At 44.0% G+C, this 72,089-nt stretch overlaps 1 protein-coding gene, 1 long non-coding RNA gene and 1 pseudogene across 4 annotated transcripts; 1 reads left to right on the top strand and 2 right to left on the bottom strand.

Annotated features, from left to right (window-relative positions):
* Positions 1-2,259: 2,259 nt before the first annotated feature.
* Positions 2,260-27,113, bottom strand: LOC123144733 (uncharacterized). Its single transcript, XR_006471873.1, has 3 exons — positions 27,044-27,113; positions 24,766-24,865; positions 2,260-2,355 (listed from the first exon to the last, which is right to left on the bottom strand). It is a non-coding gene; the product is annotated as an uncharacterized lncRNA (long non-coding RNA).
* LOC123144732 (ankyrin-3-like) lies at positions 20,733-24,246 on the top strand (annotated as a pseudogene).
* A 4,006-nt stretch (positions 27,114-31,119) lies between the features above and the next one.
* Positions 31,120-36,476, bottom strand: LOC123144734 (transcription factor GTE10). Of its 3 annotated transcripts, none has more exons than XM_044563955.1 (10): positions 36,102-36,476; positions 34,547-35,804; positions 34,317-34,454; positions 33,591-33,658; positions 32,962-33,031; positions 32,810-32,869; positions 32,598-32,710; positions 32,465-32,513; positions 32,132-32,253; positions 31,120-32,045 (listed from the first exon to the last, which is right to left on the bottom strand). In XM_044563955.1, the coding sequence occupies exons 2-10, from the start codon at positions 35,772-35,774 to the stop codon at positions 31,782-31,784; spliced, it is 2,112 nt and encodes a 703-aa protein (XP_044419890.1). In that variant the 5' UTR covers positions 35,775-35,804; positions 36,102-36,476; the 3' UTR covers positions 31,120-31,781. The 3 variants fall into 3 exon arrangements, with proteins under 3 accessions (XP_044419890.1, XP_044419891.1, XP_044419889.1); XM_044563956.1 differs by having other exon boundaries at positions 33,618-33,658; positions 34,547-35,807; XM_044563954.1 differs by having other exon boundaries at positions 34,547-35,807.
* Between the last annotated feature and the right edge of the window lie 35,613 nt (positions 36,477-72,089).

Consider the following 72,089-nt stretch of genomic DNA (forward strand, 5'->3'; position numbering starts at 1 on the left):
GCACAATATAGTAGTAGAGCTAAAAAACCTAGCAAAGATTGTACTTCCTCCGTCCCATAATGTAAGACATGTTTTGACACACATTATGGGACAGAGGGAGTAGATAGCAAGGGAAGATACTAACATGTCGAAAGTATAATGATGAGCAAGAATGAACACAAGAAACCTAGTCAGCAGATTGATAACCTGCTTTTGAGAACAAACATGTTTTCGACAGCTCTCGGCATGCACCAAACAGGCTCGCCATCTACAAGACCTGAATAAGAAGCTTCGAGAACATGTCCGCCTGTAGAAAATCAGAAGAAGACAAATGAAGTTTCATGAACATGAAAATTCAAAAAAAATTCTTGAACATGATTTGGACTTATGCTAATTACCAATTTCACTTTGATTACCTAAATTTTCCATGCTTTTGTACTAAGTTCTGAAAAGATACCAATTGTAAAAACTCACAAGGTCTAAGCAGTTGACTATATGTTAATTGCAATAACAAATTGGAAAGAACAAAGAAGATAGAAATATTGACCAAGACGTTCCATGGTCACATGGGATTGAAATTAATTATTACACAGCCAGTCAAAGCCTTCGGTTGAAACAATGCTATGAGGTATAAGGAAGCAAGTCCAAAACTTGAAACGGTGTACATCTATGTAGCACAGCATGAGGAAATCAGAACAAGTTTTAAGAACACAGATCCAAGCAGCTTTATGTACCATCGTAATTTATGTTCCATGAATGACGTGAAAAACATAATAACTATGTGTACAGCTCAAAATCCAATGCTCTCATAAAGCTCCTTCCTTACTTTACACAATACAAGCAAGAAAAGGGATAACCCGATGAAATTACCCCCTGTGGCATATATGAACTATGGAAGCTCCAAAATAATCCACTACATGGCATGAAAAATGAATGTGCACCACAGACTGAAATTGGAAGATTTCAATCCCATATGCCAAAAAAATGAAAGAAGATTGAGTGGATGCTCCAGCCTACTGTCTTGTGATGGTAGGCTACTCCTAACTAAAGTTGTGTTCTCTGCTCTGACTATTTTCTTCATGAGTACTTTGGCTCTTCCTGCAAGCACCATTGAACAAATCAACAAATACTTAAGGCATTTATTTTGGAGAAAATTTGGTCAAGAACAACAGGGACCAGCTCTTATTTCATGGAAGAAGGTTTGTCAGCTAAAGGATGAGGGGGGATTAGGAATACTGGATATTGCTCTCCATAGCAAGACACTCCTGATGAAAAACCTCCACAAGTTATTCAATAAAGAGGATTTGTCATGGGTTAAATTAATCTAGAGTACTTACTACAACACACAGCTTCCAGGGCACAAGATGGAAGGTTCCAGCTGGTGGAAGAGCCATTTAAAGCTTCTTCCACTGTTCAAAGAAAATTACAAGTGCACAATGGGTAATGGACAAACCGTCCTTTTTTGGCATGACAAGTGGCTGGATACTTCTCTTATCACAAATTCTCAGAGTTGCATTCCTTTGTCAAAAATGATACACACACAGCAGCCCCATGGATATCAGAAGAGAACCTCCATCTACTGCTTCACACTCCACTCTCAGAACTACTAGCATACAAGCAACTGAACGATCTCCAAGGTCTAGTGAATATGCATTGGAATGACCAAAGAGGGGATAAATGGAAGGGCTCTGGGCAAGGCCAACGCTATTCCTCAATCAGAATGTATAAAGCTATATGGCCAAGACTGAAAGCAATTTCCTGTTCAAATGGATCTGGAAGACTTCTAACAGACTAAGGCATACAGTTTTCTTCTGGCTGCTATTACATGATAGAGTCAAGACCAGAAATTTGTTGAGAAAGAATATACATGTGGACAACTATAATTGTGTTTACTGTAGGGAGCACACGGAAGAAACCTTGAGGCATCTTTTCTCGGATTGTACCTTTGCACAAGAATGCTGGGAATGCATTGTTCCAAACAGAAAGCTAGGAATATCAAGCTTGGATGACATCATGTGTGACGCCCCCGATTTGACCGTACACTAATCATACACGCAAACGTGTACGATCAAGATCAGGGACTCACGGGAAGATATCAGAACACAACTCTAAAAATAAAATAGGTCATACAAGCATCATAATACAAGCCAGGGGCCTCGAGGGCTCGAATACAAGTGCTCGATCATAGACGAGTCAGCGGAAGCAACAATATCTGAGTACAGACATAAGTTAAACAAGTTTGCCTTAAGAAGGCTAGCACAAAAGTAGCAACGATCGAAAAGGCAAGGCCTCCTGCCTGGGACCTCCTAACTACTCCTCGAAGCCGAACTCCATGTAGAATCATCCTCGGGATCTCTAGCTCCTGGACTCCAGCATCTGGTTGCAACAATCAGGTATAGAAAGGGGAAAAGAGGGAGAAAAGCAACCGTGAGTACTCATCCAAAGTACTCGCAAGCAAGGAGCTACACTACATATGCATGGGTATATGTGTAAAGGGCCATATTGGTGGACTGAACTGCAGAATGCCAGAATAAGAGGGGGATAGCTAATCCTGTCGAAGACTACACTTCTGGCAGCCTCCATCTTGCAGCATGTAGAAGAGAGTAGATGGTAAGTTCACCAAGTAGCATCGCATAGCATAAACCTACCCGGCGATCCCCTCCTCGTCGCCCTGTTAGAGAGCGATCACCGGGTTATATCTGGCACTTGAAAGGGTGTGTTTTATTAAGTATCCAGTTCTAGTTGTCATAAGGTCAAGGTACAACTCCGGGTCGTCCTTTTACCGAGGGACACGGCTATTCGAATAGATAAACTTCCCTGCAGGGGTGCACCACATAACCCAACACGCTCGATCCCATTTGGCCGGACACACTTTTCTGGGTCATGCCCGGCCGCGAAAGATCAACACGTCGCAGCCCCACCTAGGCTCAACAGAGAGGTCAACACGCCGGTCTAAATCCTATGCGCGCAGGGGTCTGGGCCCATCGCCCATTGCACACCTGCACGTTGCGTACGCGGCCGAAAGCAGACCTAGCCTAGCAGGCGTTCCAGTCCAATCCGGCGCGCGCCGCTCCGTCGCTGACGTCAAGAAGAGCTTCGGCTGATACCACGACGTCGAGTGCCCATAACTGTTCCCGCGTAGTTGGTTAGTGCGTATAGACCAAATGGCCAGACTCAGATCAAATACCAAGATCTCGTTAAGCGTGTTAAGTATCCGCGAACGCCGAGCAGGGCCAGGCCCACCTCTCTCCTAGGTGGTCTCAACCTGCCCTGTCGCTCCGCCATAAAGTAACAGTCGGGGGCCGTCAGGAACCCAGGCCCACCTCTACCGGGATGGAGCCACCTGTCCTTTCAGCCCCCTCATCAGAATCACTTGCGGGTACTCAGCGAGCCGACCCGACTTTAGTCACCACATGTGTCATGTATATAAAGTATATAGTATATACCCGTGATCACCTCCCGAAGTGATCACGGCCCAGTAGTATAGCATGGCAGACGGACAAGAGTGTAGGGCCACTGATGGAACACTAGCATCCTATACTAAGCAGTAGGATAGCAGGTAAGGGTAACAACTGTAGCAACAATGACAGGCTATGCATCAGTATAGGATTAACCGAAAGCAGTAACATGCTACACTACTCTAATGCAAGCAGTATAGAGAAGAATAGGAGATATCTGGTGATCAAGGGGGGGCTTGCCTGGAAGCTCAGCCGAGAAGGAGGGGTCATCGTCGACGTAGTCGATCACAGGGGCAACATCGGTCTCGGGGTCTACCGGAGAGAAGAGGGGGAAGAAACAGTAAATATAAAGCAAACATAGCATCACAAAGCATAACGTGGTAATACGACGTGTCGGGTGTGACCTAACGTATGTCTACACGAATAGGTGAAGGGGGAAATTCAACTGGGAATGTTTTCCCGGTTCCGGACCTGTGCCAGACAGATGACCGGAGGGGGAAAGTTCCATGTTCAGCATGCTAGAGGCATGTGACAAATGAACGGACCGCGTATTCGGATTCGTTGGATTTTTCTGAGCAACTTTCATGTAGAAAACATTTCCATCCGAGTTACGGTTTGTTTTCTATGAATTTTTAAAGATTAAAGTATTTTCTGGAATTATTAATATTAACAGAAAAGGAATTATGACGTCAGCAGAGTGTCAACATGACATCAGCAGGTCAACAGACCCGCTGACTGGTCAAACTGGCCAGTGGGTCCCGCATGTCATAGACAGAGGGCTAGCAGTGGTTATTTTAATTGCACAGGGGGGTTAATTAGCAGCGGGGCCCCACATGTCAGTGACTAATTAGTCTAACAAGTTAATTTTATTTATAAAAAACGTTTAGTTAGCCTAATTAACAGACGGGGCCCACATGTCAGTGCACAGTAACTGCGTTGACCAGAGTCAACGTGGTCAACTAGGGCGCCGGGGCCCCCGGCAGCCTCACTGGGGTGGCCCCCATAGGGCCACGTTGGCGCGAGGTCAGCACGGCGGCCGGAGCAACGCCGGCGACCAAAACGCACGGCGGCGCGCACGGGAGGCCGCCGGATTTGCGCTACGGTGGCTCAAATCGGATGCGGCTCGACTCGTTCGAACGAGAAGACGACGGCGAGGCGATCTGGGGTGGTGGCAGAGGCTGCGGTGGTCGGGAACGTCGACGGTGAGCGGCGAGGCGGACGCTGGACTTCGGTCGTCATCGGGATCGGGGCTGGGTGCGTTAGCTGGCAACCCAAGAGGCTAGACGAGGCCTACGCGGTGCGGTGAGCGCGATGGTGGCACGCACGTGACCCAAGGGTCACCGTGGCTATGCCGGCGACAAGCGCAAGCGGCGGAGTGTTCGTTCGTCGGTGGCATCAGCGGCTACGAACCATGGGCGAGCTAATGGAGAGGGGGGAAGCGGGAGCTCACAGCGGAGCCGTAGGGAGTGGCAGTGAGCTCGGGGAGGGCGCGAGGTAGCCGGAATCGGCGACGAACGCCGGCGATCCGAAGGTTGAAGACGAGCTCGTTCCGGTCGGAGTAGAGGCGCTCGGCTCGGTCCCGATGGCGTAGGCGACGTAGACGATGACGAGGAAGACGGTGAGCTCCAGATCAAGGCGCGGGAGGCACGGTGGCCACGGAATCGAGCGGCGACGGCGGCGAGCGTTTTGGGTGAGGTGGGGAACGAGAGAGGGAGAGGCACGCAGGGGCGAATGGATGAAAATGACGAGAGGGGAGGCCACGGTGGAGATCTTATCCACCCCGACGGCCTGTAGCGGCGTGGTCGGCGAGGTGGGTTCGGCGGCGACGGCGGGCGCGCCTCGGTCGCTTGAACAGAGAACGGGGGAGAAGGAGGAGGCCGTGGTGAGCTGAGCTCTAGGCACTGTGCACTTAGGCCTGTGCACAGTGGCCTTTTCTATTTTCCTTTTTTTTATAGAAAAGGGGTTTAGTAATATTTTGAGCTTCCATATGATTTTGCAAAAAAGTGAAACTTGGTCACATAATTACTTTGCAATATCCAGCACTGCCACAAAAAGTTTGGGCATTTTTGGACTTCATTTGAATTTATTCAATAATGAAAACGGCATTTTAAAGGCTGTTTTTGCTCTGTTAAAATGCATCAGGCCCATTTAGAAATGATGATGATGTTGTGTTCCTTAACAGTAAATAGTTTTGGATTATTTGCTAAAAGGTGAACATTTTTCCAACAAGCTTTGATCAACTTCATTTTGCACTTGCAAATTGAATTTGATTCCAAAGTGGAATTTCAAATGAGATTTGAATCAAAGGTGATTAAGCACTGTTTGGAAGAATGATTAGCTTAATCACAGTGGGTTACCGTAGCATGACACTGAGGGTGTTACAAATCTCCTCCACTACAAGAAATCTCGTCCCGAGATTTTAAGGGGTAGAGTAAGGGGGGAAAACTCGGGAATGACGGAGCTCAACACATGATAGGTGCTGAAGGAAATATGCCCTAGAGGCAATAATAAAGTTATTATTTTATTTCCTTATATCATGATAAATGTTTATTATTCATGCTAGAATTGTATTAACCGGAAACATGATACATGTGTGAATACATAGACAAACAGAGTGTCACTAGTATGCCTCTACTTGACTAGCTCGTTGATCAAAGATGGTTATGTTTCCTAGCCATAGACATGAGTTGTCATTTGATTAACGGGATCATATCATTAGGAGAATGATGTGATTGACTTGACCCATTCCGTTAGCTTAGCACTCGATCGTTTAGTATGTTGCTATTGCTTTCTTCATGACTTATACATGTTCCTATGACTATGAGATTATGCAACTCCCGTTTACCGGAGGAACACTTTGTGTGCTACCAAACGTCACAACGTAACTGGGTGATTATAAAGGTGCTCTACAGGTGCTTCCAAAGGTACTTGTTGGATTGGCGTATTTCGAGATTAGGATTTGTCACTCCGATTGTCGGAGAGGTACCTCTGGGCCCACTCAGTAATGCACATCACTATAAGCCTTGCAAGCATTGTAACTAATGAGTTAGTTGCGGGATGATGTATTACGGAACGAGTAAAGAGACTTGCCGGTAACGAGATTGAACTAGGTATTAAGATACCGACGATCGAATCTCGGGCAAGTAACATACCGATGACAAAGGGAACAACGTATGTTGTTATGCGGTCTGACCGATAAAGATCTTCGTAGAATATGTGGGAGCCAATATGAGCATCCAGGTTCCGCTATCGGTTATTGACCGGAGAGGTGTCTCGGTCATGTCTACATAGTTCTCGAACCCGTAGGGTCCGCACGCTTAACGTTACGATGACGGTTATATTATGAGTTTATGTGTTTTGATGTACCGAAGGAGTTCGGAGTCCCGGATGAGATCGGGGACATGACAAGGAGTCTCGAAATGGCCGAGACGTAAAGATCGATATATTGGACGACTATATTCGGACTTCGGAAAGGTTCCGAGTGATTCGGGTATTTTTCGGAGTACCGGAGAGTTACGGGAATTCGTATTGGGCCTTAATGGGCCATACGGGAAAGGAGAGAAAGACCACAAAGGGTGGCCGCACCCCTCCCCATGGACTAGTCTGAATTGGACTAGGGAGGGGGGCGCTCTCTTCCCTGTTTCTCCTTCTCCCTTCCCTTCTCCTATTCCAACAAGGAAAGGAGGAGTCCTACTCCCGGTGGGAGTAGGACTCCCCCCTTGGCGCGCCCTCCTCCTTGGCCGGCGGCCTTCCCCTTGCTCCTTTATATACTGGGCCAGGGGGCACCCCATAGACACAACAATTGATCTATTGATCTCTTAGTCGTGTGCGGTGCCCCCCTCCACCATATTACACCTCGATAATATCGTAGCGGTGCTTAGGCGAAGCCCTGCGTCGGTAGAACATCATCATTGTCACCACGCCGTCGCGCTGACGAAACTCTCTCTCAACACTCGGCTGGATCGGAGTTCGAGGGACGTCATCGAGCTGAACGTGTGCTGAACTCGGAGGTGCCGTGCGTTCGGTACTTGATCGGTCGGATCGTGAAGACGTACGACTACATCAACCGCGTTGTGTTAACGCTTCCGCTTTCGGTCTACGAGGGTACGTGGACAACACTCTCCCCTCTCATTGCTATGCATCACCATGATCTTGCGTGTGCATAGGAAATTTTTTGAAATTACTACGTTCCCCAACAGTGGCATCCGAGCCTGGTTTTATGCGTTGATGTTATATGCACGAGTAGAACACAAGTGAGTTGTGGGCGATATAAGTCATACTGCTTACCAGCATGTCATACTTTGGTTCGGCGGTATTGTGAGATGAAGCGGCCCGGACCGACATTACGCGTACGCTTACGCGAGACCGGTTTCACCGTTGCGAGCACTCGTTGCTTAAATGTGACTGGCGGGTGTCTGTCTCTCTCACTTTAGTTGAACCGAGTGTGGCTACGCCCGGTCCTTCCGAATGTTAAAACAGCACCAACTTGACAAACTATCGTTGTGGTTTTGATGCGTAGGTAAGAACGGTTCTTGCTAAGCCCGTAGCAGCCACGTAAAACTTGCAACAACAAAGTAGAGGACGTCTAACTTGTTTTTGCAGGGCATGTTGTGATGTGATATGGTCAAGACATGATGCTATATTTTATTGTATGAGATGATCATGTTTTGTAACCGAGTTATCGGTAACTGGCAGGAGCCATATGGTTGTCGCTTTATTGTATGAAATGCAATCGCCATGTAATTGCTTTACTTTATCACTAAGCGGTAGCGATAGTCGTAAAAGCAATAGTTGGCGAGATGACAACGATGCTACGATGGAGATCAAGGTATCGCGCCGGTGACGATGGTGATCATGACGGTGCTTCGGAGATGGAGATCACAAGCACAAGATGATGATGGCCATATCATATCACTTATATTGATTGCATGTGATGTTTATCTTTTATGCATCTTATCTTGCTTTGATTGACGGTAGCATTATAAGATGATCCCTCACTAAAATTTCAAGATAAAAGTGTTCTCCCTGAGTATGCACCGTTGCGAAAGTTCTTCGTGCTGAGACACCACGTGATGATCGGGTGTGATAAGCTCTACGTTCAAATACAACGGGTGCAAAACAGTTGCACACGCGGAATACTCAGGTTAAACTTGACGAGCCTAGCATATGCAGATATGGCCTCGGAACACGGAGACCGAAAGGTCGAGCGTGAATCATGTAGTAGATATGATCAACATAGTGATGTTCACCATTGAAACTACTCCATCTCACGTGATGATCGGACATGGTTTAGTTGATATGGATCACGTGATCACTTAGAGGATTAGAGGGATGTCTATCTAAGTGGGAGTTCTTAAGTAATATGATTAATTGAACTTGAATTTGTCATGAACTTAGTCCTGATAGTATTTTGCATATTATGTTGTAGATCAATAGCTCGCGTTGTTGCTTCCCTGTGTTTATTTTTGATATGTTCCTAGAGAAAAATTATGTTGAAAGATGTTAGTAGCAAAGATGCGGATTGGATCCGTGATCTGAGGATTATCCTCATTACTGCACAGAAAAATTATGTCCTTGATGCACCGCTAGGTGACAGACCTATTGCAGGAGCAGATGCAGACGTTATGAACGTTTGGCTAGCTCAATATGATGACTACTTGATAGTTTAGTGCACCATGCTTAACGGCTTAGAATCGGGACTTCAAAGACGTTTTGAACGTCATGGACCATATGAGATGTTCCAGGAGTTGAAGTTAATATTTCAAGCAAATACCCGAGTTGAGAGATATGAAGTCTCCAACAAGTTCTATAGCTAAAAGATGGAGGAGAATAGCTCAAGCAGTGAGCATGTGCTCAGATTGTCTGGGTACTACAATCGCTTGAATCAAGTGGGAGTTAATCTTCCAGATAAAATAGTGATTGACAGAATTCTCTAGTCACCATCACCAAGTTAGTAGAACTTCGTGATGAACTATAGTATGCAAGGGATGACCAAAGTAATTCCCGAGCTCTTCGTGATGCTGAAATCGACGAAGGTAGAAATCAAGAAAAACATCAAGTGTTGATGGTTGACGAGACCACTAGTTTCAAGAAAAGGGCAAAGGGAAGAAGGGGAACTTCAAGAAGAACGGCAAGCAAGTTGCTGCTCAAGTGAAGAAGCCTAAGTCTGGTCCTAAGCCTGAGACTAAGTGCTTCTACAGCAAAGGGACTGGTCAATGGAAGCGGAACTACCCCAACTATTTGGTGGATAAGAAGGATGGCAAAGTGAACAAAGGTATATTGGATATACATGTTATTGATATGTACTTTACTAGTGTTTATAGCAACCCCTCGGTATTTGATACTGGTTCAGTTGCTAAGAGTAGTAACTCGAAACGGGAGTTGCAGAATAAACAGAGACTAGTAAAAGGCGAGGTGACGATGTGTGTTGGAAGTAATTCCAAGATTGATATGATCATCATCGCACACTCCCTATACTTTCGGGATTAGTGTTGAAACTAAATAAGTGTTATTTGGTGTTTGCGTTAAGCATGAATATGATTTGATCATATTTTTTGCAATACGGTTATTCATTTAAATTAGAGAATAATTGTTGTTCTGTTTACATGAATAAAACCTTCTATGGTCATACACCCAATAAAATGGTTTGTTGGATCTCGATCGTAGTGATACACATATTCATAATAATGAAGCCAAAAGATGCAAAGTTAATAATGATAGTGCAACTTATTTGTGGCACTGCCGTTTAGGTCATATTGGTGTAAAGCGCATGAAGAAACTCCATACTGATGGGATTTTGGAATCAGTTGATTATGAATCACTTGATGCTTGCGAACCGTGCCTCATGGGCAAGATGACTAAAACGCCGTTCTCCGGAACTATGGAGAGAGCAACAGATTTGTTGGAAATCATACATACAGATGTATGTGGTCCGATGAATATTGAGGCTCGTAGCAGGTATCATTATTTTCTGACCTTCACAGATGATTTGAGCAGATATGGGTATATCTACTTAATGAAACAGAAGTCTGAAACATTTGAAAAGTTCATATAATTTCAGAGTGAAGCGGAAAATCATCGTAACAAGAAAATAAAGTTTCTACGATCTGATCGTGGAGAAGAGTATTTGAGTTACGAGTTTGGCCTTCAGTTAAAACAATGTGAAATAGTTTCACTACTCACGCCACCTGGAACACCACGGTGTAATGGTGTGTCCGAACATCGTAACCGTACTTTATTAGATATGGTGCGATATATGATGTCTCTTACCGATCTACCACTATCGTTTTGGGGTTATGCATTAGAGACAGCTGCATTCACGTTAAATAGGGTACCATCTAAATCCGTTGAGACGACATCTTATGAACTGTGGTTTGGCAAGAAACCAAAGTTGTCGTTTCTTAAAGTTTGGGGTTGCGATGCTTATGTGAAAAAGTTTCATCCTGATAAGCTCAAACCCAAATCAGAGAAATGTGTCTTCATAGGATACCCAAAGGAGACAGTTGGGTACACCTTCTATCACAGATCCGAAGGCAAGACATTCGTTGCTAAGTATGGATCCTTTCTAGAGAAGGAGTTTCTCTCGAAAGAAGTGAGTGGGAGGAAAGTAGAACTTGATGAGGTAATTGTACCTGCTCCCTTATTGGAAAGTAGTTCATCGCAGAAACCAGTTTCTGTGACGCCTATACCAATTAGTGAGGAAGTTAATGATGATGATCATGGAACATCAGATCAAGTTATTAATGAACCTCGTAGGTCAACCAGAGTAAGATCCGCACCAGAGTGGTACGGTAATCCTGTTCTAGAGGTTATGTTACTAGACCATGACGAACCTACGAACTATGAAGAAGCGATGGTGAGCCCAGATTCCGCAAAATGGCTTGAGGCCATGAAATCTGAGATGGGATCCATGTATGAGAACAAAGTATGGACTTTGATTGACTTGCCCAATGATCGGCGAGCCATAAAAAAATAAATGGATCTTCAAGAGGAAGACGGACGCTGATAGTAGTATCACTATCTACAAAGCTAGACTTGTCGGAAAAAGGTTTTTGACAAAGTTCAAAGTGTTGAATACGATGAGATTTTCTCACTCGCAGCGATGCTTAAGTCTGTCCGAATCATGTTAGCAATTGCCACATTTTATGAAATCTGGCAAATGGATAACCAAAACTGCATTCCTTAATGGATTCATTAAAGAAGAGTTGTATATGATGCAACCAGAAGGTTTTGTCAATCCTAAAGGTGCTAACAAAATATGCAAACTCCAGCGATCCATCTATGGACTGGTGCAAGCATCTCGGAGTTGGAATATAAGCTTTGATAAGTTTATCAAAGCATATAGTTTTATACAGACTTGCGGTGAAGCCTGTATTTACAAGAAAGTGAGTGGGAGCACTACAGCATTTCTGATAAGTATATGTGAATGACATATTGTTGATCGGAAATAATGTAGAATTATTCTGCAAAGCATAAAGGAGTGTTTGAAAGGAGTTTTTCAAAGAAAGACCTCGGTGAAGCTGCTTACATATTGAGCATCAAGATCTATAGAGATAGATCAAGACGCTTGATAAGTTTTTTTCAATGAGTACATACCTTAACAAGATTTTGAAGTGGTTCAAAATGGAACAGTCAAAGAAAGAGTTTCTTACCTGTGTTACAAGGTGTGAAATTGAGTAAGACTCAAAGCCCGACCACAGCAGAAGATAGAAAAAGAATGAAAGTCATTCCCTATGCCTCGGCCATAGGTTCTATAAAGTATGCCATGCTATGTACCAGATCTATTGTATACCCTACACTGATTTTGGCAAGGGAGTACAATAGTGATCTAGGAGTAGATCACTGGACAGCAGTCAAAATTATCCTTACTGGAATAAGGATATGTTTCTCGATTATGGAAGTGACAAAAGGTTCGTCGTAAAGGGTTACGTCGATGCAAGTTTTGACACTAATCTAGATGACTCTAAGTCTCGGTCTAGATACATATTGAAAGTGGGAGCAATTAGCTAGAGTAGCTCCGTGCAGAGCATTGTAGACATAGAAATTTGCAAAATACTTACGGATCTGAATGTGACAGACCCGTTGACTAAAATTATCTCACAAGCAAAACATAATCACACCTTAGTACTCTTTGGGTGTTAATCACATAGCGATGTGAACTAGATTATTGACTCTAGTAAACCCTTTGGGTGTTGGTCACATGACGATGTGAACTATGGGTGTTAATCACATGGTGATGTGAACTATTGATGTTAAATCACATGGCGATGTGAACTAGATTATTGACTCTAGTGCAAGTGGGAGACTGAAGGAAATATGCCCTAGAGGCAATAATAAAGTTATTATTTATTTCCTTATATCATGATAAATGTTTATTATTCATGCTAGAATTGTATTAACCGGAAACATGATACATGTGTGAATACATAGACAAACATAGTGTCACTAGTATGCCTCTACTTGACTAGCTCGTTGATCAAAGATGGTTATGTTTCCTAGCCATAGACATGAGTTGTCATTTGATTAACGGGATCATATCATTAGGAGAATGATGTGATTGACTTGACCCATTCCGTTAGCTTAGCACTCGATCATTTAGTATGTTGCTATTGCTTTCTTCATGACTTATACATGTTCCTATGACTATGAGATTATGCAACTCCCGTTTACCGGAGGAACACTTTGTGTGCTACCAAATGTCACAACGTAACTAGGTGATTATAAAGGTGCTCTACAGGTGCTTCCAAAGGTACTTGTTGGGTTGGCGTATTTCGAGATTAGGATTTGTCACTCCGATTGTCGGAGAGGTATCTCTGGGCCCACTCAGTAATGCACATCACTATAAGCCTTGCAAGCATTGTAACTAATGAGTTAGTTGCGGGATGATGTATTACGGAACGAGTAAAGAGACTTGCCGGTAACGAGATTGAACTAGGTATTAAGATACCGACGATCGAATCTCGGGCAAGTAACATACCGATGACAAAGGGAACAACGTATGTTGTTATGCGGTCTGACCGATAAAGATCTTCGTAGAATATGTGGGAGCCAATATGAGCATCCAGGTTCCGCTATCGGTTATTGACCGGAGAGGTGTCTCGGTCATGTCTACATAGTTCTCGAACCCGTAGGGTCCGCACGCTTAACGTTACGATGACGGTTATATTATGAGTTTATGTGTTTTGATGTACCGAAGGAGTTCGGAGTCCCGGATGAGATCGGGGACATGACGAGGAGTCTCGAAATGGCCGAGACGTAAAGATCGATATATTGGACGACTATATTCGGACTTCGGAAAGGTTCCGAGTGATTCGGGTATTTTTCGGAGTACCGGAGAGTTACGGGAATTCGTATTGGGCCTTAATGGGCCATACGGGAAAGGAGAGAAAGACCCCAAAGGGTGGCCGCACCCCTCCCCATTGACTAGTCCGAATTGGACTAGGGAGGGGGGCGCTCTCTTCCCTGTTTCTCCTTCTCCCTTCCCTTCTCCTATTCCAACAAGGAAAGGAGGAGTCCTACTCCCGGTGGGAGTAGGACTCCCCCCTTGGCGCGCCCTCCTCCTTGGCCGCGGCCTTCCCCTTGCTCCTTTATATACAGGGGCAGGGGGGCACCCCATAGACACAACAATTGATCTATTGATCTCTTAGCCGTGTGCGGTGCCCCCCTCCACCCTATTACACCTCGATAATATCGTAGCGGTGCTTAGGCGAAGCCCTGCGTCGGTAGAACATCATCATTGTCACCACGCCGTCGTGCTGACGAAACTCTCCCTCAACACTCGGCTGGATCGGAGTTCGAGGGACGTCATCGAGCTGAACGTGTGCTGAACTCGGAGGTGCTGTGCGTTCGGTACTTGATCGGTCGGATCGTGAAGACGTATGACTACATCAACCGCGTTGTGTTAACGCTTCCGCTTTCGGTCTACGAGGGTACGTGGACAACACTCTCCCCTCTCATTGCTATGCATCACCATGATCTTGCGTGTGCGTAGGAAATTTTTTGAAATTACTACGTTCCCCAACAGGTGCCTGGGGGCTATCTCAATGAACATGGCATAGAGGCATCTCTCGAGTTGAAATTTAAGAAAGACGTTGAGAGCAAGGTAAGGAGTTGCAATAAGAAGCTTCAACCGGGTAGGCAATCGTTTGTTGCCCGAAATAGAGGGTGAATGGGATTCGGAGCAATGGGAATAATTATTGCGTCTGATACCAGAATAGATCGTCTCTCGGAAGGTGTCTCGGGATTTTCATAAGAAGCCAAGCGTGAGGAGTAACTTTAGAAACAGGGGTGTATAGGAGAGTCAGGTTTCGATCCTGTGGAACTGTGGGTTATGGGCCCACCATGTGGTTAAAAGTAGGAAGGCCGTTGGCATCTTACACGGTCATGATAGCAAGACATGTCAGAGGGTAGCCTGTCAGTTATGTTGGCAACAACGTTGGTACCAAGGGCGAGGGACAAAGAGAACCATTTTCCTGCTCGTTGAACGAGGCGGACCAATAGGCAAAGTTCTCGTCCATCGGTGGCTACCGGAATGTCATCAACAATAGTAACAGGGTCTTACTGACAGAGTGGTACAACAAGGTGCTTACCTAAGCAGGGAAATGTCACTGCTCAGTTAAGTCAGATTACTGGAAAGGTTAAACAATACAATGGAAATGATAGTATGATTATCAGATTAAACAGAACAATGGAAAGGAAAATGTGTTTAAACACATATTTCAGGGGTATATCCTTCCCAAGGACAAGCAGAGCCTGATAACCATGATAGGATATTATGTAGAAAACCCTCTAGGTGAGGGGAGAGAAATTTCATGACATAACCCAAACAACGGTGTTTGGATAATTGAGCAAGAAACAATTAGCATTGGGATAAGTGTTTTTATTGAAATATCGGAGTACCACAGACATGCTTCGAGATAGCATTGACATGGTCTTCAAGCAAAGGTCAGACCTTGCATACACAAAGGATCCATCAGGAAAAACTTATTAAACAAGTCATTCAATTTTCTCATGGAAGAATGGTTAACCTTGTTAAAAAGGAAACTATAACACTAGGTCCTCCGGCCAGGTGTGCTAGGCATGACATCACCTTACCGTGTCATAAGAGATCCAATGTTATAACTCTTGAAAGTATGTTCCAACCATCATATCTGACCAAGTTTCAAATCTGATTGGTGCCAGGACACCTCAGACTCAGGATGCCTGAGAAGAAAAGGTGCAACACAAATTGTCGAGATGACATTGTAAGATTCTCGGGAATTGAACTATGGAAGCGAGTTCCGAAACAAGAGTTCATCATTAAATCAAGGAGAGGATGAGGAGGTGGCTGATGGTCTCGGCGACAATTCATCGAGATTTCCAAAAGATGGATCTCCACAATTATGTGAACAAGGATATAAAATTGAACAGATCAAATGATATAATGATGTATGCTCGAGGGAAACATACGAAATTAATCACTGCTTGAAAGGTGCACCCGAAATATGGGCTTAGGTAGCAGGATCAATGTTAGAATGGTGATTCGGTAACCAATGGTCTAAGAATGAAATGTCGACCATTAACTTCAAAGCAATAGGGTTGCTAGAAGTACATAATCCAAGCAACATGGTTCACGTGTTGGTATCCCGGTTAGAATCAACACGGGGACCAAGAAAGAATGGTGAGGGTGAGAAGTATCACTGTATCAAGAATTCTTAAGAGGTGGAGTAATGCTCACGACATTCTTGACATCAAAGATGGTAATACTCCACGGTAGAACATAACATAGGTTGGATAGCAGGGAAATCAAGATACAATACAAAATATGAACAAGTTTGTGTTGGGGGGAGGCAAGAATGTTGTCGATGATAACACAATTCATCGAGGGGCAAGGATGGTATTTCTCATCATGAATTCAATTGATATCTCGGATGAAGTTAAAATGTTGACGATGATCACGACACACTTGTCGAGAGGTTTCTTGAAGATGTAATCGATCGGCAATGACATCAAGTCAAAGGAATGGTGAAGCGAAAAGTTATTGGAACCAAGGGTACGACACAAACTTGAAATCAAGCTTGTTGTTCAAGGCGAACTGATATGACGAGGAAGGTCAACGTAAGCTTAGCTCATCATCGAAAGTTGTGTTCCGGGAAGGACCGGGTAGCACAGTTAAAAAGTTTGCACGATAATGATATAGCCGGTAAGGCTAGGAATGACTTGAAGGATTATTAAACTCGTAAGCAACAAGGATTACTTAGAGTTATTGAATCGGAGTGCGGAATCGATTCACTTATCGGTGTTCTCGGGTGACTAATAACTCAGAGGCCGTGGAAAATTGGAATCAGTGAGAATGTACCACTTGATGAAGAACTCATAAGAAGTTATGCGGTTCCATGATAATCTCGAGATACCAGGGGGTAATACTCGACAACAGATCAAGGTAAAGGTTGGACTAGGGTATTGCCCTGCAGAAGACAAGTGCTCAAACTTGCACGAGAAACGGAATCAAGGAGAAACATGGTCGGAACCACGTCCACGGATACCAGATGAACTTATTACAAGGGGATAATTATTTTAAGAGAAGCTTCCATGATAAGGTATACATCGTGTCCATGGGCATGAACACAGGGTTCAAGGTCGACTCCCACTTGTTCAACGCATAACCTTTCATTCACTTCTCGCGTTTGATGAAGTTGCAGTGTTTGAAATTTTTATCTGGCAAAATACCAGAAGAGTATGACTCATGAAATCTTTCGAGTTCACACATATTATGGAAGGCATAGGTTCAACCCATCGGGGCATATTAGGAATATATGCCACAAGCTTCAAGAGTAATTATCACCAGCTCAAAAGCAGAGCATGGTTGACAAAGCAGAGGATACAATTTAGCAAGCTTCAAGAGTAATTATCACCAGACTCGGCGGCGTACGTGACCTCGATGGCCTGGAGCTCCACCTTGGCCTCGGCATCTCGGTGACCCACATGGCGGCGCACGCTTGGAGAAGACTGGCTTCGTGGTCGACGGCGTCCAGCCAGCGAGGAGGTGGTGGACGACACGCAAGGGCAGCTCTGGCTCGCCGTCCTCGGGGAAGGACGCCGTCGGATAGCAGATCGAAAAAAACCAAGCTTCCTTCTCCTCAGCATGATTTGCCATGGGGAGCGATGAGAGGAACGACGAGGGGGAAGCAACGCGGCAGCAACGTGGGGAGAGGGGGCTCTTGCGCAGGGAAGTTGTGCGGGGGAGCAGAGGAAGGGCGCGGGGGAGCTGAGCAAGGAGCTCCGGCGAGGGGGACAACGAGCAGGGGAGCTCTGTTCTAGCGCGGGGAGCTTCGTGTTTGTCGGAGGAAAGGGAAGGGGGTTTTCGCAAAATGTCCACGGAGCACAGGAGATTTGGAGGGGGCTCGGACTGCATGAAATAATAGCCAAGGTGGCAATACCGGGTCGATCGGGCGCTGAAATCATTGAGATATTCCTGTGTGATCCAGAACACAACACTAAATATATGGACCAGGTGGTCTTGCCTGAATTGATTGCGGTGGCATCATGGTTTCTATGGTGGCAGAGGAGAAGCATAACTCGGCAGGAACCAGTGCAATCTCCAACGCGGACGAGCCAGACGATTCAAGCTCTGTCTTTGAACTTCGTACGGGCTGCATGTAAACCAATGACGATCCCGCGTCTTAATCACTGGAAAAAACCACTACTGAATTAGTTGGCCCTGAATGTCAACGCTGCATTTTCAGAGGATACTAACTCGGGGGCGTGCAGCGCCATTATCCGAGACAGCGGGGGCTTTTTTGTTGCGGCATCTACAGCAAAACTTGAACATGTCGCGGATGTGTTATTGGCGGAAGCTGCAGCTCTGGTTGAAGGCTTAAAATTGGCTAATACAGTTGGGAGCAACCCCTTGTTGGTGCAAACGAATAGTCTGATTTTAGTGGAGCTCTCCAACAAAACTCTGGGCACTCGATGGTGGCAGGCCCAATTCTTGAAGAATGCCGTTTACTGATAGTTAACTTCGGAAAGGTCGTTATTATGCATTGTAACCGTGAATCAAATATGGTGGCTCATGTGCTAGCGCAGAATGGAAGCGTTGATCCACCAAACTTGTGGTTGGACTCACCTCCAGTTTTTATTTCTGATTATTTAGCGGACGATGTAAGCGTTGTTTAATTTTAATAAAGCTAGCCATGATGGCCTTTCCCTCAAAAAAAATCTCATGTATGATCGCTCCGTATGTCATCGATGAGCCTTGCTTTACTTCGTCCACCACGGTCTTGCAATCCGAGGCCACATGTATCCTCTGCTCGTACAAATCATCTGCAATTGCAAGGGCCTCCCTAACTGCCATAGCTTCAAGTGTTTAAGGGTCTGAAATAAATCTGAAAGTGATGCAAGATGCTCCCAAAAAAGATCCACCCAGTCCCTACATACAGCTCCAACTGCGTCATGAGTACCACTCCTCGTCACAGCTGCATCAGTGTTAATTTTAACATGGCCCGCTGATGGTACTAGCCAATTCGATGTTCTGGCTTTGTTGATGTTGCTCCCTGTTCGGACCGGCTTTGACAAAATCGGAATGTCAACAAGGAAAGAAGTAATAAACAGATGGGTTGACAAGGGGCTCTGAAATATTTCCTCATGTATAGCTTTCCTCCTCGCCTTTCAGATCGCCCACATAGTTACTACCAATGTTGTGAACTCCTTCGGTGTCAGGGTCTCAGGCATCATGAACAACCATTCTTTTGCTACCTTCCAAACAACCTGTTTACTATTATCCCATTTGCACATCAAAATCAACCACGATCTTCGCACAGTATTGGTGGCCCATCGTTAAGAGCCAGCCACGGCCCATGTACAGTTGCATGGCGTAACATGTGCTGGTCAATGATACACATGCATGAATCGATCGATGTCGCTGCAACATCAGCGTCGTCTGAGTAGTTAGGAGATCAACACAGTTGTGGTGTTCGCGAATTGGATGAGAAGATGAGATGAATCATCGACTCAACACCATACTGCCATTTGATCGGACGAACAGAGTTGCCTCGATCTCCTTTACATTCCAGCTGTAGAGCCGACATGACGCTTGATCTCGTTGCAGGCGTTGCGTAAATTCTGACAATGACAAATTGGCCCCTCCTCTGGCCTTGTAGGTTGCAACTGAAGCAAGGAGTGTACGAACAAGGTGGGTCTCGGGAACACAATCTTGTCTTGATGATGACGCTAAGGCTGGCCATAGTGGGAGTAACATAAGTAGTCTCATGCACTTGGGACTCGCAAACATACTTATGTGGCAGGCAATTAAAGAAAAAAGAGATGGTTATAGTAACATAGGTAGATACCGTAACATAATAAAAGTTATGCTATTATGTGTCATGCATGACAATAAATGAGACTACCTATGATACTAATTTATGATACTATGTACTATGGATGTAGTATCAATTATCATACATTAGTATCATATGCATGATATTAGTATATGATACTCCCCACTATGACCAGCCTAACAAGCAAGAAAACAAGGAAGAAGCGACACACATCGAATGTTACAAATGCACGGTTATTTAGGGAACGCGAATTCTAAGATATTCGGTACACTCCTCGAGTGCGGAATTACAAATTCTAGGATATTTATATGCATGGATGGATGTTGAGGTCGGCGCTACTGCTTCCATGAAGTTTATATTTGAATCTCTAAGATGACCTATATTTAAGAACGGAGGGAGTATTATCAACAACTTGGAAAACAAACCTTGGAGACCATCATAAGTTCATTTCGGCACGCCATCCATCCATGGAGATGCAGGCACGCCATCATGATGCGTCTCAAGGATTGCCTTGAGAAAAGAAGAGCAAAAAGAAAGAAACCTTCAGCCATGCAACACATTGATCTGATCTCCATAGCCGGATGCAGGCAGACCACCGAACAGCAGAGGACAGCGCCACCCTTTCGCATCATTGCCAACCCAAACCACCACCCTAATCCCCCTATGGCGCCGTACTACATTGGCCTCTGTCCCGTTGATTCTGGTGCAAAAGCTGCACTGCCATTGATGGTCCTGTTCCACCTTTACTACTAGCCAGCCAGCCCCTCCCAAAGATTCCTCTCCTCTCATCTCCTTCTCGGGTGCACTTTGTTCGATCAACGGAAAAGCATCCATTCAATTCTATACCATGTGATGTCTCCGCACTTCCTTTTCCAAAGGGCAGAGGAGAAGGACCACGATGCTCTCTCTGTCACTGTCGCTGCCACACTGTTCCCTTCCCCCACTCGTCCATAACTGTGTGCCACCTTCGCACTGTGCCACTACAAGAATCAAGAATGCCTAACCACTTTGGCGGCCTAAATGCTTCATTCATAATAAAGCTCCTGCTAATCCAGTCCAGTGGGTCTCTTCAGCTCGGTTGATAAGTGTCGCAAACCCTCGTGCTTCTCTGTTTCCTTCCCGGGCGAGGAGGCCGAGGACGAAGCTGCGTCGTCCACAAGGTGCTTTGCTTTAGCTCCGGATGTATCCATTTCCATCTGTTTGCATGATGCCTCCCTTGCAGTGCAGTTCACAGATGCTTGCAGCTGCACTTGGATCCCAATCTCATCACAAGCAATAAAGAAACCATATTCGCCTCCATGGATTTGCTCAGCCCACATGGCGCCCTGCCCATGCACATTCCCTCCTTCTTCTAATCTTCTTCTACCTTTGATGCAGCTGCTCCCATGTGATGTGCGCCTAAGCTGAGCTGAGCAGAGCTCGCCTCACTCCGGACTGACAGCACGGCACCGGTGGATTGGATCTGTCCTTCCGAGATCGATGGACCGGTCCTGCTACTTCCCGCTGCGGTGGGAGAGCACCGGCGACCAGTGGTGGTACGCCTCGCCCATCGACTGGGCGGCCGCCGACGGCCACTACGACATCGTCCGCCAGCTGCTGCACCTCGACCCCAACCTCCTCATCAAGCTCACCTCGCTCCGCCGGATCCGCCGCCTCGAGGCGCTCTGGGACGACGACGCACGCTTCGTCCACGCGCCCCGCCACCGCGCCTCCGTCGCCCATGGCCTGCTGCTGGAATGCGAGTGCAAGCACGGCGCCGAGAACACGCTGCTCCGGGCCGGCTACGGCGGATGGCTACTCTACACGGCGGCCTCCGCGGGGGACGCGGGCTTCGTGCAGGAGCTGCTGGACAGGGACCCGCTGCTCGTCTTCGGCGAGGGCGAGTACGGGGTCACGGACATGTTCTACGCGGCGGCGAGGGGCGGCAACGCCGACCTGTTCAGGATGCTGCTGGACCACGCCATGTCCCCGAGGTGCTCGACGTATGGTCGCGACGGGGATGGCGCCGGCGCCGGCGGCCGCGCCTCGGTGTTCCGGCTGGAGATGATGAGCAGGGCTGTACACGCTGCCGCCAGAGGAGGGAGCGTGCGGATGCTGAAGGAGCTCATCGACGGTCGCTCCGACGTGTCGGCGTATCTTGATATCCGTGGATCCACCGTGCTTCATGCAGCTGCTGGGAGAGGGCAGCTCGAGGTGAGCCACCTGTGTTCCTGCCATTGCTTACATCTTCCTCTCTAGATGCTGTTGTTTAGTTTGTCTTCGTCGTCTAGTTTAGATCTCGTTATCAGTATGCTTACATGCTTTGGAATTTTGGTGCGCAAAATCGGTTTGCTTGAGGTATATTCGCCTTTCCGGTGGATAATTGGAATTGTGTCCACTATCCAAAATGAAATGTCTAGTGTCATTCAAGGATAATCTATGATAATTATCTAGGAGTACTTAACTTTAACAGACAAGCACTATGATCTAATACAACAATCATAGCAGTAAAGGTATTATTGTTACTACCATCGTGATCAACACTTGGGAACGAGAGGTCTTTTGGATCAGCTCGAGCAATTCATGATCCAGTTTTTTTGTTAGAAGGTTGGTAGTGGTACACAATACTGAAACGTCAAAGCTCCAATCATGAGACCCCCTTCCAATAAACTGAGGCAAAAGCGAATGTACTTCTACTTCTGTCCGGATAGAAAAAGAATTGGTACCAAACAACTTTTAGATCTACGGCTCCCTTTCTGTTTTCTTGATGGTGATATTCAGCCAACTTTCCTTCTGTTTCTTAATGTCACATGTGATCGTTCTTGCTACTGGTGTCATTGAATTGTTAGGTGTGCAAAGGTCCATTTATCTGAAAATTGGAAAATATCTTATGCAGGTTGTCAAGTACCTGATGGCCTCTTTCGACATGATCAACTCAACCGACAACCAAGGGAACACTGCACTACATGTAGCGGCCTACCGAGGGCACCTGCCCGTTGTAAACGCACTGGTTGCTGCATCTCCATCAGCCATATCAGCTGTCAACAATGCAGGCGATACGTTCCTCCACTCGGCGATCGCAGGGTTCAGAACCCCGGGGTTCCGTCGGCTCGACCGGCAGCTGGAGCTCACCAAGCATCTCATTCGAGAGAGAGCCGCAGACATCAGGAAGATCATCAACCTGAGAAACGACGCGGGCCTCACCGCCCTGCACATGGCTGTGGTTGGCTGCGTGCACCCGGACCTCGTCGAGCTCCTGATGACCACGCCGTCCATCGACCTTAACGTCGAAGATGCTGACGGCATGACCCCGCTGGCGCTGCTCAAGGAGCAGCTGCGATCAACCACGTCGGAGAGGCTCATCAAGCAGATAGTCTCCGCCGGAGGGGTGCTGAGCTCGAGCGTGCTGAGAAGCCGGTCGGCCGTCGTTTCGCAGATAAAGATGCGGGGAGGGATTGCGATCAGTCCGGGCACCATGTTCAGGATATCGGATGCGGAGATATTGTTGCACTCGGGCATTGCGGCGACGGAGTCCCGAAGGGCTAGCTCGTGCTCTAGCGATGGCAAGTGTGACCCTGTACATGCGGATGCAAACGGCGAGGTGATGAGAACCATGGATCGTCGGAGAAGAGGCTCAGCTCTGCCAGCCGAGCCAAGGACCGTCTCAAGATGATGCTGCGGTGGCCTCGCCACAGGGAGAAGATGTCCAGGACGCCGAGGAAATCCGAGGACGGCGGCCCGCTGGACACCATCAAGAAGCTGAACAAGCATGTCGCCGACACCCCGACCCCGCTCAGGCAGGCCTTCACCAAGACGACGGCGCTCAACAACAAGCGCACGCTCGCGGTCAAAAGCTCCGCCCCCAGCTCGGCCAGCAAGAAGAAGCTCATCCACGGCATCATGGAGGCGATGCCGCACCTCGCGGCCTCATTGCCAACGACCCGGTCCCCGCCGAGCACGCTCCCGAGGTCCTCCATGTCCTCCGCGCCGACATCCACCAAGCTCAAGGACATCTGCTTCGAAGAAGAGGAGAGCACGATGGTGACGCCGCCGTTCGGCAAGCTCAAGGACATCATCCTGGACAACGACGACGGCGCGGACGATCCGTCGTGCTCGAACTCGTCCTTGGCCGACGAGGGGGTCGGCGTGGCCGCCCGGAGGAACCACGGCTGCGGGAACGGGAGGCTCATCAACATCTGCTTCGGCGCGCAGGGGCTCACGGTGGAAGACTCTGCCAGCGGGCAGCAGACGAGCAAGATGTTCAAGCAGCAGTGCCTCCGGGTGTCCTGACCTGGCCTGCGTTCGGCTTTGCGGTTCAGCGATATATGTGTGTGTGTGTTGAACTCCCCCGGCTTGGTTTGGTTTGGTTTGGTTTGGCGTGCTGCTCCGCGTACAAGAGCAAATGTTTGTTGATTTGCTGAGATAAATTCCGTGTATGTATCATAGTAAGGCGTGCTTGACTTTTGCAAGGGCTTGAGCTTGCTATCATCAAGTTATCGACGTGATTCCCCTATACATATACACGAAATGTTTGAGCTGTACCAAGCAAACTTAGGCTCAAACAACACGGGCTAGCTACGATGGAAATGCATTTTGGAGCCCGTTTAAAAAGCACGAAAAAAATTTAATTGAATTTCCAAAAGAACCGAAATAATTTTACATGCATGTATTATATGTTTGTGTATTACTTCTTTGTAAATTTTACCTGAATAGTTATGCTGTTAATGAGGGGATTCGGTTTAGCTAAAGGTATTCACTGAGTAGGTAACAAACATAGTTGGATAATTATCATATAACTCAGAGAAAGCCTATATAACTTTTAGAGAGATTGCATTGGTGGTAACACGTGAGCACAATATAGTAGTAGAGCTAAAAAACCTAGCAAAGATTGTACTTCCTCCGTCCCATAATGTAAGACATGTTTTGACACACATTATGGGACAGAGGGAGTAGATAGCAAGGGAAGATACTAACATGTCGAAAGTATAATGATGAGCAAGAATGAACACAAGAAACCTAGTCAGCAGATTGATAACCTGCTTTTGAGAACAAACATGTTTTCGACAGCTCTCGGCATGCACCAAACAGGCTCGCCATCTACAAGACCTGAATAAGAAGCTTCGAGAACATGTCCGCCTGTAGAAAATCAGAAGAAGACAAATGAAGTTTCATGAACATGAAAATTCAAAAAAAATTCTTGAACATGATTTGGACTTATGCTAATTACCAATTTCACTTTGATTACCTAAATTTTCCATGCTTTTGTACTAAGTTCTGAAAAGATACCAATTGTAAAAACTCACAAGGTCTAAGCAGTTGACTATATGTTAATTGCAATAACAAATTGGAAAGAACAAAGAAGATAGAAATATTGACCAAGACGTTCCATGGTCACATGGGATTGAAATTAATTATTACACAGCCAGTCAAAGCCTTCGGTTGAAACAATGCTATGAGGTATAAGGAAGCAAGTCCAAAACTTGAAACGGTGTACATCTATGTAGCACAGCATGAGGAAATCAGAACAAGTTTTAAGAACACAGATCCAAGCAGCTTTATGTACCATCGTAATTTATGTTCCATGAATGACGTGAAAAACATAATAACTATGTGTACAGCTCAAAATCCAATGCTCTCATAAAGCTCCTTCCTTACTTTACACAATACAAGCAAGAAAAGGGATAACCCGATGAAATTACCCCCTGTGGCATATATGAACTATGGAAGCTCCAAAATAATCCACTACATGGCATGAAAAATGAATGTGCACCACAGACTGAAATTGGAAGATTTCAATCCCATATGCCAAAAAAATGAAAGAAGATTGAGTGGATGCTCCAGCCTACTGTCTTGTGATGGTAGGCTACTCCTAACTAAAGTTGTGTTCTCTGCTTTGACTATTTTCTTCATGAGTACTTTGGCTCTTCCTGCAAGCACCATTGAACAAATCAACAAATACTTAAGGCATTTATTTTGGAGAAAATTTGGTCAAGAACAACAGGGACCAGCTCTTATTTCATGGAAGAAGGTTTGTCAGCTAAAGGATGAGGGGGGATTAGGAATACTGGATATTGCTCTCCATAGCAAGACACTCCTGATGAAAAACCTCCACAAGTTATTCAATAAAGAGGATTTGTCATGGGTTAAATTAATCTAGAGTACTTACTACAACACACAGCTTCCAGGGCACAAGATGGAAGGTTCCAGCTGGTGGAAGAGCCATTTAAAGCTTCTTCCACTGTTCAAAGAAAATTACAAGTGCACAATGGGTAATGGACAAACCGTCCTTTTTTGGCATGACAAGTGGCTGGATACTTCTCTTATCACAAATTCTCAGAGTTGCATTCCTTTGTCAAAAATGATACACACACAGCAGCCCCATGGATATCAGAAGAGAACCTCCATCTACTGCTTCACACTCCACTCTCAGAACTACTAGCATACAAGCAACTGAACGATCTCCAAGGTCTAGTGAATATGCATTGGAATGACCAAAGAGGGAATAAATGGAAGGGCTCTGGGCAAGGCCAACGCTATTCCTCAATCAGAATGTATAAAGCTATATGGCCAAGACTGAAAGCAATTTCCTGTTCAAATGGATCTGGAAGACTTCTAACAGACTAAGGCATACAATTTTCTTCTGGCTGCTATTACATGATAGAGTCAAGACCAGAAATTTGTTGAGAAAGAATATACATGTGGACAACTATAATTGTGTTTACTGTAGGGAGCACACGGAAGAAACCTTGAGGCATCTTTTCTCGGATTGTACCTTTGCACAAGAATGCTGGGAATGCATTGTTCCAAACAGAAAGCTAGGAATATCAAGCTTGGATGACATCATGATTCTGCACTCTTCTCTCCCAAAAGAATTTGCTTTGGACATTATCATCCAAGAATATTGGAGAATTTGGACATTGAGAAATGGAAAGATTTTTAGACAGGAGGTGCCAGTATTAACTGCCGGAAGTATTGGGTCAAAGAAGATTTAGTCCTTATGAAACACAGAATCGACGTAAATTTTTTGGACAGTTTTAAGGAATGGGCTGCTACACATCTATGATGTTTGTAGAGGATGTGGTTACTTTTACTTAACTTTATCATGTTTCTGAGGCTAGGAATTGGATAAGTAGCTCTTAGTGTGTTTTTCTATTTATTTTTCCTTTCTTTGTAAATATTATTGTTGGAGTTAATTAATGAAAAATACCACGGTTTTGGCTTCAAAAAAAATGAATGTGCAACACAGAATGAACAGGACCATACAGCTGGTAGAGCAAAAAAACTGAGAAACGATGGGAGGAAAAACAAACGTACCCGGACGGAAGACATTCTTACAAACGGAGACCAGGCACGGCAGCACGCTCCTAAGATGTTCAGTCCAAAAAGAGCAAATCCACCAATGAGACGCAGAGAAGCAGATTATATGGAGGATTCAAGAGGTACATTCAGTACAACGACGGTTACAGGAAGTCGACGGATGAGCTTCAATCGCCGCCATTATCGGCCGCTGCCGTGGCCCGTACGCAGCGATGGAAAGGGGTGCCGGTGCAAGTACGTTGGCGAAATAGGAGTCCGATCGGCTGCGCTCCGCACTAATCCGCTGCGCTCCGCATCGGCCGCAAGCGCTGGGTTTTTTTTTTCGGAATCAATAAATCCCGGACATGCCACGTTTTAGCTTCTCGTCCCGAACGTGCTCATTGCCATTGGATCGAAACGCACACATCTTGACGCTCCTGGCTGGCCACGTCATCCCAGCGGCTCGTTCGGGACGAGGGTGAAGTCTCCGGAACGCCCTTTCTTTTTCACTGGCCCACTACACTGTCTCCTTCACCTCATCCATTCCCCACACTCCCACCGAGCAAAATCCCGAGCGATCCTGCGGCTCTCCATGGGCGGAGGCAGCGGCGATTCCGGAGTTTCCCGGCGTGCACTGCGGAGGAGAGTGAAGGTGGAGGCCCGGCGATGAGCTGCCTGGGACAGCGGCATGGACGCGTCCGCGACGGGGAGACGCGATGGAGTCCTCCCCGACGGCGTCCTCTCGTCGGCGAAGAGTGAATCTCCCTCCATGGGATCTCGCAGGCTCACTTCGAGGTCAAGCTTGATTGTGGTCAGGCCTGCCACGCCCTCTATGGCCAGTTCCGGCGGCCCGTGCAGCCCGCTTCCGCTTGCCCCGTCGTTCCCCGCCTCCGTCCATCGACGGGGGAGCTCTGGATTTTGCGGGTGGAGGCCATGGACGCTGGTGGCAAGCAACCTTTGCCACGCCCCGTCCCCCTCTCCAACTCTTCGACGATCCTCCTCAAGGTCGGCGGCGGCGGTGGCGACGACGAGGGAGCCGAGCATGCGGCGGCTGGATCGAGCGCGTGGAGGCGCACTGCGCGCGCGGTCTTGCATCATCTTCTGTGCAAGCAAGTCGCTGCGCCACCAGGGAGCTCGAGGCGGCCGTGTCGTGCACCCAATCCACCGACTGTCGCCTCCTGCACCAGGATGCCGTCTTCGCCCGCCTCTACCAGGCCCGCCCTCCTCTCCTGGGTGCAATTCGTCGAGCAGCTTGTGCGCGGCCAGCTGGTCTGATGCTCTCGTGTGCGGGGGGTCTGATAGGCGGTGAGCAGGATCTTGCGCTGGGGTCTGATGGGCTTGGTTGGTGAGCAGGATCTTGCGCTGGGGTTCAGGTTCAATGCTAAGGGCACCATAGACTGTGACAGGTACCAACAGAAGATGTTTCATTTTGTTATTGCTAGTGTCGCAGGATTCTAGATGCAATATGTTTTGTCAACTAATGTTTGTGTGGGTTCATGGTATAATTGATGGCTATGCATGACTCTGAAACTCATCTAAGTAATCTGGTTCGCACTTTATTCCTTTGTAGATCGATGCTACTACTGATGAAGTTGGTAAATTTCATTTTTATTAACCCTAGCAAATTTATTTCATTGGTCATGGTTATTTTAGTATTTTGACCATGGCAAATTTAGTTAACAAATCATGGCAAATTTTATTTTCTCGTTAATTAAGCATGGCAATTTTATTTCCATTTTGATCATGGTAAATTTAGTAATTGACAACTACAAATTTAGTTTATACACCATGGCAAATTATAGTTTCATGTATTTGCATGTCAAATTAACTTTAATTTCCAAGACGATGGCAAATTTTTAGTAGATCATCATGGCAATTTTACAGGGCAATGTCAAACTTTTCTTACCATGGCAATTTTTTCAGTGAATTTGCCATGGCAAATTCACTAGACCTCCCATAACAAATTCACAAACATGCCCATGGCAAGTTTGGTTTTTTCAAGCCGATGTCAAACTTTTCTTGCCATGGCAAGTTTCTCTTTTCAAGCTGATGTCAAAGTTTTTCTTGCCATGGCAATTTCTTTTTTCAAGATGATTTCAAACTTCATCAAGATGTCCCACGGCAAATTCACTTACATGCCCATGGCAAGTTTCTTTTTTCAAGCCGATGCCAAACTTTTCTTGCCATGGCAACTTTCTTCTTTGAAGACGATGTCAAACTTTTCTTATCATGGCAAAAAAAATTTGAATTTGCATGGCAAAATTCACTAGATGTCCCACGGCAAATTCACTAACATGCCCATGGCAAGTTTCTTTTTTCAAGCCGATGTCAAACTTTTCTTGCCATGGTAACTTTCTTTTTTCTAGATGATGTCAAACTTTTCTTACCATGGCAATTTTTTTAGTCAATTTGCCATGGAAAATTTACCTAAATTCCCATGGCAATTTTTATTTTTTATTGACATGGCAAGTTTTACTTTTTATTTGCCATGGCTAATTTACCTTTTATTAACAGGGAAAATTTACCTAAATTCCCATGGCAATTTTTAGCTTTTATTGCCATGGCAAGATTTACTATTTATTTGACCTTTATTAACATGGCTGATTTTACTTTTTTTTGCCGTGTAAAATATATGCAAATTTTAATATGATTTTGGTTATGATCATGGCAAATTTAACTATATGCACCATGACCATTCTTTCTTCCTTTTTGCAACATGGCAAATTTCTTTTGCACAGGACCATGGCAAATTAAGTCTATGCATCATGGAAATTTTATTGTATGCATCATGGCATTTTGTAGTCTACATTTTAGTCTATGGATCATGCCATGAGATTATAGCCTATGCATTTCTATCACAAGATCTTGTCAACATTCCATAATTTAAATATGATGGAAAATTTACATTTTCTGGAACGTTGCAAATTTTTACTATGTAGCATGGTAAATATACTTGTGTTCCCATGGCAATTTTTCATTTATTTTTTCATGGCAAAATTTACTCCATTTTTTTGCCATGGAAAAATTTAATCCATTTTTGCCATGGCAAAAATACTTTTATTCACATGGCAAATTTTAGTTTAACTTGCCATGTGAAGTTTTTCTGCCTTTTATATTTGTGTATTGAAAGATGGCAAAGTTAAGAAATTTTTCTCATTATTTTTTTTTTGCGTTTTCGGGCTTTTTTAGCACAGCAGTATGCAATTGGGTTGTGCCTCACCTTTTCTGTTTCTGAGCTGACGACTTGTGTGCCAAGTGGGCCACCATGGGGTCGTTCGGTTCTGACCGAGCTGAATCGTTCGGTAGGTTCCCCACGATGTAATGAACGACTCGTTCGGGTTGGGAGTCTCCCAGCCCGAACGTTCGGTAGTTATCGACGTCTTTTTTTTTACCTGACTTAAATCTGACCGACATAGGGGTTAACCATAGGGTTCGACAGTCATCCAATGACCAGGAATATCCAATCACTAATGGCTAGGAGATTCGACAGTCATCCAACGACCAGGAATATCCCGGAGGTGAAATCCAACAGCCAGAACAACTAATGGCGTGAGAGAACTAGAAAGATGCCCAGTTTTCATGTCCTGATAATTAATGTCTTTAGAAAATGTCGGGCTACATACGCCTAGCTCACAAAACGAGTCTGGTCTCTCCAGCCTCCGCTAAGGGCATGTACAATGCATGGCCTCAAGATGATGCCTCACATGTCATGTAGGATCGGATATGACGTAAAATAGGTTCGGATAGGGAAGCGGGATCCTTTCCAGGAAGCAGGTGTTTGAAGAGAAAAAGCGCGATCCAGTGACAAAAGCTAAAAAGGTTGGAGTAAAAAATAAAGATGCATGTGTACTAGAATTTTTATTTTCTATTTCTTAATGAGGTTCACTAGTGGTAGCTTGCATTTGGGAGAAAAAATAAATGTAGATGCCTCAAATTACTTTTTATCATGAGGCATATGTATCCATATACCATCATTGTACATGCCCTAATAGCATCGCTGCTTATACGTGATCTCAATTCTCAAAGATACCACACGATCCCTTCGCATCAAAAAATTGTTAATTCGAGCATTGGAGCATTGAAGGTGGAGGGAGTTCACAACATTGAACTAGATTTAACATTTCCACACGTTTTTCCTGTTACAAAATGCCCAGCAAACAACTAAAGCACTTCCTGTACTACATCAAAATTTGAATTTACAGCAGGAAGCAACAAAACATCCAAAACTAATAAGAGAAGCTATGCTGAGCAAACAACTAGCCGCTAGGGGAAAACACACTTGGATCACAGTGCAGATGGGAGGCGAGCAGTGTGACGGAACCATTTGGTCCTCCTGTATTTCCAGGGCTTTTATCAGATTAATACACCCGACAACAGCTCCCAGCACCGCGTCTCGATTCTGGGACAAAGTTCATTTGGGAGATGAACTCACATTTTCATTTGCAGCTGTACATGGTGGCCTCGATCTCTATCCTCCCTTCCAAGGGCCGTGCAGGAAAACATGGTGGCCTCGATCTCTATCCTCCCTTCAGGGCCGTGCAGGAAAACATGGTTGCCTCGATCTCTATCCTCCCTTCCAAGGGCGTGCATCCTGCAAGCACATGATTCAACACCTCCAGCGGCATCAAATTTGATGAGGGAATTCAGTGCACCGTTTCAGAAAAAATGTCTGATATGTGCACAGCTACCCAGCAATTTTCCCATACACATCGATTGTTCTGTCTTTGATGAGAAGGCTCCAACATGTCAAGAGACATTAATCGATTTCTACTTCCTCCACATCTTTGCTGCTAGGGAAACTGCATGGCTCATCTTCCTCTTCTTCCTCATCTACTTTCATAAATAGTCCAAGTTTTTCCAACATGCTGCCAGAACCAGGAAGAAAACTGGGCATGCCATCCTGGGAATGCTCAGGACTCGTCTCATCAACAGAACTTACAATATGTTCCGTGGTGATTGTACCAAGCATTTCTAGGTCCTTGGGATGGACGCTGTCATTAATTTCTACAGTTCTCTCCATCTGCATCGGGTTTAAACAAACTTTTAGCAACAAGACAAAAAAAAGATGAGTCGCATAGCACCAGCAAATGCAGTTCATTCACTTGCCTCCTGCAAGGCCTGACGAGCCTTTTCCCTCTCAAGGTCCCGCTTACACTTAGATTCAGCTTCGGCTTCAGCTCTGCGAGCTTCCATGGCTGCATTACCTTCAGCCAAAAGCCGTTCTTTTTCTGTGTCCATAGGCAAGACAATTCTTAGAAAAGCAGGAGCTTACTACTCCCTCCGTCCCAAAATTCTTGTCTTAGATTTGTCTAAATACAGATGTATCAAGTCACGTTTTAGTATTAGATACATCCATATCTAGACAAATCTAAGACAAGAATTTTGGGACGGAGGGAGTACTTGGCAGCAAGCAAACAAACAGATGTATATGCTTTTTACCTTCCTTCTGCAGTTTCTCCAGCTCCTCCTGTTTATCTCCACCCTCACCCTGAGCTCATTAGGTAATTACATGTCAGAAAGAGGTGCAGCGAGTAATGAAGGAAAGAAAGCAAGATGTAAAAAGCTCCCAAACCTGGCTGAGAATCCCACGAGCTTTAACAATAACATCAGCATAACGGCTCCTCAAAAGAGCTGCTCGTAAGAGCTTGTCCGGGGAGACTTGCCTGTCGGGTTTTGCATTCTCCCCTATATATTCATTGGGAAAGGATCAGATGATCCGACCAGATCAATGCACCAAGACCCCTTGATGGTCTCATATGAACCTGCTTACATAATCATGCTTACCCTCAGATGCAGCCTTGGACTCATTGTCCTGCTCACGGAGTTCCACATCACCGGCAGTGTCTGATTTAACCAATGGTAATTGGTTTAGTATGACAAATAAAAGCAGATTCCGCGCAACATGTAGCCAAAGGGGCATTGGGGATAAGACTTACGGTTAGCATCAACAGGGTTAATAACATCACTCTTTTCTTGCTCTGCAGGTTGTTCTGGTATTTTAGTAACCTGCAACAAAGAAACCAATTATTGCAACGCAACAAGGTAGCACATATAAGAGGTTCGCCAGTCAATGGAAACAAAACAATACACTCTTGCCACAACATTAGTAGAACTGGATATCATGATTACTGATCAAAGTTGACCCAGAGTATCGTAAAGATCCACACAACCAGATCACCCATTCTGCGATCTGGTTCAGTCTGACTAAAGCGAGTCAACCAATGAAGTACAAGCTACGAAGCTAACCGCGGACACTGACACGGAGATCACCCGTTATGTGATCTGGTACAGTCTGCCTAAAGCGAGTCAACCATACAAGCTATGAAGCTAACTGTGGACACTGACAAGGCGTGGTACTATCAGAAATAAATTGGACGAGGGAACAGAAGGGCTGGTGACTACAGAGGCGGTAAAGAAAATGGCAAGCGAATAATGGATGAATGTAGAGCTAAGGAGAGAAAGAACTGGCGGGTTTAATCCTGTTAACATACTTCATAGGTCCATATCTTCACTACTAAGAACTGGCTTAAATGAAGGATCACCCAGTAAAAAACTGCCAAAGTACCTTCGCAAGCTTTGCTGGGCTACCAACCTTTTCAGATTCGCTTTCAGTGTCACTGCCCGAGTCAGAATCTGCATTACCAAAATAGGAAATACGATCTGAGGACTAGAAACCGTAATAAATATATCATATATAGTAGGGTCTTGTAGACAACTGGGACTGACTGTTTAAAATAATTAATTGGAACAAAGAATCTGTAGTTTCCAATACTTTCCAAAAAGCATCTATCAACCTCAACCCTTGCACCACATATCAGTTCACTAAGAATCAGTGTGAGACAATTGCAGGATGGCACTTTGTCATCCTGGGTGACACTGACATCATGATATTTTAACTATTTCATTAAGTTTCTATGGATTCTGCTACGTCTCCTGAAAGATAATATTGGTTGTAAAAAATAAATGAGAAGAACAAATTTGCAGCACATGTCAATCTCATATAATATTCTGAATTTCAGATGGTTCACCAACAGTAAAAAAGTTTGCTTCTCAACTTTTGCTTCACTACCTTACGTGAACTCGTAAAATGAGATTTCAACGACGTTTAGCCAAAGACTTAAACAAAAATATGGACTAGACATAAGCACAAATCTCTATAAAATGAACATGAGAAGGGAAATATAGAGATGGTCAAAGTAGTGAGAGTAGTGGCACGAAGAGAAACATGTTTTACAAGGATGTACCCAATGGCAAACACAAATGTAGATAACTAAAACTCATATGTACACACCGCTGGATGAAGATCCCGAGTCACTGCTGGAACTACTTGGACTACCACATTTGTTAGTTCTGATCTGAGGATCCTTCTCTATCAATATAGGGGATGCATTGCCGCAAATGTCCACATCCTCCTCAATAGGCTCACCACCTGAGTGCACAAAAGGGTCAATCTCTAGCAAGTGCATTGATGGTGTCAAAGTTATATCTATTGAGAACCTCAAAGGGTACATGATAAAATACCTTTGCAGGGATTTGTGGACAAGTGACTGAGGCCAGGAACGTTCACAGCCTCATTCTCAGAGGGCTCTGACTTTTTCTGCTGGTTATCTCTCTCTTGCAAATATTTGTCGACACGCTTCTTCAGTTCTAATAGTATATCATCACTGAGTGCATGGATATCAATCTCTATCTCTCCATCCCCAGGCTGATCTGTGTTGTTGTCAATACACTGCTGTAACAAATCAATGATGTGACCAGGTAATAATTCTGGCTCCTCGGACAAAGAAGCTAAGCAGTTTCCAAAGGATTCTTTCTCCTCAAATGTCATCTTCGGCTTCATAATCTCAGTTGGCCTGACACGCTCAATTGACAAGTCACTGCGGTCAACAGGAGGGGTCTTTCTCCTCTTTGAGTCGGCCCTATCAACCTCAACATGTGGCTTCGTTGCAGCAGAAGCCAACTTCTTCTCCACTGTCTTCCATCTAGACTCAAACATTTTATTCAGTTGAATGGCCATATCATGCACTGCATGCCCTCGAGGATTGTAAGTTATCGCATTGCTAAAGGTCAGCCTGACATCAGCTGCAAAATCAGATGGCCTTGTGTAGGAACCAGAATCTAGCTTCTTCTTGATGGTCCCAAGGTCCATCGGGTGCTTGATAATGTCATTATAATCTGGAATGTTGAGCTTTTCCACATCTACCGGAACATTAAAAATATGACTACATTTCTGAGTCATGAGCTTCTTCAGAATACCTTCACACATCTGCAGAATCGTAGCTTCGGGCAACACCATAGACGTTTCAGGCCGGGGCTTTGTAGGCAAGAAGCGCCCCTTGGCACCACGGAGAACATGGCTCCCCGCTTTCACTTTTTTAGCTCGAGGGGCAGCAGAGGATGAGTACGCAGGTGCTCTGCTGACAGGCATGATGGCCAAAAACTCTGGCTTCTTAAGGAGATCCCGGACCGAATCAAGCTCTGAGCGGAATCTCTGGCGAAGGTACCGCCGCTCAGACGATGACATCTTAGAGGGGACAAAGATCTCCCGCTTCACACCAAAGCCATCACTGTTAAGGCTGATGCACTTGCGTTTTGGCCCAGACGAATCTTGCGAGTCGACACGAACAGGGCTGCCTGACTCGCCAACAGTCTCTGCATACCCACGGGGCACACCTCGGTAGGCCATTTCATCATAGCTCCGTTTAATCTGCCTCTGCGGCGCAAACTCCATGAGGACCGTTGGTGTCATGTTACCAGGCGCCAGCGAGGTGGCACAGATCTGCTGAATAAATGATAAACAGCTTCAGACACACACGACACACACACACACAACGAATTGAAACCTAGTAGGGATTTAAATGGAAGCACACAAACCGAAATTTACAGGTGTTCAAATGCTCTGCAGCAAAACCCTAACATTACCAATCCGTACCGAGCGATAGAGCACAAATCCGACAGCCTAACGCTCAAATCTTCTAATTCGCGCCCAGAACCAGACGCCTACCGACCCGAAAGCGAAAACCCCCAAATCATAACAGCCGAACAATTCGAAGCGAAAGAGGATGCAGGCACGGACCTGGAGGCTGGATCTGAGGCGCGGGGAACCCTAGGTTGGGATTCCGGAGCGATGCGTCCTTCTCCCTTGGTGAGCGCGGCAGCGAGCTGGACTTGCGCCGGATCTGGAGAGCGCGCGCGGTGGCCGCCGCGGGTTCGAGTCGCCTCCCCCTTATCCTCTTTCCTTTTATCTTCTCTCCTCCTCTTTCTTCTCTCTTGCTCTCCTTTCCTCGCGCCTCCAGTCGTCTCGTCGCGCTGCCAATATTTTTCCTTGCCGAAGCGACCGAGCCCGAACCCGAAGCGGAGTTGGATCTGGATCCTGCGCACGAGGCTGGTCGAGACCCGAAATGGAGCGGGACGGAGCGAAACGATTCGGTTGGATGCGACTTGACGCGCGCGGGGTGGGCGCTCTCTTGGTGGGTATTTATAGGTGCGGGGGGGTTCGGGGGGCGGTGCGTGCCGGATCCTGGCCGTCGGTTCGCGAGGATCGGACGGGCGGACGGGGAGATCTGGGCGCGGGGCCCGCCGGGGCCGACGTGACGTGGAGGGGGTCGCTCTTTGACTTTGTTCGAGAAGGTTTCTGCTTGGACAAGGATCGCGCGCCTTCTGACGCTGTATCGTGGGGCGACAAGGTCTTAGGGCCCGCATGTCATTGTATTCGGGTAGGTTTTCGTGCGGTTCGATAATTTCTGGGGAGCGGCCGTCTTTTGTCGAACCCGCGGGATCTGGATCTGGGTACGCGCGGAGGGCGGGGTGACTTTTAGGTGAAGGCTGGTGACACGTGGAAGCACGTGCGTGGCTGCGTGCCTTCCGCGGTGGGGCTCCTGGCCTGCCCTGCTGGGTTTTTCTTTTTTGATTGAAGCTCTCCTGGGTGTTTCGCGCGGGCCGCCCCTATATCTTGCCTTCAGCGTCCATCTTCCGACTCGCTCAAGGCGAGTTAGATGGGCCAGCCCACGCGCGCGGCAGGCCATCGCCTCTTTTTTTGTTTCTTCTTCTGTTTATTTTGTTTTTTGCTTTATTTTTGTACATTTGTTTATAGTTTTAAATAATCAATAAACATATATATATATATTACAAAATACTCTCTACAAAAGATTTTTGGAAAATGTTAATCAAGCATTCAAAAAATGTTGATTGTCTATACAAAAATTGTTAATCATGTACTAAAAAAATGATGAAATATTTTGACCATGTATATAAAACTGTTAATCAAGAATTTTGAAAAAACAAATGTTGAGCAAGTATTTGAAAAATGTTAATCAGGCATTTGGAAATCCTAAATGTGTATAGAAAAATGTTGACCACTATCAGACAAGTCGATGGCCGTCGGATCAGAAGCAACACGTATGTCTGATTTGGTAATCAAGTCACACGGGAGATTTAGGCGCTTTCGATCGCTAATTTGTTGCTGCTCTATAACTGCTTCCATAAACGTTGCTTCCTCTCATTTGTTTCCTAACATCCATAAATTAGGCCATAACTACTTTCGTAAAAAACGTGACTCTCAATTCTAGGTTTTTGTGTCAGACTATTTGCTTCCTTATGAAACAGATCTTGATCCCATTATGCTTTCATATTATTTTAAATTTTCTTCCATGAGTTTCATGTGGATTTGACATCGTAGGCATTTTTCCCGTTCAATGCAAAATTAAGCTTGCTTCCACGTTGTATTAAACTTGCTACGGTGAATAGATATTTAGTTTCTTAGCTAAAGGAAAAAAATTCAAGCGACTAGAGGATTGCTCTACCCAAATAAAACCTCCTTTCTACCAAAGATAACCATTATTATGACTACACATAACACATGCTTCAAGCATATTAGGGATCTGATTCCCAGAAATACAAAGGTGCTCAATTTGCTTTCATCATATAAAATTCATGCTTCCAACAATACAAACCATGCTTCATACTCCACAGTCCATTTTCTCTCCAAGCGTTATCGTATGTTGTTCCTTCTTTTTCAGGTATGATTCCAAGTGTTATGATGTGGATTTTTGGCTTACTAGCGATTAATTGCTCTGTACATAGCATGTACACTACCTGCCTACTACCGCTGATACGGTACCATCCAAGACCCTCCCTGCTATGCTCCATCCACCGCATTTGAGAAAGCCTCGATGACTTTATTTCTTTCACAAATATGCGGGTATCGATATTGTGAGGCATAAGAGTCTGGCGAGAGTAGCAAGGAGGCCGACACCATCGAGGGGACGATACCCTTGACTTTTGACAACCCACTGTGTGTCTTGCTACTTTGCTTGCAAGATGATGACAAAACATTGGGCACTCAGATGCTTGATCTCACATCACACGCCATGCTCACCATCGATGATCATGACATGCTCACAGTCGGCGGTAAAGCATGATCTTCCTCTCAAGTTAGCCGTACAGAATTTTGAAATCGTGAGTAGTTTCAGTTGAACAAATGTGACACCTATGAAACAATATGAAGCATGGAAATGAAGCCAAATGAACACAATTAATGTGGAAGCATAAGTGTGAGGTACATGAAGCAAACAGTACACAGTGAAGAAGCATAACCATTGCTTGTATGAAGTTCATTTGCATTATGAACATACAAATGAATCATGAAAATTGGATGCATCATCTTTATGCAATCTCAACGTAACTTCTACATAGTGGAAGCACATCTTATAATGGGATACAAAAGATCTCTGCGTAGTCATTCAAATTAAGACGAAAGAAGAGGGTGACATGCATCTTGTCCATAATACATGTAAAAATTAGGAATCGTGATTTAGTTGTTGAATAAGTGGAATATAACACCTACAGGCACATATGAGGCATAGAGTCGAGACAAAAATAAACACAATGTGGAAGCAGAGTTTGATATGTATGAAGCAAACTTGACCACACTCGGCTTCTAATTATGAGGATTAGATGATCTAGGTCTAGCTCTAATTTATCAACTAGGACCAAATAGAACTAGAACTAGAGAACTAAAGGAGGCTCCAAAACTTGTGTGTAGGAAAGGTGCAAAAGCCTCTAGTATATATACGTTGAAGGGGAAGGAGAGGGAGTCACATGGGGAGGGAAAGTCTCCCCCCCTTTCCGCACAAAAGGAGCCCCCCACCTCCAATTCGGCCTCCCTCTCTCATTTCCACGGGGAGAAGGAGCGCCACCACTATTGGGCCCTTGTGGCCCAATTCTCCTTCCACCTATTGGCCTTTTAAGGCCCATTGGTATGTAATTAAATATAAATCTCATAACTATTGTTAGATCATCTTATTATTAATTTATCTCCAAAAACATTTCCGTCAATATATTATTTATCGGTAATACACGATAAAATAACACTTCCGTGATGATACTTCTTTGCCACAGTAGGTCACGTTTTCTGTCATGCATATACATCTATGATGATTTTATGACAGAATCAAGATAGTCATACATGTGCTGTCGTAGAAGTGTTCCATGACACTACTAAAATTATCATCATGGAAGTATCCACTTCCATGGCGATAAATGCCGCGTCATGGAAGTGTTTTCGTCAAGGGTAACCGACACGTGGCATTGATAACCCACAAGTATAGGGGATCGCAACAGTTCTCGAGGGTAGAGTATTCAACCCAAATTTATTGATTCGACACAAGGGGAGCCAAAGAATATTTGCAAGTATTAACAACTGGGTTGTCAATTTAACCACACCTGGAGATTAATTATCTACAGTAAAGTGATCAGTAGCAAAGTAGTATGATAGTTTTGATAGTAGTAGAAATAGCAATAGTAACGGTAACAATGATAGCAATGATTTTGTAGCAAGTGTAACAGTAACAGTAGCAGTAGTAACTTAGCCAGAACAATATAAGAGAAATTCGTAGGCATTGGATCAATGGATTCGTTGGATGATATTCATCATATAACAGTCATAACCTAGGGCAATACGACACTAGCTCCAATTCATAAATATAATGTAGGCATGTATTCCGTAAATAGTCATACATGCTTATGGAAATAACTTGCATGACATCTTTTGTCCTACCCTCATGTGGCAGCGGGGTCCATATGGGAACTAAGGATATTAAGGCCTCCTTTCAACAGAGAACCGGAACAAATCATTAACACATAGTGAATACATGAACTCCTCAAACTACGGTCATCATTGGAAAGTATCCCAACTACTGTCACTCCGGGGTTTACGGATCATAACACGTAATAGGTGACTATAGCTTGCAAGATCGAATCTAGAACATAGATATAATTGTGATAACTTAAACGGTTCATATCTGAAATCATGGCACCCGGGCCCAAAGTGACAAGCATTAAGCATGGCAAAGTCATAGCAACATCAATCTCATAACATAATGGATACTAGGGATCAAGCCCTAACAAAACTAACTTGATTACATGATGAATCTCATCCAACTCCTCACCAACCAACGAGCCTACGAAGGAATTACTCACTCCCGGTGGGGAGCATCATGGAATTGGCGGTGGAGAAAGGTTGGTGATGATGAAGATCGGAGATCCCCCTCTCCGGAGCCCCAAACGGACTCCAGATCTGGCCTCCTGATGAAGAACAGGAGGTGGCGGCGGCTCTGTTTCGTGAAACGCGATAATTCTTCCTCCTTGATTTTTTTCTCCAAAAATATGATTTTATAGAGTTGGAATCAGGGTCTGCGGGGCAACCAGGTGGGCACAACCCACCTGGGCGCGCCAGGAGGGGGGGCGCGCCCTGGTGGGTTGTGCTCACCCAGGGCCCCCCTCCGGTGGTTCTTGGATCCAGTATTTTTATTTTATTTCATAAAAAATCTCCAAAAAGTTGTGTGTCATTCCGAGAACTTCTATTTCTACACAAAAACAACACCATGGTAGTTTTGCTGAAAACAGCTTGAGTCCGGGTTAGTTTCATTCAAATCATGCAAATTAGAGTCCAAAACAAGAGGAAAAGCGTTAGGAAAAGTAGATACGACGGAGACGTATCAACTCCCCCAAGCTTAAACCTTTGCTTGTCCTCAAGAAATTCAGTTGATAAACTGAAAGTAAAAAAGAAAAACTTCTACGAACTCTTTTGCTCTTGTTTACATAAATAAGCTTAAGTAGCACCCAAGTTTTCAACAAAGATCATGACTAACCATGTCGACAATAACTCTTAGAAATTATATTAACTCATATCAATGGCATAATCAACTAGCGAGCAATAATGAAATATCTCAAATGGCAACACTTCGTCAAAACAACCGTGATATAATATGACAATAGTGGTATCTCGCTAGCCCTTTCTGAGACTGCAAAACATAAATGCAGAGCACCTCCAAAGTTCAAGAAGCGACTAAACATTGTAATTCATGGTAGAAAAGATCCAGTCATGATGCACCCAACATTAGCTATACACAATGCATGAGGATGACAATAGTGCTCTCAGGTCTGGTGCTTTTTGAGAAGATGATGACTCAACATAAAAGTAAAGAGATAGTCCCTTCGTAGAGGGAAGTAGTGATTTGCAGCGGTGCATGAGCTCAAAATTTTAAAACAGAGGTAAATGAAATTTTGAGAAATGCACCCTTCTTGTTTACTTCGCGACCATTAGTTATCGGTATCTTCCATGATAAACACATTAGTGGCGGTTCACAAGCGATAGAAAGTAAAGGTTTACTCCCCCTCCACCAACAAGCACACTCCACGACTGATCCGAATCCACGGGTACCGTCCATACCAACAACAATCCTGGGGGAGTTTTGTTTAATTATTTGCAACTTTGAATTCGGGACTGGGAATCCCTATTACCGCCCCTCTCGTGCAAGAAGGGGCGGAGCTACAGGGTGTCCAGGTTGGGCCGCAGCCCACCCTAGAATTTTGGACCATGATATACTATGTGTTAGAGATGGGCCGAAGAAAAATAAAAAAAAGTCCAATACCAACCCATGTCTGGCTAGCCCAAACAAAAGCTACCCAGCTGCTCACACGCATCGAGTCACTTTGCCCCGTGGATGACCTCGCTCGCTGACTTCGCTCCTTATTTTGTCTTGCCGCCGCCATGGCGCGACTCGCTTCCTGCCTCGCCGTCCCAGGAGCGGAGGAGACGCCTTCCTCTCTGTCTCACTTGCCCGGTGCTCGAAGCCTCCGCTCGTCCGCCGCTCCCACCGCCCTGCGCATCTGTGCAGTGCTACCTCTTGAGCACTGCGTTGGTTTTCCCTTGAAGAGGAAAGGGTGATGCAGCAAAGTAGCGTAAGTATTTCCCTCAGTTTTTGAGAACCAAGGTATCAATCCAGTAGGAGGCTACGCGCGAGTCCCTCGTACCTACACAAAACAAATAACTCCTCGCAACCAACGCGATAAGGGGTTGTCAATCCCTTCACGGTCGCTTACGAGAGTGAGATCTGATAGATATGATAGGATAATATTTTTGGTATTTTTGTGATAAAGATGCAAAGTAAAATAAAAGCAAAGTAAAAAGCAAAGAAAATAACTAAGTGTTGGAAGATTAATATGATGAAGATAGACCCGGGGGCCATAGGTTTCACTAGTGGCTTCTCTCAAGAGCATAAGTATTTTACGGTGGGTGAACGAATTATTGTTGAGCAATTGACAGAACTGAGCATAGTTATGAGAATATCTAGGTATGATCATGTATATAGGCATCACGTCCGAGACAAGTAGACCGACTCCTGCCTGCATCTACTACTACTACTACTCCACTCATCGACCGCTATCCAGCATCCATCTAGAGTATTAAGTTCATGAAAACAGAGTAACGCCTTAAGCAAGATGACATGATGTAGAGGGATAAATTCATGCAATATGATAAAAAAACCGATCTTGTTATCCTCGATGGAAACAATACAATACGTGCCTTGCTGCCCCTACTGTCACTGGGAAAGGACACCGCAAGATTGAACCCAAAGCTAAGCACTTCTCCCATTGCAAGAAAGATCAATCTAGTAGGCCAAACCAAACTAATAATTCGAAGAGACTTGCAAAGATAACCAATCATACATAAAAGAATTCAGAGAAGATTCAAATATTGTTCATAGATAATCTTGATCATAAACCCACAATTCATCGGTCTCAACAAACACACCGCAAAAAGAAGATTACATCGAATAGATCTCCACGAGAGAGGGGGAGAACATTGTACTGAGATCCAAAAAGAAAGAAGAAGCCATCTAGCTACTAACTATGGACCCGAAGGTCTGTGGTAAACTACTCACACTTCATTGGAGAGGCTATGGTGTTGATGTAGAAGCCCTCCGTGATGGATGCCCCCTCCGGCGGAGCTCCGAAACAGGCCCCAAGATGGGATCTCGTGGGTACAGAAGGTTGCGGCGGTGGAATTAGGTTTTTTGCTCCGTATCTGATCGTTTGGGGGTACGTAGGTATATATAGGAGGAAGGAGTACGTCGGTGGAGCAATAGGGGGCCCACGAGGGTGGAGGGTGCGCCTTGGGGGGGTGGGCGCGCCCCCCTACCTCGTGGCCTCCTCTTTTGTTTCTTGACATAGGGTCCAAGTCTCCTGGATCATATTCTTCCTAAAAATCACGTTCCCGAAGGTTTCATTCCGTTTGGACTCCGTTTGATATTCCTTTTCTGCGAAACTCTGAAATAGGCAAAAAACAGCAATTCTGGGCTGGGCCTCCGGTTAATAGGTTAGTCCCAAAAGTAATATAAAAGTGAATAATAAAGCCCAATAATGTCCAAAGCAGTAGATAATATAGCATGGAGCAATCAAAAATTATAGATACGTTGGAGACGTATCATGCAGCATGTCCTGCCCAGGTGTGGCAGCAGCGCCTTGGTGTTTGGTGCCCTCGCAACTGCAAGCCGACGCCAGTTGATCTGAGGTACTTTGATAGTTTGATACTTTGCTGTCTTTATTTCCGATCTGAGGTACTCCCCATTCCCCACTTCTCTATTTTGTAATTCCTAATTGCTATCCATTTCCAGTACAGTCCATATGTAGCTCAGTAGCTGAAGAGGAACACATACACAGAAAGGAAAATTGCACATAATTTGTTCAATTATGTGTACCAGTTTCTCAAATCGGTATTGCTTCTACCGGTGGCAACGCCAAATGTTTAGACTGAGAGCATTTTCTGTGAGTTTAGTCAATAGCAAATTAAAAAATAAAATGGATGATTGCCTAGTCAAATACATTGGGCTGGATGTTTTCTCAAAGGTGAATGAAGATGAGACAATGTAACTTTCAAAAAAATGAGACAATTTAGGCTTCTTTTATGCAAAATTGAGACTTAATTGGGAATTTAGGTATATACGTAAGACCATATTGATCAATTTCTATGTGGCTTCGGCAATTACTTAGAACATTCATATTTGTTGTCAATTTTTTTAGGTGGACCACCCTGTTTTCAATTCCTAGGTCCCAACTATTTACATGGGAGAGCTCCCAACAAGAAAAAGAAGAATCGAGAAATCTTTTTGGGTTTTCTTTTTAACACTACAACTAAATACACTAGAAAGAAAAAATGAAAAGAAGCAAACAACATTTTTTTAGAATTTCTCAAAAAAATCAAACACACAAGAAAAAAGCGAGAGAAATAAATCTAGCATGGATAATACAATCAAAAAGTGGAGACACCGACAACTGGAATGAAATGTGTAAACATGAATGTAATGTCGGTGGAAATACATACTCCCCAAGCTCAGGCTTTTGGCCTAGCTTGGTAGTCACCACTCGAAGAAGCGATTGGATCCTATGTTGAAGTGATGTGGAGCGGGCACCCGAGCGTCCCACTCCTGAGGCTCCTCCTCTGCTGCCGCTGATACGTCTCCAAAGTATCTACTTTTCCTAACACTTTTCCTCTTGTTTTGGACTCTAATTTGCATGATTTGAATGAAACTAACCCCGGACTGATGATGTTTTCAGCAGAACTATCATGGTGTTGTTTTTGTGCAGAAATAAAAGTTCTCGGAATGGAACGAAACTTTGCGAGGAATTTTTATATCAATAAAGAGAATTTTTGGAGCCAAGATCCACCAGAGGGGGGCACCTGGGTGGGCACAACCCACCAGGGCGCGCCCCCTCCTAGCATGCCCAGGTGGGTTGTCCCCACCTGGTGGCCCCGCAGACCCTGAAACCGACGCTATAAAATCCTATTTTTCCAGAAAAAAGGAGGGAGAAAGAACTATCGTGATCCACGAGATGGAGCCGCCGTCACCTCCTATTATTCATTGGGAGGCCAGATCCGGAGTCCGTTTGGGGCTCCGGAGAGGGGGATCTTCGTTCTTCGTCATCACCAACCCTTCTCCATCGCTAATTCCATGATGCTCCCCACGGGGAGTGAGTAATTCCTTCATAGGCTCGCTGGTCGGTGAGGAGTTGGATGAGATTCATTATGTAATCGAGTTAATTCTGTTAGGGCCTGATCCCTAGTAACCACTATGTTCTAAGATTGATGTTGCTATGACTTTGCCATGCTTAATGCTTGTCACTTTGGGCCCGGGTGCCATGATTTCAGATATGAACCGTTTATGTTATCACCATTATATCCATGTTCTAGATCTGATCTTGCAAGTTATAGTCACCTACTACGTGTTATGATCCGGCAACCCCAGAGTGACAATAGTCGGGACCACTCCCGGTGATGACCGTAGTTTGGGGAGTTCATGTATTCATCGTGTGTTAATGCTTTGTTCCGGTTCTCTATTAAAAGGAGGCCTTAATATCCCTTAGTTTCCAATTGGACCCCGTTGCCATGGGAGGGTAGGACAAAAGATGTCATGCAAGTTCTTTCCATTCCATAAGCACGTATGACTGTATGACTATTTACGGAATACATGTCTACATTATATTGATGAACTGGAGGTAGTGTTGTATCGCCCTAGGCTATAACTGTCTCATGATGAATATCATCCAACAAGTCACCAATCCAATGACTACGAATTTATCCTATATTGTTCTTACCAAGTTACTACTGCTATCATTACTGTTACACTTGTTACAAAACTACTGCTATCACTGTTACCGTTACTATTGCTGCTGTCACTATTATCAAAACTATCATATTACTTTTGCTACTGATCACGTTGCTACAGATAATTAATCTCCAGGTGTGGTTGAATTGACAACTCAGCTGCTAATACCTTCAAATATTCTTTGGCTCCCCTTGTGTCGAATTTATAAATTTGGGTTGAATACTCTACCCTCGAAAACTATTGCGATCCCCTATACTTGTGGGTGTTGGAAATATGCCCTAGAGGCAATAATAAAATGGTTATTATTGTATTTCCTTGTTCATGATGATTGTCTATTGTTCATGCTATAATTGTATTAACTGGAAACCGTAATACATGTGTGAATACATATACCACAACATGTCCCTAGTAAGCCTCTAGTTGACTAGCTCGTTGATTAATAGATGGTTATGGTTTCCTGACCATGGACATTGGACGTCATTGATAACGGGATCACATCATTAGGAGAATGATGTGATGGACAAGACCCAATCCTAAGCATAGCACAAGATCGTGTAGTTCGTTTGCTAAGAGCTTTTCTAATGTCAAGTATCGTTTCCTTAGACCATGAGATTGTGCAACTCCCGGATACCGTAGGAATGCTTTGGGTGTATCAAACGTCACAACGTAACTGGGTGGCTATAAAGGTGCACTATAGATATCTCCGAAAGTGTCTGTTGAGTTGGCACGAATCGAGACTGGGATTTGTCACTCCGTATGACGGAGAGGTATCTCTGGGCCCACTCGGTAATGCATCATCATAATGAGCTCAATGTGACTAAGTAGTTAGTCGTGGGATCATGCATTACGGAACGAGTAAAGTGACTTGCCGGTAACGAGATTGAACGAGGTATTGGGATACCGACGATCGAATCTCGGGCAAGTAAAATACCGATTGACAAAGGAATTGTATACGGGATTGATTGAATCCCCGACATCGTGGTTCATCCGATGAGATCATCGTGGAACATGTGGGAGCCAATATGGGTATCCAGATCCCGCTATTGGTTATTGGCGGAGAGGTGTCTCGGTCATGTCTGCATGGTTCCCGAACCCGTAGGGTCTACACACTTAAGGTTCGGTGACGCTAGAGTTGTTATGGGAAATAGTATGTGGTTACCGAAGGTTGTTCGGAGTCCAGGATAGGATCCCGGACGTCACGAGGAGTTCCGGAATGGTCCGGAGGTAAAGATTTATATATGGGAAGTCATCATACGGTCACCGGAAGTATTCGGGGGTATGCCGGTATTGTACCGGGGCCACCGAAGGGGTTCCAGGGGTCCACCGGGAGGGTCCACCTGCCCCGGAGGGCCTTATGGGCTGTAGGTGGAAGGGAACCAGCCCCTAAGTGGGCTGGGCACCAACCTTCCCCTAGGGCCCATGCGCCTAGGGTTGGGGGAAACCCTGGAGGGGGCGCCCCCCTTGACTTGGGGGGCAAGCCACCCTCCCTGGCCCCCGCCCCTCCCACCAGATGGGATCTAAGGGGCCGGCCCCCTCTCCCTTGCCCCTATATATAGTGGAGGGGTAGGAGGGCAGCCGCACCCCTGGCCTGGCGCAGCCCTCTCCTCCTCCAACTCCTCCTCCTCCTCCGTAGTGCTTAGCGAAGCTCTGCCGGAGAACCACGAGCTCCATTGCCACCACGCCGTCGTGCTGCTGGAGTTCTCCCTCAACTTCTCCTCTCCCCTTGCTGGATCAAGAAGGAGGAGACGTCCCCGGGCTGTACGTGTGTTGAACGCGGAGGCGCCGTCCGTTCGGCGCTAGATCAGATCTTCCGCGATTTGAATCGCTGCGAGTACGACTCCATCAACCACGTTCTTGTAACGCTTCCGCTTAGCGATCTTCAAGGGTATGAAGATGCACTCCCTCTCTCTCGTTGCTAGCATCTCCTAGATTGATCTTGGTGACACGTAGGAAAATTTTGAATTATTGCTACGTTCCCCAACAGTGGCATCATGAGCTAGGTCTATGCGTAGATTCTATGCACGAGTAGAACACAAAGTAGTTGTGGGCGATGATTTGTTCAATTTGCTTACGGTTACTAGTCTTATCTTGATTCGGCGGCATTGTGGGATGAAGCGGCCCGGACCGACCTTACACGTACTCTTACGTGAGACAGGTTCCACTGACTGACATGCACTTGATGCATAAGGTGGCTAGCGGGTGTCTATCTCTCCCACTTTAGTCGGATCGGATTCGATGAAGAGGGTCCTTATGAAGGGTAAATAGCAATTGGCATATCACCGTTGTGGCTTTTGCGTAGGTAAGAAACGTTCTTGCTAGAAACCCATAGCAGCCACGTAAAACATGCAACAACAATTAGAGGACGTCTAACTTGTTTTTGCAGGGTATGCTATGTGATGTGATATGGCCAAAAGGATGTGATGAATTATATATGTGATGTATGAGATTGATCATGTTCTTGTAATAGGAATCACGACTTGCATGTCGATGAGTATGACAACCGGCAGGAGCCATAGGAGTTGTCTTAATTTATTGTATGACCTGCGTGTCAATGAAAACGCCATGTAATTACTTTACTTTATTGCTAACCGTTAGCCATAGTGGTAGAAGTAATAGTTGGCGAGACAACTTCATGAAGACACGATGATGGAGATCATGGTGTCATGCCGGTGACGAAGGTGATCATGCCGCGCCACGAAGATGGAGATCAAAGGCGCAAGATGATATTAGCCATATCATGGCACTTTATGATTTGCATGTGATGTTTGTCATGTTTACATCTTATTTGCTTAGAACGACGGTAGCATAAATAAGATGATCCCTCACTAAAATTTCAAGAGACGTGTTCCCCCTAACTGTGCACCGTTGCGAAGGTTCGTTGTTTCGAAGCACCACGTGATGACCGTGTGTGATAGATTCTAATGTTCGCATACAACGGGTGTAAGCCAGATTTACACATGTGAAACACTTAGGTTGACTTGACGAGCCTAGCATGTACAGACATGGCCTCGGAACACAAGAGACCAAAAGGTCGAACATGAGTCGTATAGTAGATACGATCAACATGGAGATGTTCACCGATGATGACTAGTCCGTCTCACGTGATGATCGGACACGGTCTAGTCGATTCGGATCATGTATCACTTAGATGACTAGAGGGATGTCTATCTAAGTGGGAGTTCATTAAATAATTAGATGAACTTAATTATCATGAACATAGTCAAAAGGTCTTTGCAAATTATGTCATAGCTTACGCTTTGGTTCTACTGTTTAAGATATGTTCCTAGAGAAAATTTAGTTGAAAGTTGATAGTAGAAATTATGCGGACTGGGTCCGTAAACTGAGGATTATCCTCATTGCTGCGCAGAAGGCTTATGTACTTAATGCACCACTCGGTGTGTGAACCTTGAGTGTCGTCTGTGGATGTTGCGAACATCTGACATACACGTTTTGATGACTACGTGATAGTTCAGTGCGTAATGCTAACGGTTTAGAATTGAGGCGCCAAAGACGTTTTTGAAACGTCGCAGAACATATGAGATGTTCCAAAGACTGAAATTGGGATTTCAGACTAGTGCCCACGTCAAGAGGTATGAGACCTCTTACAAGTTTCTTAAACCTGCAAACTGAGGGAGAAAAGCTCATTCGTTGAGCATGTGATCAGATTGTCTAAGTACTACAATCGCTTGAATCGAGTGGGAGTTAATCTTCTAGATGAGATAGTGATGGTTCTCCAAAGTCACTGCCACCAAGCTATTAGAGCTTCGTGATGAACTATAACATATCAGGGATAGACATGATGATCCTTGAGCAACTCGCGACGTTTGACACCGCGAAAGTAGAAATCAAGTAGGAGCATCAATTGTTGATGGTTAGTAAAACCACTAGTTTCAAGAAGGGCAAGGGAAAGAAGGGATACTTCATGAAACAGCAAATCAGTTGCTGCTCTAGTGAAGAAACCCAAGGTTGAACCCAAACCCGAGACTAAGTGCTTCTGTAATGAGGGGAACGGTCACTGAAGCAGAACTACCCTAGATACTTAGTAGATGAGAAGGCAGGCAAGGTCGACAGAAGTATATTGGATATACATTATATTAATGTGTACTTTACTAGTACTCCTAGTAGCACCAGGGTATTAGATACCGGTTCGGTTGCTAAGTGTTGGTAACTCGAAATAAAAGGCTACGGAAAAAACGGAGACTAGCTAAAGGTGAGATGACGATATGTTGGAAGTGTTTCCAAGGTTGATGTGATCAAACATCGCACGCTCCCTCTACCATCGAGATTGGTGTTAAACCTAAATAATTGTTATTTGGTGTTTGCGTTGAGCATAAACATGATTGGATTATGTTTATCGCAATACGGTAATTCATTTAAGGAGAATAATGGTTACTCTTTTTATTTGAATAATACCTTCAATGGTCTTGCACCTAAAATAAATGGTTTATTGAATCTCGATCGTAGTGATACACATGTTCATGCCAAAAGATATAAGATAGTAATGATAGTACCACATACTTGTGGCACTGCTATTTGAGTCATATTGGGATAAAACGCATGAAGAAGCTCCATGTTGATGGATCTTTGGACTCACTCGTTTTTGAAAAGATTGAGACATGCGAACCATGTCTATTGGTATATATGCATGAAGAAACTCCATACAAATGGATCATTTGGACTCACTTGATTTTGAATCACTTGAGACATGCAAATCATACCACATGGGCAAGATGACTGAAAGGCCTCGGTTTCAGTGAGATGGAACAAGAGAGCAACTTGTTGGAAGTAATACATTTGATGTGTGCAATCCAATGAGTGCTGAGGCACGCAGTGGATATCGTTATGTTCTTACTTCACAGATGATTTGAGTAGATGCTGAGTATATTTACTTGATGAAACACAAGTCTGAATTATTGAAAGGTTCAAGTAATTTCAGAGTAAAGTTGAAGATCGTCGTGACAAGAGGATAAAATGTCTGTGATATGATCATAGAGATGAATATCTGAGTTACGAGTTTGGCACACAATTAAGACATTGTGGAAATTGTTTCACAACTAATACCGCCTGGAACACCATAGTGTGATGGTGTGTCCGAACATCATAACTGCACCCTATTGGATATGGTGCATACCATGATGTCTCTTATCAAATTACCACTATCGTTTATGGGCTAGGCATTAGAGACAACCGCATTCACTTTAAATAGGGTACCACGCAATTCCGTTGAGACGACACCGTATGAACTATGGTTTAGAGAAACCTAAGCTGTCGTTTCTTAAAAGTTTGGGGCTGCGACGCTTATGTGAAAAAGTTTCAGGCTGATAAGCTGGAACCCAAAGCGGATAAATGCATTTTCATAGGACACTCAAAAAAACTGTTGGGTATACCTCCTGTCTCAGATCCGGAAGCAAAAGGGATTGTTTCTAGAATCGGGTCCTTTCTCGAGGAAAAGTTTCTCTCGAAAGAATTGAGTGGGACGATGGTGGAGACTTGATGAGGTTATTCAACCGTCACTTCAACTAGTGTGTAGCAGGGCACAGAAAGTTGTTCCTGTGGCACCTACACCAATTGAAGTGGAAGCTTATGATAGTGATCATGAAACTTCGGATCAAGTCACTACCAAACCTCGTAGGTCGATAAGGATGCGTTCTACTTCAGAGTGGTACGTAATCCTGTCTTGGAAGTCATGTTGCTAGACAACAATGAACCTACGAGCTATGGAGAAGCGATGGTGGGCCCGGATTCCGACGAATGGCTTGAGGCCATAAAACCGAGAGGATCCATGTATGAAAACAAAGTATAGACCTTAAAAGAACTACTTGATGGTCGTAAGGCTGTTGGGTACACATGGATTTTAAAAGGGAAGACACACAATGATGGTAAGTATCACCATTAAGAAAGCTCGACTTGTCGTTAAGATGTTTTCCGGCAAGTTCAAGGAGTTGACTGCGATGAGACTTTCTCACTCGCAGCGATGCTAAGAGTGTTGGAATTATATTAGCAGTTACTGCATTATTTATGAAATTTTGCAGATAGGATGTCAAAACATTGTTTCCTCGACGATTTTCTTGAGGAAAGGTTGTATGTGATACAACCAGAAGGTTTTGTCAATCCTAAAAGATGCTAACAAGTATGCAAAGCTCCAGCAATCCTTCTAAGGACTGGAGTAAGCATCTCGGAGTTGGAATGTATGCTTTGATGAGATGATCAAAGATTTTGGGTTTATACAAAGTTTATGAGAAACTTGTATTTCCAAAGAAGTGACTGGGAGCACTATAGATTTTTTGATGAGTATATGTTGTTAACATATTGTTGATCAGAAATGATGTAGAATTTCTAGAAAGCATACATGGTTATTTGAAAAGTGTTTTTCAATGGAAAACCTGGATTAAGCTACTTGAACATTGAGCATCAAGATCTATAAGGATAGATAAAAAACGCTCAATAGTACTTTCAAATGAATACATACCGTGACAAGATTTTGAAGGAGTTCAAAATAGATCAGCAAAGAAGGAGTTCTTGGCTGTGTTACAAGGTGTGAGTATTGAGTAAGACTCAAGACCTGACCACGGCAGAAGAGAGAGAAAGGACGAAGGTCGTCCCCTATGCTTTAGACGTAGGCTCTACAGTATGCTATGCTGTGTACCGCACCTGAAGTGTGCCTTGCCATGAGTTAGTCAAGGGGTACAATAGTGATCCAGGAATGGATCACATGACAGCGGTCGAACTTATCCTTAGTAACTAGTGGACTAAGGAATTTTCTCGATTATGGAGGTGGTAAAAGAGTTCGTCGTAAAGGGTTACGTCGATGCAAACTTTCACACTAATCCGGATGACTCTGAGTAGAAAACCGGATTCGTATAGTAGAGCAGTTATTTGGAATAGCTCCAAGTAGCGCGTGGTAGCTGCATCTACAAGATGACATAGAGATTTGTAAAGCACACACGGATCTGAATGTTGCAGACCCGTTGACTAAAACCTCTCTCGTAAGCATAACATGATCAAACTCTAGTATACTCTTGGGTATTAGTCACATGGCGATGTGAACTTTGAGCGTTAATCACATGGTGATGTGAACTAGATTATTGACTCTAGTGCAAGTGGGAGACTGTTGGAAATATGCCCTAGAGGCAATAATAAAATGGTTATTATTGTATTTCCTTGTTCATGATGATTGTCTATTGTTCATGCTATAATTGTATTAACTGGAAACCGTAATACATGTGTGAATACATAGACCACAACATGTCCCTAGTAAGCCTCTAGTTGACTAGCTCGTTGATCAATAGATGGTTATGGTTTCCGGACCATGGACATTGGATGTCATTGATAACGGGATCACATCATTAGGAGAATGATGTGATGTGATGGACAAGACCCAATCCTATGCATAGCACAAGATCGTGTAGTTCGTTTGCTAAGAGCTTTTGTAATGTCAAGTATCGTTTCCTTAGACCATGAGATTGTGCAACTCCCGGATACCGTAGGAATGCTTTGGGTGTATCAAACGTCACAACGTAACTGGGTGGCTATAAAGGTGCACTACAGGTATCTCCGAAAGTATCTGTTGGGTTGGCATGAATCGAGACTGGGATTTGTCACTCCGTATGACGGAGAGGTATCTCTGGCCCACTCGGTAATGCATCATCATAATGAGCTCGATGTGACTAAGTAGTTAGTCGCGGGATCATGCATTACGGAACGAGTAAAGTGACTTGCCGGTAACGAGATTGAACGAGGTATTGGGATACCGACGATCGAATCTCGGGCAAGTAACATACCGATTGACAAAGGGAATTGTATACGGGATTGATTGAATCCCCGACATCGTGGTTCATCCGATGAGATCATCGTGGAACATGTGGGAGCCAATATGGGTATCCAGATCCCGCTATTGGTTATTGGCCGGAGAGGTGTCTCGGTCATGTCTGCATGGTTCCCGAACCCGTAGGGTCTACACACTTAAGGTTCGGTGACGCTAGAGTTGTTATGGGAAATAGTATGTGGTTACCGAAGGTTGTTCGGAGTCCCGGATAGGATCTCGGACGTCACGAGGAGTTCCGTAATGGTCCGGAGGTAAAGATTTATATATGGGAAGTCATCATACGGTCACCAAAAGTATTCGGGGGTATGCCGGTATTGTACCGGGGCCACCGAAGGGGTTCCGGGGGTCCACCGGGAGGGTCCACCTGCCCCGGAGGGCCTTATGGGCTGTAGGTGGAAGGGAACCAGCCCCTAAGTGGGCTGGGCACCAACCTTCCCCTAGGGCCCATGCGCCTAGGGTTGGGGGAAACCCTGGAGGGGACGCCCCCCTTGACTTGGGGGGCAAGCCACCCTCCCTGGCCGCCGCCCCTCCCACCAGATGGGATCTGGGGCCGGCCCCCCTCTCCCTTGCCCCTATATATAGTCGAGGGGTAGGAGGGCAGCCACACCCCTGGCCTGGCGCAGCCCTCTCCTCCTCCAACTGCTCCTCCTCCTCCGTAGTGCTTAGCGAAGCTCTGCCGAAGAACCACGAGCTCCATTGCCACCACGCCGTCGTGCTGCTGGAGTTCTCCCTCAACTTATCCTCTCCCCTTGCTGGATCAAGAAGGAGGAGACGTCCCCGGGCTGTACGTGTGTTGAACGCGGAGGCGCCGTCCGTTCGGCGCTAGATCGGATCTTCCGCGATTTGAATCGCTGCGAGTACGACTCCATCAACCGCGTTCTTGTAACGCTTCCGCTTAGCGATCTTCAAGGGTATGAAGATGCACTCCCTCTCTCTCGTTGCTAGCATCTCCTAGATTGATCTTGGTGACACGTAGGAAAATTTTGAATTATTGCTACGTTCCCCAACAGTGGGTTATCAAGACCTTTTACTGACGCCGTTGCTGGGGAGCATAGCTATAGATTATTATCAATTTATCACTATGAAGAATCTGAAGGATGCTAAGACTAAGATTTATCCCTCTAAGATGAGGGGCGATAAGGAACTATCATCCAGTTCTGCTTTAGATTCAACTTCTATTATAAGTAAACTTGCAACACCACCACCTGCTATTAGTCCTGATACGTCACAAGTTATTGATGATGCTACTTTTGCTATGAATGATACTTATGATGATGCTAGTACCTTGCTTGATGATAATGATGTGCCACTTGGTGATTTTCTTGATGAACAAATTGCTAGAGTAATACAACATAATGTTGTTGAATCTGATGATGAGCTTGAAACTGAAACTCCTGAAACACCTGCTAGAACTAGCCTTCATAGATATGATTTGCGTAAGGTACCGGAAGCTTATGTTATGAATGAGGAGACAACTAGAGATATTCTTGCTTGTAAGGATAGACATGATCTAGAGCAATTATTATGCAAGTACAAAGAAAAATCTCTGAATGCTAGAATGAAGTATGATCCTAAGTTTGCTACTTCACCTATCTTTATTGATGATAAGGATTATGAAAGGACCGAGAAGAGGTGTCTAGAGGGGGGGGTGAATAGACTAATAGCAAAGAAAAGTTGCATTTTTTTATTTTCTTCAAGTTAAAGTGGAGTTTTAGCACGAGTTTAAACATTCACAATACATATCAAGCAAGCATGACAAGAGTATATGAGCAGCGGAAAGTAAAGCATGTAATTTGCGAGAATGTAAAGGGATAGGATTGGAGTGTGCAAACGCAATGTAGACGCGGAGATTTTTTTCTCGTGGTTCCGATAGGTGGTGCTATCGTACATCCACGTTGATGGAGACTTCAACCCACGAAGGGTAACGGTTGCGCGAGTCCACGGAGGGCTCCACCCACGAAGGGTCCATGAAGAAGCAACCTTGTCTATCCCACCATGGTCATCGCCCACGAAGGACTTGCCTCACTAGGGTAGATCTTCACGAAGTAGGCGATCTCCTTGCCCGTACAAACTCCTTGGTTCAACTCCACAATCTTGACGGAGGCTCCCAAGTGACACCTAACCAATCTAGGAGACACCACTCTCCAAAAGGTAATAGATGGTGTGTTGATGATGAACTCCTTGCTCTTGTGCTTTAAATGATAGTCTCCCCAACACTCAACTCTCTCTCACATATTTGGATTTGGTGGAAAGATGATTTGAGTGGAAAGCAACTTAGGGAAGGCTAGAGATCAAGATTCTTGTGGTTGGAATGGAATATCTTGGTCTCAACACATGAGTAGGTGGTTCTCTCTCAGAAAATGTATGCTGGAAGTGTAGGCACGTTCTGATGGCTCTCCTTTCTAATGAAGGAAGGGTGAAGGGGTATATATAGCCTCCAGACAAAATCTAACCATTACACACAATTCACTAAACTCGGCGGGACCGAATCAGAAAACTCGGTCAGACCGATTCAGTTCATAATGTGACCGTTAGGCATTTCGGTGGGACCGATATGGTCAACTCGGTGGGACCGATGTGCTAGGGTTAGGGTGAAACCTCATCTCGGTTTGAACGATTACACAAACTCGGTGAGACCGATTTTGGTAATAAGCTAACCAGAGAGTTGGTCAAGCAAACTCGGTGAGACCGATTGCAAATCTCGGCAAGACCAAAATTATTGCAACAAGAACTAGAGAGTTTGCAAGCCCATCTCGGTGAGACCGAGATCCCATTAGTGAGACCGAACTGATTAGGGTTTCTGGCAGTGGCTATGTCAAGTGAACTCTGTGGCGCCGGATAGATCAAATCGGTAGGGCCGAGTTTGACTTTTGGTTTGGGACATATGTGGATATGAGAAAGTGGTTGAGGGCTTTGGAGCATATCACTGAGCACTTTGAGCAAGTAAGACATTAAGAAACACCTCATCCCCTTTTAATAGTATTGGCTTTCCTAAGGACTCAATGTGATCTTGGATCACTAAATGAAAATGTAGAGTCTTGAGCTTCTGAGCTTTTGCCAATCTCCTGTCCTTAGCATCTTGAAGGGGTTCCACATCCTCTTGTCCACGCCACTCCATCTGTTGAACTTATCTGAAATATACTAGATAAAAACATTAGTCCAACAAGAGATATGTTGACATTAATTACCAAAACCACCCAGGGAGCACTTGTGCTTTCAATCTCCCCCTTTTTGGTAAGTGATGACAACATACATCAAAACTTTAGATAAAGATATAGAGAATAGTAAGAAAAGCTTTGGAAAGACATGTAACATGCATAGGCTCCCCATACATGTATGCAATCATGTAAATATAGAATGTAAGAGCATGTGAATGCATAGGCATGATAGAGCAAGCAATGAGTTACATGTATCTTGGCTATATGCATCAGAGCAAATGATGTGAATATAGAAATTGTAGCTTCATGTTCATGATTCCTTCTTGCAAACAATATGTACATCAGCAAGAGATCATCATGCACATGAATGTGATGCATATACTTTCCTTGTGGTCTTAAGCTGGCATAGGAAGAGATGAACCTGAGTAAACAAGGTTAGATAACACAGATACATCTACTAAACAGAGCAAGAACTGCAAACCACAAGAGTAACAAGACTGGGATGACATGTAGAGAATGAGTACCAGGTACTCCTATTGGATATAGACATGTCCCAAGGGTAAAGATATGCAATGAATTCAAAGATTTCCTTCCCTAGAAGTCTTTCTCCCCCTGAATTTCATATAGGATAATGGTAGAATATAGGGAAAAGAAAATCAGAGCAGAACAAATCAGAGCACAAAAACATAACACAAACTAACATGTCTTTCCCCTCTTAAAGACATGTGACTTCTCTCCTCTTTGAATACCAAGCATCTGGGGTCTCTCTCTCCGTTTGATGCGATTAAGCATTCTCTCCCTTTGAAGTACTCTCCCATTTTGAAGTGATTAAGCTTTGATGTGATCTCTCTCTCCCCCTTTGACATCAGTTTCCAAGAAGGGATCTTCTGGATTGTGAGTCAAAATAGGTTTGGTCCTTGAGTCACAGAGCAAAGTAGCATATAGAATGTGATGCTGGTAGAGGACAAGAATCATCGAGTGGAGCTGGAACAAATATGCAGGATGCAAATGACAAAGTGTCTACTCAGCACTGAAATCGGTAACACCGAGTTGTTTACTTCGGTGGCACCGAAATGGTTTGGTTTGACCGAAAGTGGCAATCCGGTGTGTCCGAGTTCAACACAGAGATAACATTTTGTCACCTCAGCTCACTAGGCAAATAGGATCTCTCAAAGATTTGCAAGGAATTAACTGAAGGATTTGCAATGAATTAGATGTAAGAAATGCAGAACACAGAAAAGAAATGAAATCTAGATGAATTTTTTTTTGAAAGAAGGGAAACAAGTATGCAAGAGACAAATGCAAGAACACGAAGAAACACTAGAGAACTTCATCTAGAAATGGTTGACGACAGTCACCTATGTTAGAGTATATTGACTTAGGAGTCAAGTGAGAACACTTGATCAGAGGTGATACTCATCGTTTAAGCTCAAAATGGGGTTACCATTTTTTGTTTAAGCATTTTGATGTATTCACATCTTGTTGAGCTGCTTTGACCCATGACTTGGGGTAAAGCTTCTCTAAGATGGAATATCATACCTTTGGTGGTGGTGTTGATCTTGATCATGTAGTTGAACTTGTGTAGGATGCTCAAGGTTGATGTAGCTCATCAATGATTGGGAGCACCACTTGGATTTGAGTTCATCTACCTACATGGGTTAGTCTTGCAAGGAAGAGCACTTGTGTATCCAAAATGACAATCATGAAATTTGATACCAAATGAAATTTGATATATAGAGTTTGTCAAAGGATATATTGAAAGGTTTCATGCTTCCTTGTCTTGAACCACCATATTGTAGAGACTTGGTGATGTAGAGATTGCTCAAGATGTGCGTGAGTTGCAATCTCATGGATTTAGATTCATCCAAGTACCTACAATGGTTAGATAGCATGCAAGGATACAAATACATCCAAGACACATGATCATCATCGTAAGAGAAAAGACAAGGATTAGTTATAGGCTCATGCCTTGCATGTATCCAAACGGAGTGTCTACTCCAAGTTTGAAGCATCAATGATGTTCAATTCACCTCTCAAACGACAAAATACTTTCTCATCAAGCGGTTTGGTGAATATATCTGTCAATTGCTTATCGGTGCGAACATGCTTAAGATCAATGTCCCCTTTAGCAACATGATCTCGAATGAAATAATGATGAACTTCAATATGCTTAGTTCGAGAATGTTGCACGGGATTATGAGCAATCTTAATAGCACTTTCATTGTCAGAAAGCAATGGAACATGTTTCACATAGATCCCATAATCTTTAAGAGTTTGGGTCATCCAAAGTAATTGAGTACAACATGAACCGGCGGCAATGTATTCCGCTTCAGCGGTGGATAAGGATACTGAGTTTTGTTTCTTGGAGGACCAAGACACAAGAGATCTACCAAGAAATTGACAAGTACCCGAAGTGGACTTTCTATCAACCTTGTCTCCGGCATAGTCCGAATCGGAGTAGCCAACAAGATCAAAAGAAGACCTCTTAGGATACCAAATGCCAAAATTTGGTGTGTGAATTAAGTATCTCACTATCCTTTTCACAGCCTTAAGATGACATTCTTTGGGGCCCTCTTGATATCGTGCACACATGCACACACTTAGCATAATATTAGGATGGGAGGCAGATAGATATAACAATGAACCAATCATAGAATGGTAAACCTTTTGGTCAACCGATTTGCCATCCTTGGTCAAGTCAAGATGTCCACTAGTAGGCATGGGTGTTTTCATACCTTTGCTTTCTTGCATGTTGTACTTCTTGAATAAGTCCTTGGTGTACTTTGTTTGAGAAACAAAGGTGCCTTCCTTAGTTTGCTTGATTTGCAAACCAAGAAAGAACTTGAGTTCACTCATCATAGACATCTCAAATTTCTTCGACATTAACTTCCCAAACTTTTCACTAAAATGAGGGTTAGTAGAACCAAATATGATATCATCAGCATAAATTTGGAACACAAATAATTCACCATTAACCCTTTTAGTAAAAAGAGTAGAATCAATCTTTCCAATCTCAAAGCCTTTCTCAATAAGGAACTTGGTCAAGCATTTATACCACGCTCTAGGAGCTTGTTTAAGACCATAAAGAGCTTTGTGAAGTTTGTAAACATGATTGGGTTTCTTAGGATTAACAAAGCCGGGAGGTTGTTTAACATAAACTTCCTCCTCAATTTCACCATTTAGAAAAAGCACTTTTAATGTCCATTTGGTACAAGGTGATATCATGGTGATTAGCATAGGCAAGTAAGATGCGAATGGACTCAAATCTAGCAACGGGGGCATATGTCTCACCATAGTCCATACCTTCGACTTGAGTGTAGCCTTGGGCAACGAGACGTGCTTTGTTGCGAACAACTTGTCCATCTTCGTCTTGCTTGTTGCGAAACACCCATTTGGTACCGATGATTCACCCCGGGCATAAAAACCGAAGACCAAAAACCGAACCCGAAAAGACCGAACAAGAAAAGACCGAATAAAAAACGGTCAGCATAAATAAAAGACCGAATTTGTTACGGTCTCTTCGGTCCTGCTGTTTCTAAGACCGAATAGCCCGTAAAGACCGAATAAATAAAAGCCCATACATACGAGTTTAGCAAAGGCCCATCCGGACAGCCCAACTCATGAGCGAGATACACACACACCTCACCTCAGACCTCACGCCCTAGGCCTCACCTCACGATTGGAACCAGCAGGCAGCATCGGCTTCATTCCCGTTCCCCATTTTCTCTCCCACGACAAACCCGATGTGACCCGATGCCCCATCCCCTGTGAGCCCGTGACGACTGATGACCACCGCACCGAGGCGCCGCTCACCCTGACCGATGAATCCTAGCGCCCCTAGCCGCGCCTAGGACCGGTGAGGCGGTGAGCCGGTGACGACCATGACCAGCATCCAGGCCGTCAACCGCCATGCCCCCGTGCGTCGCGCCACGCCGCCAACTCCGACCCTCCTGCGTCGCTCCTCAACCACGACGCCGACCCCGACCAGGAGACCACCATCTAGGTTGCAGTTCATCACCACCTCGTCCTCTTCCACGCTGGTCGCCGGCTCGCCGCCTACTGTCCTTGTTCCGTGCTCCACCTTGCAGCTGAAGGTGAGCAAGCTATCTCATATCTCTATGTGCATCAAACTCATTTGTGGTGTTCATGTTCTGTGATGTCTAGATTTTGTTTAGATGTTCATATCCTGTGATGTACAAATTCTGTGATGTTTATGTTCTATGATGTCCAGATTTTGTGATGTCCATATTCTGCGATGTCCAGGTTTTGTGTTGTACAAACTCATTTAGGAGTTGTTTGTGGTAGATGTCCAGATTTTGCTCATGTCAATGTTGCTGCCTGCTTGTAGGTGTTTGCTTGTATGTGCTGCTGTTGAAATAATTGTCTTTTTGTTGGTTTGTATGTTGAAATAACGAGTAGCTTTCTCTTTTTTTGTAGATGCTATCTATAGCAGAATCTGAAAGTCATGATAAGGAGTTGAATGGGAAAGATGATGAAGATATGATTCTAGAGGCAGAGGCGGATGCAGAAGCAGGGAACGAATCAGTCTATCACCATAGCAGATCTCTAACTCCGCACATAGCATTTGTCACTTTTAGTCTATCACCATAGCTAGCAAATTATGAAATTTGATTGAATACTTGACTTGTTGCAGAGTTGATTGAAGAATTTGGTGACAAGGTGAAGGGAAAGCGTAAGGGTGTTGTTGCTTCTTCCATGGCCAAGTCAAACAAGTGTCCAAGTCGACCAACAAAGTGACGTCCACGTCTACTCATGGCTGAACTAAAATCATGTGGAATGTATGCTGTTTTAGTTTCATCTTGTACTTGTGATTTGTGACTTGAGAATTGAGAACTGAGAGTGAGACTGTGAGACCTTAATGTTTGTTGTTTGCTGCTGAATTGAAATCATGTACTGGACTTGGTTTGCTTCATGTCAAGTGCTATGTTGTCAAGTACGAAGAGGTGATGTGTTTGCTGCTTGTCGATTCCATGCGCTGATGTTACTTGATCTTCTTACTTTTTGCTGTCAAATATAAACATGTGTTGTCTCTGTACAAACACATTTGTATACACATATACCTCTGTACTCTATGTAGTTTGCATACAACTGTTACTGGAAGTAATATAAATCTAAGTTCTAGCAATTAATTTGGTCTGTTTGGTCGGGACCGAAGACCGAATAGTAAAGATCGAAGACCGAATAGTAAAGAACTGAAAAGACCAAAATTATTTCGGTCTTTAATTATGGAAGACCGAACTTTTGAAAGACCGAAAAGACCGGACCGAACAAACCGAAAAGACTGTACGCCCGGGGCTACCGATGATGTTATGGTTGTTGTCGGGCTTCTCGACCAATGTCCACACTTGGTTTCTCTCAAAGTTGTGTAGCTCTTCATGCATGGCATTTATCCAATTCGGATCTTCCAATGCTTCTTCAACCTTCATAGGTTCAATGCTAGATATGAATGAATAATGTTCACAAAAATTAGCTAAACGAGTTTTAGAGCGACTGATTCTCCCGGTTTGGATATCATTGAAGATTTGTTCGATGAGATGGTTTCTTGAGACTCTTGCTCGAACTCGTGAGAGCTTTTGCTTGGGTCGGGGTGGAACATCTTCTTCATCATCTTGTGCTTCTTCTTGGCCTTCTTCATTGTTTACGTTGTCGTTCTCTTGTCGTGGTGGAGAAGGAGGTTGATGAGGTTCATCTTGGTGTACTTCCTCGTTTTCTTCATCTTGGTGTGTCCCACTTGTGGATGCTTCCGTGTCAACTCTTGGTTCACCTTGTCATGAGGTAGAAGCTTCCACTTGGACGGATGAGGTACTCTCCTTCACCTCCGTTGGATGAATCTTGCCGATAGACAAGTCTTGGATTGCTTTCGGAGGGTCTTTGTCTCCTACATCAGTTGGCAATTGCTCTACTTGCGAGCCGTTAGATTCATCAAACTTCACATCTACCGTTGCTACCTCTTGAGCACTGCGTTGGTTTTCCCTTGAAGAGGAAAGGGTGATGCAGCAAAGTAGCGTAAGTATTTCCCTCAGTTTTTGAGAACCAAGGTATCAATCCAGTAGGAGGCCACGCTCAAGTCCCTTGCACCTACACAAACAAATAAGAACCTTGAAACCAACGCGATAAAGGGGTTGTCAATCCCTTCACGGCCACTTGCAAAAGTGAGATCTGATAGGGATGATAAGATAATATTTTTGGTATTTTTATGATAAAGAGTAAAAATAAAGAATGCAAAATAAACAAAGATAGAAATAGCTTGTTGACGGAAGATTAATATTATGGAAAATAGACCCGGGGGCCATAGGTTTCACTAGTGGCTTGTCTCAAGATAGCATAAGTATTACGGTGGGTAAACAAATTACTGTCAAGCAATTGATAGAATTGAGCATAGTTATGAGAATATCTAGGTATGATCATGTATATAGGCATCACGTCTGTGACAAGTAGACCGATTCCTGCCTGCATCTACTACTATTAATCCACACATCGACCGCTATCCAGCATGCATCTAGAGTATTAAGTTCATAAGAACGGAGTAACGCTTTAAGCAAGATGACATGATGTAGAGGGATAAACTCATGCAATATGATATAAACCCCATCTTTTTATCCTTGATGGCAACAATACAATACGTGTCATTTCCCCTACTGTCACTGGATCGAGCACCGCAAGATTGAACCCAAAGCTAAGCACTTCTCCCATTGCAAGAAAGATCAATCTAGTAGGCCAAACCAAACTGATAATTCGAAGAGACTTGCAAAGATAACCAATCATACATAAAAGAATTCAGAGAAGATTCAAATATTGTTCATAGATAATCTTGATCATAAACCCACAATTCATCGGATCTCGACAAACACACCGCAAAAGAAGATTACATCGAATAGATCTCCAAGAGAACCGAGGAGAACTTTGTATTGAGATCCAAAGAGAGAGAAGAAGCCATCTAGCTAATAACTATGGACCCGAAGGTCTGAAGTAAACTACTCACACATCATCGGAGAGGCTATGGTGTTGATGTAGAAGCCCTCCGTGATCAATGCCCCCTCCGGCAGGACGCCGGAAAAGGCCCCAAGATGGGATCTCACGGGTACAGAAGGTTGCGGTGGTGGAATTAGGTTTTCGTGGTGCTCCTGATGGTTTGGGGGGTACGTAGGTATATATAGGAGGAAGTAGGTCAGTGGAGCCACGAGGGGCCCACGAGGGTGGAGGGCGCGCCCAGGGGGGTAGGCGCCCCCTGCCTCGTGGCCTCCTCGGTGATTTCTTGACGTCCACTCCAAGTCCTCTGGATCACGTTTGTTCCAAAAATAACTCTCCCGAAGGTTTCATTCCGTTTGGAATCCGTTTGATATTCCTTTCTGCGAAACACTGAAATAGGCAAAAAAAACAGCAATTTGGGTTGGGCCTCCGGTTAATAGGTTAGTCCCAAAAATATTATATAAGTGTATAAATAAGCCCATTAAACATCCAAAACAGAATATATAATAGCATGGAACAATAAAAAATTATAGATACGTTGGAGACGTATCAAGCATCCCCAAGCTTAATTCCTGCTCGTCCTCAAGTAGGTAAATGATAAAAACAGAATTTTTGATGTGGAATGCTACTTAGCATATTCTTCAATGTATTTCTCTTTATTGTGGCATGAATGTTCAGATCCGAAAGATTCAAGATAAAAGTTTAATAATAACATGAAAATAATAATACTTCAAGCATACTAACAAAGCAATCTTGTCTTCTCAAAATAACATGGCCAAAGAAAGTTATCCCTACAAAATCATATAGTCTGGCTATGCTCTATCTTCACCACACAAAGTATTTAAATCATGCACAACCCCGATGACAAGCCAAGCAATTGTTTCATACTTTTGATGTTCTCAAACTTTTTCGATCTTCACGCAATATATGAGCATGAGCCATGGACATATCACTATAAATGGAATAGAATGGTGGTTGTGGAGAAGACAAAAAGGAGAAGATAGTCTCACGTAAACTAGGCGTATCAACGGGCTATGGAGATGCCCATCAATAGATATCAATGTGAGTGAGTAGGGATTTCCATGCAACAGATGCACTAGAGCTATAAGTGTATGAAAGCTCAACAAAAGAAACTAAGTGGGTGTGCATCCAACTCGCTTGCTCGCGAAGACCTATGTCATTTTGAGGAAGCCCATCATTGGAATATACAAGCCAAGTTCTATAATGTAAAATTCCCACTAGTATATGCAAATGACAACACAGGAGACTCTCTATCATGAAGATCATGGTGCTATTTTGAAGCACAAGTGTGGAAAAAGGATAGTAGCATTGTCCCTTCTCTCTTTTTCTCTCATTTTTTTATTTGGGCCTTTTTTTTTCTTTTGGCCTCTTTTCTTTCTTTCTTTTTTCTTTTTGGCCCGGAGTCTCATCCCGACTTATGGGGGAATCATAGTCTCCATCATCCTTTCCTCACATGGGACAATGCTCTAATAATGATGATCATCACACTTTTATTACTTACATCTCAAGAATTACAACTCAATACTTAGAACAAAATATGACTCTATGTGAATGCCTCCGGTGGTGTACCGGGATATGCAATGAATCAAGAGTGGCATGTATGAAAGAATTATGAAGGTGGCTTTGCCACAAATACGATGTCAACTACATGATCATGCAAAGCAATATGACAATGATGAAGCATGTCATAATAAATGGAACGGTGGTAAGTTGCATGGCAATATATCTCGGAATGGCTATGAAAATGCCATAATAGGTAGGTATGGTGGCTGTTTTGTGGAAGGTATATGGTGGGTATGATACCGGCGAAAGGTGCACGGTATAGAGAGGCTAGCAATGGTGGAAGGATGAGAGTGCGTATAATCCATGGACTCAACATTAGTCATAAAGAACTCACATACTTATTGCAAAAATCTATTAGTTATCGAAATGAAGTACTACGCGCATACTCCTAGCGGGATAGATTGGTAGGAAAAGACCATCGCTCGTCCCCGACCACCACTCATAAGGAAGACAATAAATAAATAAATCATGCTCCGACTTCATCACATAATGGTTCACCATATGTGCATGCTACGGGAATCACAAACTTTAGAACAAGTATTTCTCAAATTCACAACTACTCAACTAGCATGACTCTAATATCACCATATTCATATTTCAAAATAATTATCAAGTATCAAACTTCTCTTAGTATTCAATGCACTTCATAGTTTTTATCTTGGATGCCTATCATATTAGGACTAATTTTATAACCAAAGCAAATTACCATGCTGTTCTAAAGGACTCTCAAAATAATATAAGTGAAGCATGAGAGATCAATAATTTCTATAAAAAATAACCACCACCGTGCTCTAAAAGATATAAGTGAAGCACTAGAGCAAAAACTATATAGCTCAAAAGATATAAGTGAAGCACATAGAGTATTCTAACAAATTCCGAATCATGTGTGTCTCTCTCAAAAGGTGTGTACAGCGAGGATGATTGTGACACACTAAAAAGCAAAGACTCAAATCATACAAGACGCTCCAAGCAAAACACATATCATGTGGTGAATACAAATATAGCTCCAAGTAAAGTTACCGATAGACGAAGACGAAAGAGGGGATGCCTTCCGGGGCATCCCCAAGCTTAAGCTTTTGGTTATCCTTGAATTTTACCTTGGGGTGCCATGGGCATCCCCAAGCTTAGGCTCTTGCCAATCCTTGTTCCATAATCCATCAAATCTTTACCCAAAACTTGAAAACTTCACAACACAAAACTGAACAGAAAATCTCGTGAGCTCCGTTAGCGAAAGAAAACAAAACACCACTTCAAAGTACTGTAATGAACTCATTATTTATTTATATTGGTGTTAAACTTACTTTATTCCAACTTTTCTATGGTTCATAAACTCCATTACTAGCCATAGATTCATTAAAATAAGCAAACAACACGTGAAAAACAGAATCTGTCAAAAACAGAACAGTCTGTAGTAATCCGTAACTAACGCAAACTTATGGAACTCCAAACAATCTACCAAAATAGGAAGACCTAGATAATTTGTTTATTGATCTGCTGCAATTGGAATCAGTATTGTATCACATTATGGTGATTTTTAACAATTGTTTTCGTGAACAGAAAGTTTCTAGAATTTTCAGCAAGATCAAATAACTATCGTCCAAGAAGATCCTATAGGTTTAACTTGGCACAAACACTAATTAAAACACAAAACCACATCTAAACAGAAGCTATATGGATTATTTATTGAATAACAGCAAGGAAAAATATTGGGTTGTCTCCCAACAAGCGCTTTTCTTTAAAGCCTTTTAGCTAGGCATTGATAATTTTAATGATGCTCACATGAAAGACAAGAATTGAAGCGCAAAGAGAGCGTCATGAAACACATAACAAACACATCTAAGTCTAACATACTTCCTATGCATAGGCATTTTATAGGAAAACAAATTAGCAAGGCAAGCAAGATCTAGCATATGCAAGGAAGAAGAAAGAAACAATAGCAATCTCAACATAACGAGAGGTAATTTTGTAACATGAAAATTTCTACAACCATATTTTCCTCTCTCATAATAATTACATATGGGATCATAAGCAAATTCAACAAAATAGCTATCACATAACATATTCTCAACACGATCCACATGCATGCGATGTTGACACTCTTCCAAAATAGTGGGATTATCATCAACTAAAGTCATGACCTCTCCAAACCCACTTTTATCAAAAAGTTCACAAGATTGAACATTCTCCAAATATGTGGTATCTAAAGTCGACACTCTTCCAAACCCACTTTCAATATTATTACAAACATTATTATCAATCTCATATTCATCATGGGGCTTAAATAAATTTTCAAGATCATAAGAAGAATCACCCCAATCATGATCATTGCAACAAGTAGTAGACATAGCAAAACTAGCATCCCCAAGCTTAGGGTTTTGCATATTATAAGCACAATTGAAATTAATAGAACTTATACTATCATCATTGCAATCATGCTTTTTATTCAAAGATCCATTGTGAATCACTCCATAAAGTGCTTCATCACAAGTTTCAGATTCACGAATTTCAAGCAAAACTTCATAAAGATAATCTAGTGCACAAAACTCACTAGCAATTGGTTCATCATAATTGGATCTCTTAAAAAGATTAGAAAGCGGATGAGGATCCATAGATCTTAGGTTCTCTGTTTAGCAATAAATAAACAACTATTCCAACCAAACGAGCAAATGAGCCAAGTAAGACATCAAAGCAAACGAAAAGACGAACAGAAGAAGGGTGAATAAAACGGCAAGGGTGAAGTGGGGGAGAGGAAAACGAGAGGAAAATGGCAAATAATGTAATGCGAGGGATAAGAGTTGTGATGGGTACTTGGTATGTCTTGACTTGTACGTAGACTCCCCGGCAACGGCGCCAGAAATCCTTCTTGCTACCTCTTGAGCACTGCGTCGGTTTTCCCTTGAAGAGGAAAGGGTGATGCAGCAAAGTAGCGTAAGTATTTCCCTCAGTTTTTGAGAACCAAGGTATCAATCCAGTAGGAGGCCACGCTCAAGTCCCTTGCACCTACACAAACAAATAAGAACCTTGCAACCAACGCGATAAAGGGGTTGTCAATCCCTTCACGGCCACTTGCAAAAGTGAGATCTGATAGAGATGATAAGATAACATTTTTGGTATTTTTATGATAAAGAGTAAAAGTAACGAATGCAAAATAAAGAAAGATAGAACTAGCTTGTTGACGGAAGATTAATATTATGGAAAATAGACCCAGGGGCCATAGGTTTCACTAGTGGCTTCTCTCAAGATAGCATAAGTATTACGGTGGGTAAACAAACTACTGTCGAGCAATTTATAGAATTGAGCATAGTTATGAGAATATCTAGGTATGATCATGTATATAGGCATCACATCCGTGACAAGTAGACCGACTCCTGCCTGCATCTACTACTATTACTCCACACATCGACCGCTATCCAGCATGCATCTAGAGTATTAAGTTCATAAGAACGGAGTAACACTTTAAGCAATATGACATGATGTAGAGGGATAAACTCATGCAATATGATATAAACCCCATCTTTTTATCCTCGATGGCAACAATACAATACGTGTCGTTTCCCCTACTGTCACTGGGATCGAGCACCGCAAGATTGAACCCAAAGCTAAGCACTTCTCCCATTGCAAGAAAGATCAATCTAGTAGGCCAAACCAAACTGATAATTCGAAGAGACTTGCAAAGATAACCAATCATACATAAAAGAATTCAGAGAAGATTCAAATATTGTTCACAGATAATCTTGATCATAAACCCACAATTCATCGGATCTCGACAAACACACCGCAAAAGAAGATTACATCGAATAGATCTCCGAGAGAATCGAGGAGAACTTTGTATTGAGATCCAAAGAGAGAGAAGAAGCCATCTAGCTAATAACTACGGACCCGAAGGTCTGAAGTAAACTACTCACACATCATCGGAGAGGCTATGGTGTTGATGTAGAAGCCTTCCGTGATCAATGCCCCCTCCGGCAGGATGCCGGAAAAGGCCCCAAGATGGAATCTCACGGGTATAGAAGGTTTCGGTGGTGGAATTAGGTTTTCGTGGTGCTCTCTGATGGTTTGGGGGTACGCAGGTATATATAGGAGGAAGAAGTAGGTCGGTGGAGCCACGAGGGGCCCACGAGGGTGGAGGGCGCACCCCCTGCCTCGTGGCCTCCTTGATGATTTCTTGACGTCCACTCCATGTCCTCTGGATCACGTTTGTTCCAAAAATAACTCTCCCGAAGGTTTCATTCTGTTTGGACTCCGTTTGATATTCCTTTTATTCGAAACACTGAAATAGGCAAAAAAAAACAGCAATTTGGGCTGGGCCTCCGGTTAATAGGTTTGTCCCAAAAATAATATAGAAGTGTATAAATAAGCCCATTAAACATCCAAAATAGAATATATATTAGCATGGAACAATAAAAAATTATAGATACGTTGGAGACGTATCAACCGTCTCTTCAACCTTTCGGGTGAAATTGTTGTAGACATGGTAAGTGTGAGAGTGTGAGCCATAACCAAGTAGGAAACCTTCATGAGATTTAGGAGCAAATTTAGAACGACGATGCTTATCAAGAACGTAACACTTTGAGCCGAATACTCGAAAGTATCCAACTTGGGGTTTGTTACCGGTGAGAAGCTCGTATGCCGTCTTGCCGAGTAGCTTGTGAAGATACAAGCGATTTGTTGCATGACAAGCCGTCTCAACCGCTTCCGCCCAAAAGTGTTTTGGCGTCTTGTACTCATCAAACATCGTTCTCGCCATCTCAATAAGAGTCCGGTTCTTCCTCTTAACAACTCCATTTTGTTGAGGCATGTACATAGCCGAGAACTCATGTGAAATACCTTCTTCGTCAAGAAAGGTATCCACATTTGCGTTCTTGAACTCCGTTCCGTTGTCACTTCGAACCTTCTTGATCTTCACTTCAAATTGATTTTGGGCCTTCCTAGCGAAGTTCTTGAAGATCTTTTGGACCTGCGATTTATCATCAAGAAAGAACACCCGAGACTTTTGTAGGCATTGGGACCAAATAGATCCATATGAAGTAGCTCGAGCGGTCTTCTTGTGGTCATGATGTTCTTCACGGGGTGACTTCCTCCAACTTGTTTTCCTACTTGACAAGCACTGCACAATCTATCCTTGTCAAATATAACATCTTTTACTCCAAGGATCTGATCACCTTTAATTAGCTTGTCAAGGTTTCACATGCCCACATGACCTAACCTTCTATGCCACAACCAACCTTTAGAAGATTTAGCAATAAAGCAAGTTCTAGGTTGAGCCTTTTTAGTGAAATTCACAATGTATAGATCGCCTCTACGTATACCGGTAAAGACCATTTTATGATTATCTCTACGAAACACTTGGCAATCTACTTCAGTAAATAGGACATTGAAACCAAAGTCAGCAAGTCTAGATACGGAAAGTAAATTGTACCCAAGAGATTCAACAAGCATAACATTTTGTATGGAGCTATCATGTGAGATGGCCACCTTACCAAGGCCAACCACCTTACCCTTTGAGTTATCACCAAAAGTGACATACTTTCGAGGGCCGCCGTTTTCTGCAAGCTCGCAAAACATATCTTTATCTCCGGTCATGTGATCGATACATCCACTATCAAGGACCCATTCCTTTCCTCCAGCCATGTAGCCGCGAAGATTAGCCATAAGACCAAAGTGTCTCATAGACTCATCGAGATCAAAGTCACTATCATCATCCTCATCATAGTATCCATGTTCAACATCGTCTTGTGATGGATCAATTCCTAGAGAGAGTGTCATTAGAAGTATGACCATAACAATGTTCATCTCTATGGATTCTAATGACTTCGGAAATGATATTGCTAATAATTCCAACATCTCCTTTGACACGCATGAGATCACGAAGCTAAAATAGACAATCATCAAACTTAGGATCACTAGTACTCATCCTACTCAAGGCAATAGACTTATGGAGAACCTCATATAGATTTTTCAAGGAATAATTTGGGAATCGTTCCTCAAGAAATCTCCATATGGTGTAAGCACAATCAAGAGTAGGCAAGCTAGCAATCAAGTTTCTAGGTAATCCTCTAGTAATAAGATTGACAGCTCTAAGATTGCGAATCATGTCAAGATCCTCATCGGGACTAGGATGCAAGGGATCACTAAGACACGCACAAGGGGTAGTAATGTACTTGTTCGAGTGATATTCATTGAAAATCTCAAGCATCTCAATTTTCCACTCATGAAAGTACTCTCCATCAAGTATAGGCACTCTATGTCTAAGACTCCCCAACATAGACTCGTCCATCTTCCTCCAATGGTGATTAAACCAAAGCAATGGAGATCAATGCTCTGATACAAATTGAAAGGATCGAGAAGAGGTGTCTAGAGGGGGGGGGGTGAATAGACTCTTAGCAAAGAAAAGTTACAGTTTTAATTTTCTTCAAGTTAAAGTGGAGTTTTAGCACAAGTTTAAACATTCACAATACATATCAAGCAAGCATGACAAGAGTATATGAGCAGCGGGAAGTAAAGCATGTAATTTGCGAGAATGTAAAGGGATAGGATTGGAGTGTGCAAACGCAATGTAG

The sequence above is a fragment of the Triticum aestivum genome, chromosome 6D (genome assembly GCF_018294505.1).
Source record: "Triticum aestivum cultivar Chinese Spring chromosome 6D, IWGSC CS RefSeq v2.1, whole genome shotgun sequence".
Taxonomy (NCBI): domain Eukaryota; kingdom Viridiplantae; phylum Streptophyta; class Magnoliopsida; order Poales; family Poaceae; genus Triticum; species Triticum aestivum.

What these genes read in the sequence shown, in the direction of transcription:
- LOC123144734 (XM_044563955.1), bottom strand. Translation starts at nt 35,774, where the DNA reads ATGACACCAACGGTCCTCATGGAGTTTGCGCCGCAGAGGCAGATTAAA. An exon ending in GTCCACAAATCCCTGCAAAG is followed by an intron (nt 34,455 to 34,546) that starts GTATTTTATCAT and finishes TTGTGCACTCAG; the next exon opens with GTGGTGAGCCTATTGAGGAG. An exon ending in GTCCAAGGCTGCATCTGAGG is followed by an intron (nt 32,711 to 32,809) that starts GTAAGCATGATT and finishes ATGAATATATAG; the next exon opens with GGGAGAATGCAAAACCCGAC.